The sequence below is a fragment of the Diospyros lotus genome, chromosome 2, assembly GCF_014633365.1.
Source record: "Diospyros lotus cultivar Yz01 chromosome 2, ASM1463336v1, whole genome shotgun sequence".
NCBI lineage: Eukaryota > Viridiplantae > Streptophyta > Magnoliopsida > Ericales > Ebenaceae > Diospyros > Diospyros lotus.
In genome coordinates, this window is record NC_068339.1 from 13,684,291 (window position 1) to 13,756,379 (window position 72,089).

General features: G+C 33.6%; 4 protein-coding genes across 4 annotated transcripts; 2 read left to right on the top strand and 2 right to left on the bottom strand.

The window, feature by feature from the left end:
• Positions 1-7,281: 7,281 nt before the first annotated feature.
• On the bottom strand, positions 7,282-9,021 carry LOC127795162 (CBL-interacting serine/threonine-protein kinase 6-like). Its single transcript, XM_052326658.1, has one exon. The coding sequence runs from the start codon at positions 8,727-8,729 to the stop codon at positions 7,449-7,451; it is 1,281 nt and encodes a 426-aa protein (XP_052182618.1). The 5' UTR covers positions 8,730-9,021; the 3' UTR covers positions 7,282-7,448.
• A 12,241-nt stretch (positions 9,022-21,262) lies between these two features.
• LOC127795170 (ubiquitin carboxyl-terminal hydrolase 23) lies at positions 21,263-34,580 on the top strand. Its single transcript, XM_052326671.1, is given in 12 exon segments — positions 21,263-21,550; positions 21,552-21,686; positions 25,342-25,456; positions 26,886-26,996; positions 27,521-27,693; positions 27,824-28,150; positions 29,305-29,430; positions 30,519-31,220; positions 31,344-31,418; positions 31,532-32,201; positions 32,370-32,463; positions 33,867-34,580. Coding segments are annotated over 12 exon segments (2,859 nt in total). The 5' UTR covers positions 21,263-21,367; the 3' UTR covers positions 34,015-34,580.
• A 1,755-nt stretch (positions 34,581-36,335) lies between these two features.
• Positions 36,336-39,574, top strand: LOC127794089 (probable LRR receptor-like serine/threonine-protein kinase At2g24230). Its single transcript, XM_052324980.1, has one exon. The coding sequence runs from the start codon at positions 36,761-36,763 to the stop codon at positions 39,329-39,331; it is 2,571 nt and encodes an 856-aa protein (XP_052180940.1). The 5' UTR covers positions 36,336-36,760; the 3' UTR covers positions 39,332-39,574.
• Positions 39,575-46,246: 6,672 nt separating this feature from the next.
• Positions 46,247-48,990, bottom strand: LOC127796063 (beta-amyrin 28-monooxygenase-like). Its single transcript, XM_052328118.1, has 4 exons — positions 48,537-48,990; positions 47,666-48,177; positions 47,058-47,245; positions 46,247-46,930 (listed from the first exon to the last, which is right to left on the bottom strand). The coding sequence occupies exons 1-4, from the start codon at positions 48,965-48,967 to the stop codon at positions 46,577-46,579; spliced, it is 1,485 nt and encodes a 494-aa protein (XP_052184078.1). The 5' UTR covers positions 48,968-48,990; the 3' UTR covers positions 46,247-46,576.
• Positions 48,991-72,089: the final 23,099 nt, after the last annotated feature.

A 72,089-nucleotide genomic window follows, 5' to 3' on the forward strand; every position in this document is an offset into this window, starting at 1 on the left:
TTACCCTCTTGCCTTTCAATAACAAAACCGACGAGTTGATCCATGTATATCTTTTTGTCTAGTTCTCCATTGAGAAATGTTGTCTTAGCATTCATTTGCTGTAGCTCAAGGTCTAAATGAGTAGTGATTATTAGAAATACGAGAATAGAGTCGAATCTCACCACAAGAGAAAATGTCTCTAAGAAATCTACACCCTTTTTTTAGGTGTAGCCCTTTGCGACCAAACGGGCCTTATACTTGTCGATCGATTCATTAGCGACGTTTGACTTTCAACTCTGACTTGTTAACAATCACCTTTCTATTTGGTGGAAGATTGACAAGTTTCCATACCATGCTCTTAGCCATTGAGTCCATCTCCTCCCTTGTAGCGATCAACCATTGATCTCGATTTTGGGAGGTTAAGACTTTAGAAAGTCAGTTTTATGTCATCTGACATGGCACACATAAGCGCCCTTCCCGCAACATCATTGAAATGGCAACGAGAGATAAAGCCACATTGGCTACGTTAGATATTAATTGAGTCTCAAAAGTAGTGTCTACGGGTGCATTCCCACTAACTGTAGGAATGCTCCCACTAACATAAAGGCACTTCCTCCCATAACTCATACAATTAGGAGTCCTCGTCAACCTCACCAATTTTTGGGAGAACTCATCCTCAAGGAACTCTATATCTCGAGATTCTACTTCAATCAAACCGCTATCAGGATGTTCACTATACATGACGTATATCCTTTTGAGCCTGCAGGTATAAGAAATTTATACCCCCGTAGTTTCAATATAAACGGATAAAGTCTATAAAAATGCAAATCATTAGGCAGCTTTCTTATGTTTATAGAATCAGCTAGTAAATTATCTAGTTAGATATGAAAAGATCATCCTTTTTGTCTTCCAACTAGAATAATGATTTTGATTCATGCTTTATATTTACTTCAGTTTGTATGGTTATATCAACATAATCCGTACCAATTTAGATTCCCCCTTGATTTTCTTTTCTGTTTCTGTTGCTAAGTATAAGCCTACATATAGCACTTATTTTTTCCATGGTAAAAACTTTGATTTTCTTTTTTTTTCCTAGGTAAAAATTTGGTTTCCAATATTGCTAGATAATATGTGCAGTTTACAGGGATTGCTATATGTAGAACATAATTACTAAACTGATTTGGGTATGTAAATCAGACGGCTTGACGGCTCTCTACATGTGTATGCATGCTTCTTGGAAGTACACTTCTGGAAGGCGAATTGTCTTGTATTAGTTGAATGAATCATTCTCAATAATGTCAAGTAGTCCTGTCCTGTTGGAAAGGTCTAGGAGAAAAGCTGAATCTGCATTGACGGTTTAATGATAGCCAAGTTGGATTATATCTGTTATTCTCAAAACCATGAACCATGGAAGATCATCCTTCTTTCTTGAACTACACTGAATCTGATTCGATTGTTGCTTTTTTGGCATTGATGATTGTTATTCCAAATGCATACTTCTCTAGTAGTCATCATTGCTTCTGCTTCTAGAGCACATGAAGCTATTCCTTAATATGAAGGCGTTCCTCCAGTCCAACTTTTAATTGAAAAGTTAGTTTGTCTTTTGATCAACAATTTTTCCCCGGCGCCATTTCTCTGCTATTGCATTGTTTGTTTTTAGTTTCATTTCCTTTCCTTCAGTGCACAGTTTTGTTGCTTTTTGTTTGATATAGCAGTTCTCTTTTTCCCTTATTGAGGTTGCAAATCTCTCAATTGAACAATTGGATTTGGAGGCGGATCTATAAAATGGAATGAAGATCAAGATAAATATGATGGAAACATAGGAGTTGGTTTGAAATGAGCTAATGGTTTTGTACTTGATTTTGCATGTATTTTGAGGGTTTTGTTCAGATGATTGTTGATGGATTGCAATGACATTTTATTAACTTTAGTTAACTCTATTCCTTTATGATTGTCTTGTTAATTAATTAGGTGATAAATTGGCTTAGTTATATCATTTCTTATGGCACATGTGATTGTTATTGTTAATAGTATACATGATTGACATTTAGAGTTTGAAAACTATGATGTTTATCTAGCCAAAAAGAAAAAAGTTCGAAACCTGTGGCATATTAATTAGGTTTTTCCTTGACCCTGCCTTCTGTTTTGGCTATTTATGCGCTAGAATAATAATGATCTTAATATGCTACAAGATGTGTGGACAATATTTCTAGATAACTCCCTTTGATCGGCATATGTTGTACTTGAAGTGACACTTCTGTTGTATTTGGTTTTGATGGATTTAAGCACGTGTGGGTTTTATCTTCTAATCCATGGAAGCATGCATCATCATCGGAGGTGCATTGAAGAATTAAGCATAAAGTTTGAAGTTGACATATTTTAGCAGGATGGTGTGTTAGAGCTCCAACTCTAGCTAATCCATTCGTCTACACTTTGTTATGCGATAGATTATATATGTTACGAGTTGCAAGAAGTTAACAACCCTTTTTCTTTATTAATTTCAACTATTTGGAGTCGCTGCAAATGGGTCTTTTCTGTTCATTCTAGTCTATTGCGGGCGCCATAATTTTGGTGAGAGCTTTGTCTCGCCGTTGATGATCACTACTCGAATGCTTAATTCCAACATTAGGCAACAATTATTTACACAGTATGCACTTTCTTATCGCTTCTAATTATCAGGTACATGAATTCTAACTCGGCCGTCATTTGATCCAGCAAGTTTTAGCTGACTACTGTTGGCAACCTTATCCATACTGATGAGCGGCTTGCACAAGGACAATAGTCATGAATATTTCTGTTTTGTTGTTCTCTGAATTCGGAGAATGGAGTATATATATATATTAATCTTAATGCACATCCCTTAATTATTTGAGGTACTGTCTTGTTTAATCTGTTTTTGCTGAGAAATAATGTTTAGATATGGGGTTCAATAATTAATTTAATGTTCAGCATGGATTATCTTAAATTTCCTTTTGATCGCAAAGAAAATCTCTCGTTTAATCTCAAATTAGCTTCGATTTGAGAAAATTATTATATCTTTGTAAAAGCAAATATTAGATACCCCTTATGTCCCTCTGTCAAACCTGGCCTTTGCCTTATTAATTCATATACTTATATGTATTATAATTTGGAATGGCTGATGCTACTTATACTTAGCCCCTCTGGTTTGAAGGCTGCTCCTTGCTGCAAATTATGCATTCATCTGATGGGGGTGAAATATTTTGGGAAGAAGGATGAAGTACTAGCTACGTCGATGGTTAGATTATCAGATTATTATAATTGTGTCTGTTAATTACATCTTATTTAACCTAATTAACCTGATAATATTTAAGAGGTCCTCACACTAACCTCCAATGAATACACAAAACATGAAATTATCTTAATTAAAGTTTCATCAAAAATGCCATAACCATAATTAATTTTAGCAAAAATGACAACGCTAGCTAGTTACGATGTCCATTAGGATAATGACATGAAAACACTTGCCAAAGAATCCTAGCTAGCTAATTGACCGTAATATATTATTATTATTCAACTTTACATTATGAATGGTCATGATTAAGGGAGAAGGTCTAGCTAGCTATTAGTAACTGGTAGTTGGAAGATCATTGTCAAATTAAAACGGCCAACATGTAAATAATAATTAAGTAAAAAAAAATGAAGAAAGATATTGTAATTAACTGGCCTTCAAATCTAAAAGGCATCAGCCAAGTAGGTGGGTTAGAAGGAAGTGAAGCACAGCCTCAAGTATGTACTTGTATATATATATATATTAATGTTTCTGATTAAATAACATGCATATATATACGCTTTAACATAATTTAATTAAGGATCTAATTAAAGCTGCAAACTTGGCCGGTGTGTACAAGGTTTGATTCTCATTAAGGTTAAATAATAATTGTGATTTCAAGTTGTTTAATCCATTCGATGATTCATATAACGACAATTCTGAGAGAATTATTTTAACTTTAAAATGTCGCTATCGTTTGGGGGGATTTGATGGGTTCTCTGTCTCTCTCTTTATGTGATTTGTCTTTTTTGTTTTTCTTTTTTTGTTTCAAACGTCATCTCTGTGATTAAATGCGTTTATTTTTGTTGAACAAAACAAGCTAAGGAGAGAGGATGGCCAACGTAACCTGGCGCTTCACTCTAATGCACATTTACACTCAATGACGAGAGTCTACTTCAATGGTTAAGTTTTCGGGTAAGTGATATGTTACATTAACATCGAGATAGATCGTGAATTCGATCTTTATTTTATGTAATGAAGTAAAGTCTATTTATTCAAAATTACAGTACTTTAACCATATTTTTTATTTTCTTCTCTATTTCACTTCTTATTTCATTTATTTGATAATAAACTTCAATTCTATTTATTTTATCTTGTTTATAATTTTTAATAATCAAATACACAATATAATCAAATACATACATACATACACAAATCAATAATTAAATGCACAAAATAATTAGATATACACAAACATATAATCAATAATCAAATATATAAAATAATTAAATATACGTATATACAAAATTAATAATTAAATAAATAAAACAAGAAGGAAAAAATCACAAATCTAATCAAATAAATAAAGCAACATCGTCAATCGTTCAACACGTCACTACCGATGGCGCTTCTGCTGATGGTCGTCGTCACTTTTATCAATTGTTTAGCATATCTTCGTCGGATCTGTTTTCACCGTGTCTGCAATTTCTGTTGGTGGTCAATTTCACCTTCCTTGCATGCGTTGGCTCTCTTCTAGCATTGATGGCCATTGTGGTGGGAAGAGATATCGAAGCTTGACGTGCGAATTTGGGTTAGTAGGTGATGGATGGTTTTATGTTTCACCAATTTTTTGGGAAAGCATTTTGACAATGACAAGGAGCTTTGGAGGGCTGAATTTGGATTTGGATCGCTAGAAATAATTTGGCGATAAGAGATGGCAAAGCGGACAGAGATAGCCTTAATTAGGGTCATAAATATGGCAATGAATTTAAAGAATTTCTAAGAATACCTAGCAAATTAGGTGTTTTCTTTATCTGGGTTGGATATATATGCATATGGCCCATCATGAAGAGATGAAGTTGAAGGTTGATGCAGACTTAATGGAACTTGAGTTTGCTCATCCAACAGGCTTTTTGTTTGAAGTAGCAGAACGCTTCAACTAGTGGGAGTCTGCTTGTTTTGCTAGAATTGACAACCACGTGATCGATCTCATCTCACAAAATTAGTTCAATTATTATAAGAACCTAAATTAAATTTGAGTTTAATTCGTTTTGAGGTTTAGTTTCAAAATTTTAATTATTATACAACTATATTAAAAACTTTTATAAGTTAGAACATGTGATCATCAAAATATCAAGATGTATAAAAAATAAGTTGGTGAAATGAAATTATCAAAGTTAATGTTCTAACTTCTAATTGAAACCAGATGGTTGGGGGGGGGGGACCCAGCTGACCCACCCAAATGGTTAGCCGGGTGGAGCGCACATGTTGAAGAATTGACCCAAGTGCTGCCGCAATTGCCCGTTCAGTCGTGGGCGGGCGATGTTATATCTACGACCACATGTACGTTTAGCATATATTTACATGTAAGTTTAATAAATAATTTTTATAATTTAACACGATGCACATACATTTATAATAATAAATAAATTTATTATTAATATTAAATAAAATTATTATAAGTTTAAATATGTCACAATCTAATTATTTGTCTCAGTGACATTTTCAGCCATGTCTTTTGATACGATGGCAACTTATACTAATATTTCAATGCTTTTAGTATCACACCTGGCAAGCTCAATTCCCTTTTGAATGTGAATTAACCTTCTTTTTTTTTTATAGATTATGTGTTATTATTCACACACTCATCAAATCTGTCTTAATATTATCATAAGACAGATAAATCAAAGATGTGTCTGAATAATTAAAATTTTATTTTTTAAACTGCGTTCACTAACATTTACTAAAGATTACTCCTAAAAGGATACAAATTTTTTACTTCTCCATAGAATCGATCCCACACTGACTGTCTCTGGCACAACTTTACAATGGTGGTTCAATCATTTCACACCGCTTGATTGCTTTTGCTCTATATTATTATCGAATCAGATTCTAATCAAAATAAGATTAAATTGTGAACATATTTGATTGTTATAAATATGAACACTATTTTTTTTTTTCTTTTTTTAATGTTTGATTAATAAAATATATGTATATATATGAAATTTTAAAAATATTAAAAAATACACATTATAATTCAATAAAATGTGATGCATTATAATTAACTCATACAATTAATTTGCACCCTTTTATATTATCTTCGTTCTATTAAGTTATCGTTACATAAAAATAAGTAATGACTTAATTTGTTACATAAAAATAAGTGATGACTTTATTTGATTTAAGGTAATCTTATTTGCCAATAAGACACTCTTTGGAGAGAACAGCCAAAAAGAGGCGGTCACCATCCGTCAAAATTGTCCAACCATGCCAGACGCTTCAACCCACAGCCAAAAAGAGGCGGTCACCATCCGTCAAAATTGTCCAACCATGCCAGACCCTTCAATCCGCATGGGGCAAGGAAAACGACAGATGCAGAGTCCCTTTGATAAGATAAGAAGCAGAACACCAAACAGTCTTCCTACCCCCACAATTCCTTAATAACTAAGAGGATGCCCATCCATCACCACATATTCACATGCAAAAACCAGTTCCCAAATAAACAGACGCAGTGATGTAATTTAATAAAACACCAATGGGGTGTTATTCTAAGTGGCATGAGTGTTCATTTGTTGTAGAAAAAAATTCTATACGTTACGAGTCCTCCCATGTAAAAAGAGAGTTGAGTTGATCTTATTTAGTCTGATTTTTACATTTTTACAACTAAATTAATACTAGTCCTAATAATATTTATATTTTACATTTTTAAAAATTAAATTACAAATCAATAAAGATGCATTTGATAGACATAAAAAAAATAGAGTGAAATTCATTTTTTATTTAAATTCTAAAAAATTCTATCAAACAACTCTTCAATTTCATAAAATTCGAATTCCATTTTAGTTCAAAAAATTAACATTTTACTTGAAATCAAAAAATTTAAATTCTAGGGATTGAGATGAAAATTAAAATTCCATCAAATTGGATTTCCACCCTCATTATAAACGCACCCTAAGTTCTGGGCAAACGCGAAAATGAAATCTATTTATAGAAATGACAAAAGAGTAGCCATCTCAACTTATGATTCACAAGACCACTATTTCATAGTCCACAATCACATCGCACAAACACAATAAAAAAGGAATCACACAGTAGATAGATGGTTCAGATTCACAATACGAATTTGCAGGTGGGGCTACCCACCATCTTCCAATAATTATATGTGCATAGAATCAAACGACGATGATTAAGAACAAGAACGATTAATTTGATGCGAAGAGATGAACGGATATGGCGAGAATCAAACCGGCGTCGAGCTGTTGGTCCAGACGATGTCTTTGAGAGCGGGACGAAGCTGCTGGCTGCAGAACTGGTTGTACTCGAGCGTGTCGCCGCTGGACTTCTTCACCTCCACCATCAGGAACGACGGCGCCACCGCGAATATCTCCGCCTCGATTCCGAGCTTCCCCTTCCGCCCGGACTCCTGTCCCTGCAGCATCACGCTCGTCATGTCGCCGCTCTTCTTCACGCAGAATTTTCCGGTCTTCGCCGCCACCTCCTCCAGCCGAGATATCACGCTGCTCGCCGGCTGCGTCGTAGCAAATCTCATCTCCTCCTTCTCTTCCCTTTTCTTCACCTCAAATAATGGCGACAGATCGAACCCTTCCGACAAAGATATTATGTGAAACGCGTTCAGAGTCTCTGTTTCCTTCTTCTTCCCGCCGTCTTCGAGGTTTGATTCCTCTTCCTCCTCTTTGGATCTCACAGATTTCGGGATCGTCGTCTTGAACCACGACGATTCCATGATTTTTGAGATGCTGATTCGACTGCTCGGATTCGGATCCAACAGCTTGGTTACTAATCGTCGGGATTCCGGCGAGAACCACGGCGGGCACTTGAAGTCGCCCCTGTAAATCTTCCGGTACATGGCCACAATGTTATCCTCCTGAAAAGGCAGAAAACCGGCCAACAATACATACAGAATAACGCCGCAAGACCAGAGGTCCGCCTTGGCTCCGTCATAGCCCTTCTTCCCGATTACCTCTGGCGCGACGTAAGCCGGCGTCCCGCACGTCGTGTGGAGCAGCCCGTCCTGCCGCTGGTGACCGGAAAACGCGCTCAGACCAAAGTCCGTCACCTTGAGGTTACCGCCGTCGTCAAGCAGAAGGTTCTCCGGCTTCAGATCGCGGTGGTAGACGCCGCGGCTGTGGCAGAAGTCGACGGCTGAGATGAGTTGCTGGAAGTACTGCTTAGCCAAGTCTTCCCGGAGTCTTCCCTTGGCGATCTTGGAAAACAGCTCGCCGCCGCGGACAAGCTCCATGGCGAAGTAGATCTTGGACTTGCTCGCCATGACTTCGTGAAGCTCCACGATGTTCGGATGCTTCACCATCTTCATCACCGATATCTCGCGCTTCACCTGCTCAGTCATTCCGACTTTGATCACCTTCTCCTTCCCGACGACCTTCATCGCTACGCTCTTCCCGGTATGCAAGTTCCGAGCGTGGTAGACCTTTGCAAAGGTCCCATGGCCTAGCATCCGGCCTAGCTCGTACTTCCCGTGGAGCACACTCTTCTCGGCCATGCCTGTATCGATCTTGAACTCCTTTAAACTGCTAAATGAATGAAAAGCAACTTACTACTGGTTTTGGCTGAATTGGCGCCGGATTCACCCGTCTTCGACGTGTTTCCGGTGGCAAGTCCTGCCGCCGGTGGATTTCTTGGCCCTGACGGTGGATTCAGGCTTAGAAAACGAAGCTCTCCTCATCTTTCCGCATTCCCTAGAAGAACCCTCTGATTCTCTGGAAGAAGAAATCGAGCCTTTCCTTCTGCTCAGGGAAGAACCAGAGAGAACAGCAGATTTTCTCCATTTACCAGCGGCCGCAGCTTCTGTTATATAGGCGGCGTAAGAGTGTATTGACCCTTCTGCCCTTGTGAGAGGCGTCTGATCGGACGGATGTGATTATCTCACTTCTGGACGCGTGTCGTGATCAAGGATCTTGACAGATATGAATAATGAACTCTTTGGAGTTTCTGCACGATTGGCTGTAACGTGTGGGCCCCATCTAGGTCCCAGGCTTTTTCTAATATTAAAAATTCGATAGTGATTGATATTAATTTTTCTCTTTACAAATAGAGTGCGAGTTGAAAACTAATCCTTTTTTTGTTTAAATCAAAATAACGAATATTTTTTAATTATCAATTAATTATTATCAAACACAACTAATAAAAATATAAAACCAATACACAACACTATCGAATTTTTAGGAATCTGGAATTCTGAATTTAGGTTATACTAATCTTCTTATTATTTAAATCTTAATTATGTTATTCTTAATAATGTTGAGGATTAATCATGGTAAGGATTATAATCCCTAACAAATTTTGAAGGATAGATTGTGCCAAAATTAATCAAATCATGTCAAAATATATTATAAAAAAATTTGAATTCTTACGTTTAGAAAAAAAAAATAATTAAAAGTAACCCTACATTCATTCTAGGGTATTTTTTAGAATACTATTTTTAAAGTGTTCATGAATTTAAGTAGACTCTAAAAATGAATTCAACCAAAAAAAAAAAAACTAAATTATAGGTTGAGTAATTAATACAATTTTATTTTTTTAGTCTGAATATGATTTTGGTATAAAATTGTACATATAATAATAATTAATTTTTTATTATTTGATAAAAATTTTCATATATTTATAATTTTTAAAATTATCGTATAATTCGTATTCTTAATTTTAATAGAAAAGATAAATGATAAGAGGATTATTAACCCTGGAATTCTTGTCTTTGCTCTGAGGTGTCAGTAGTTATAATCATCCAACACTAACAATTGAGGGATGCTTTTATAATTAGGGTAATTATTACAACTTGTTCACGTTGGTTTTGGCTTTCTCGTGGCATATTCCGCGGTACACAATGAAGTTACCATCTCACCCTTGTCACTGATACAGTCGATCACTGATCCAGTCGATCTCTGAATCGTAGCAGCAACAAATAAAGGGGGGTACGAAGCCAGAAGCAGAGTGCATTATTGCAACCACCACTGTAGGTCTCTGCTCTGGAATTAGTAAATTTTCCAGCGTAGGACCATGACACGTGTATGATGCAGACTCGTTTCTGTATCTTGGTGGTGAGTCGGGGAGGGTGGGGGCCGGAACCGCAAGCCTTATCAGTCGGCGGTGGGTCCCACTAAGGACGATATTCTCCGCGGATTCCTCCGGGGTGAAGTTAATCGGATAAAATTGGGTTTGCATCATTGCGATACGAATTTGTTCTGCAACCACACATTCAGGCTCACATTCTCATTAAAATTTATCACTTAACGCCTACTGACCATCAGATAATAATCAGATTTGTTGCTTTATTTGAAGAGGAAAAAAGATAAATTGTATTTCTATCATGTAATTTAAATTTGAATCCCCGTCAGTCAATCTACTTTCATGATTTTTCAAAACAACAATAATCTCTTTTTTTTTTAACTTGTCAATAATATATATTTTTTAAATATTTTTATTTATCTTATTTTTTAAAAAATAAAAACTATTCTATAACTTTTAAATCCGTGAGCACCCTTGCAATTTAATATTGTGTTATAGTTTTTTTATCATTAAATATTCTCAATTAAATGTTTATAAATAACTAAAATACTCTTATATTTTTAAAAAATACTCTCTCTAACTCTTCTTCTTATTTTTTTCAAACTTCCTTTATTTTATTCGCTCGCCCTACAAATGGGGTTACTGAACATGTTCAAATTATTTAATTTATTTTAAATGGGCATCACACGCCTTTATTAATGCCAAATTTTTATCTCAATCAGTTGATATTCTTTACATAATATTACACCTTAGTGGCGACGAATTATATTTATTAAAATATTTAGATGGACATTTCTGAGTAGTGTCACGCGTGGATCGTGTCAAATTAGGGCCGGAAGCCGCAGGGATGCGTGGCGCATGTGGAAAGGGACTTAGACGACCGGGCGTCTCACCGAGTGACGAGAGACACAGAGAGAGAGAAGAGCCTCGGTCAAATCCGGCCACCACCATGCATGCATCTTCTGCGATTCCGATTCCAATTCACGCACTTCCTTTATGGCTATATCTATATAAAAACAATTTTTTGTTTATATTGGATTTATGAATAAAATCATACAAACTACTGATGCCCACTCCTCTGTGTTTCTTTTCTATTTTGGTAATGGCATTTCATTTATATCTATGTGTTAACAAAGAAATATCATACCAACGAGCTAATCTTATTACAAAATAAATATAACTAATAAATCATATTAATAAATTATGAGTTCGATTCTTTATTCTGTACAGTGAAGTTTCATTCACGATTTATTTTATTTGTTAAAATTAAGAGCGTGAATGATGAAAAATTTCACAAAAATAATAATCTCAAATATAATTAATAAATATAATGAGTTGTACTTAATAATTTTATAAATTAGTTTAACGACTAAATTAATTAGCCCTTTGAATGATTGAGGATTTGAGTTGTGATAAGTGAGATTATGCACTGGGCCAAAGTTTTGGGTTAGTGATAATATATAAAGCAAGACAAATGAACACGGCATTGCAAATGGACACATGTTTTACAGTGAGAAATTGCGGCATATAATAATATAATTAGAACCAAAAAAAAAAACACACAGACCCAGACACAAGTTGAAGTCAATTTGCTTTCCTTTGTTAACACATACGAGGTTGGGTTTAGCCGTTGACAATCATTTAAGCACTAATCCAATAAAATTAGAACTTTCTTTCCTCCCACCACATCCATGAACGTCGCCAGCAGCTCATGTGATGATGCATCCTATCATCATTTCTTTTCTTGATTTTAATGCTTAGTACGACTCATCATGTTATGTGTTTTAATTCATTATTATTAGTAATTATAACGTTAAGTAGTCCAATTCAATAAACGACGGGGTGGGATCAACTGGAACATATATTGATTGAAGAATCGTTTATTTTATTTAATTTTATTTTTCTGGCCCTAAAGAGCAGCAAATCACGGAAAGACTATAGAAAAGTGGATCCATGCTCACTCCGTGTTATTATAAAATGATATAATAAATTATTATATTATATTAGTTAACTATTATATATTATAGTAATGAGGTAACATGTGTCACTAAAATAAGATCATTTAACTTATTAATGTATATTATATTAATAATATTATTTAAATTAATATATTAATTTTTGTGTAATAATATATTTCTCTTTTTTAATATGAGCATGAAAATCTTTTATGTTGAAATTATGTGAATCTTCACCAACGCTGTGGTTTTTGGACAAGAGGTGAAAGGTCACCAAGCAATTGCTGAGCGACTACTCCAAAACGTTGTTGTTCTGGAGTAACCAAGAGCAGAGGATCAAATGGCAACCTCCCGTGTCGTTTTATGGCTCGTTGATTTTCTTGTACTCTTTTATCGCTTTGCATATTGCTCTCTTGGCCGTTGATCACCCTTTCTAGATCAAATCCTCATCGCTACTTCTGCCTATTTATGTCTATTCGTCTCCTTGAGATGTGTGTAGCACAACCTCCGATCAAATATACCATTTAAGATTTTCTCTCATTCTCTTTAGTGATAGCTCTCTATACAGTTTTTCCTCTCTTTATTTTTTCTCTAGGATTTTGCCTTCAATATATACTCGTGTGGTTATGGGGTAAGTTTTTATTAGAGAGTTTTAGTTTGTATAGTGAGTGAATGAGTATGATTTGCATATTGAGACTATAACAATTTTTCTTGATAATGCAATGAGCTTTCATTGTTAGAGCTCAACGTGAATATAACCCGCATTAACGGGTGAATCACGATAAATCGCTTTGTATTCGATCTTGCATTCTTATCTCTGTTTCTGCTTACATGCAAGTTTTCTTTTATCGTTTGTTCTATGTTTGGTGTTTTGAGGCTCTACTTTTTAGATTCTAATTATTAGTGGTGATCGAGTTTTTTATCTCGACCTAACATTTTCTTATTGTGTAATGTTTATGTAGATTTTAGAACTAACCTATTTCTCCGTCAAACATAGATCAAGCGCAATAAACAAGAACGCAGAAACAAAAAAGTACAATCACAACTCACACACAAATAGCGACACAGCAAGATACGTGTTCGGATCAATAGATCCCACTCACGGCAGAGGCTCCGCTTCTAGTTAATCTACTAAATTTCTCAAGTTTACAGTCGATTACAATATCTCAAAAGAAAGTAAAACAATATTGCAAATACAACAATTAAAAACAGAATCCAAAAATGAGAACAAATATAGATCTGTTTAGACCGATCTCAAGATCAAGGTCTAGGATCTGTTCTTTTCAACCTACCAATCTCTCATGTCTCAGGCGCTTAAAATAATATAGAGATTAAAACAATACTTTACTTACCAACAGATCTTACGATAAAAACAACATATCGATCGAATAAGTGAGAAGGATTCACAAGGTGTGTCTCGCTTCAAGAGGCGTTGATTAGGGTTTCAGAGAGTGAGCAAAAGAGAAAACTGAGAACATTCTGGAGATTAAGACATCGAATTGCCCTTTTATAGCATCACCAAATGGACCGATAAATGGGCTGGGCCAACAACAAATGTAACACGAAAAGCATACGGACATGGGCTCGACCCAAAATAAACTCGACCCACATGATTTATATATCATCAAAATATGCAAAGCAATTAAATTCAAATAAAATGAATATAATATAAATCTCAATTTCATATAATAGCATGCAATCATTTTGATAAATCAAAATGCTAATGAAAAATCATTTAAACAATTTTGAACCACACAAAATCAACAGTTTAATTTAATTCATAATTATAAATATAAAAATAATTCTGCCACCTTGACCCACTATTTATTTTGACATCATACATACCTCCACTAACAAAATGTCTCAAATTAGAAAATACAGAAAAAAACTGAATTTGCAGCCACAGGCAGCCCATTTGGAATTTACTTTGACCAAACTCCATGCTGTAGTGCCTGGACTTTCAATCCAACGCTGCTTCGGAGCGCTCTCCCTCAAAGAAGGCAGTGAACGCAGAAGTCAAAATGGCAACCCCCCGCCGGCCAAAACCCGCCACCAACAGCCACCCTGTGCCGCCGCGATTACAGGTTTCACAACCCCCCGTCATTATTAGCTCCAATTCATCCACCGATGTCGTTAATTTTACATATAGAATTACTTTCAAAAAATATTTAACATTTTTTTAATGTATCTCATAATCCGCAATATCAATACTCTTCGTTTAGACTTCAACCAGACAAAAGGGATTGTTTTTTTTTTAAAGAAATATAAATTATAAACACTTAAAATACCAACAAACAAATCATATGATATGTGTATAAAGATAAAGCAAGACACAGAAGATCCTGATAAAATTTATCCTAATAAAAGCAAGACATCTTAATAAAAATAAGCTAAATAGTTAGGCTGCAAGTGCTTGGAAAGGCCATGCTGCTGCGGGATCCATGCCCATTAATTGCCCAGACACTTCACAATTATTATGACATAAAGGGCACTAATAGATAAAATATAACAGCAAATGTGTCCTGGTGTCTTGTCCTTTTGCCCAACACCAACACTGAACAAAATGGATGCCACTCTATTATTTGAATAGATAAAATATATTTTTAAAAAAGAAAAAAAAACTGCTCTAGTTATTCTAATTTAAAATGATTACTCAACAGAAAATTAGCCGATAATGCCCAGATAACCCCTCCACCAACTAAGTGCAGCCTAATTTCTCCTTTCATTATCATTCTTTATGTCAAAACTAATTTTGGTTGACTTAACAATAATTGTATTTTTAGAAGAATAATTTTTATCATCATGCAACCTAACAAACCATACCATTAATTAATTAAAGGGATAATTATATAAATTTAATTTCATTAAATATATTGTCATCTCAAGCTTAGAGAAACTTGATTTTATATCGCTCCTAAGCCCTCGTTACATACTTATTGTTTATATTTTATTATTAATTTAAGCATTAGAGATTATATCGACAAATTCATTTTTGCTCCATCTTTTTTTATGTGTGTTCGTGTCAGGCAAACTTTGATAATTAATCTTATTTAGCATTACAAATATTATTTTAGAATCACGTACAATGTTTTCAAGTAAGAGAAAACGAGAATTTACACAACTAGTAAATTTTTGTTCCGTCGAGTATGATATAAATAATTTTTTATAATATAATAATAAATTTAATAAAAATCAAATATTCTATCACATTGAGCATCGAATGCATGCCCTTATTTGGGATGATCGTCCTTGCGCAGTCTCCTGCGCTTGTACTCTCGATTACGTAAGATGAGATAAATCGCAAGTTGGGTCTTTAACTCTTACGTAGAGGAGGAATCAAATTCACGACTTATCGAACTTCACCGACATATCGCTCGCCTTTTTGTCATTCGACCTATCCCTTGGGGGCAATGCATGCACTTATTTGGGACGGCTTTCGTTGTATTTAGCCCATTTTTGGTATAAATATATATATATATTTATATATATGTTAGGTAAAGCAAAGTTCGTGGGCTCGTGGGGTTGCTGGCCACTAGCCAGTTTCTTTGTCTTTAGATGAAAATTGTAGTAACATAAATGAAGTCCCACTAGCTAGCTAGCCAGTTTCTTTGTCTTTAGATGAAAATTGTAGTAACATAAATGAGGTCTGACAGATTAATAATAATAATATTATCTGTTGGTATGTTGATGATGCCAGATTCTAGTGATATTTTAGTCTCCCAGATCCTTACTAATTAAGTTGATTAATAATACAACAATTAGGTCCAGGTCCAGGTTCAATGCAAGTTATTAGTTTATTATGTATTTTCTATTTAATTTAGTTCCCACATTTCTTAATTTCTTCGACAAATGAGGTAATACACCTGACCTGACTTGTTCTTAACTTGCATATATACTTTTAATTACTTTTCTCTCTATCACGTGTCTCTAAGCAAAATATAATCTTTTTTTAGATTACTTCAAAAATTATCTCTCGTTGTAACGACTTACGACTTTGAATAATACGTAAGATATGTAAAATATATAAATGTAGCTAAATATATATATATATATGTAAAATTGGGTGTTAATTTGAAAGACACCCCCACCACACGACATTGACAAAATCAAACATTCAAATTATAATAAGCCTCTGCGCGCGCGGTTCTTCCCATCATTAACTACACACAAAATGTCTAGCCACGTAACAAATTAGCATGCATGCCCTGCACAATTTAATTCCTTTTTTCATGTCCCCAAGTTGATGGTGGTACAGTTGTCAAGCTGGTCCCTGCATGCAGCTGCCGGCTGCTGCTGCTGCTGCTGCAAGCGGTTTAATGACAGATTACGGGGGGACCAAGTGACAACAATGTGATTCAGCTTTGCATGAGGCCGCTTGGTTCTGGAGAGAAAGGGATGTTACAGCTACTTGTAGCCCATGTGATCTGGCCAGGTGCGAAGATTTTAATTTAGTGAGAACGAATTTAAATATAAATAATATAATTTTAAAATTAAGATAATAATGAAAATATTAAAATATTAAAATATATACTTTTATTTTTATCTTTTTATACAAAAAAAAAATTATAATTGTTCAATAAAGTTACATTGATTATTTGAATCTTTAGATTCATCATGATTATAAAAAATTAATTCTTGCCGTAGAAGAAGTCAAAGACAATCAATTGATGCATTTAAATAAATTCAATAATCACATAGTGTTTGTTCTAATTGTCAAATAAAACTGTCTCAATATTTTGCTCTTGATTCATTGAGCATTCACATTTATTTCGAGTTTAATTGTGTGCACTATTAGCATCTTCAACATGAGTATTCACATTTATTTCGAGTTTAATTGTATGCACTATTGACATCTTCAACATGAACTTAAAGTCTATCATTTTTTTAAAAAAAAAAATTATTGAATCTTTTTTTCACAAAATAATCACCACTTCTTGTTTTCCATTATTTATTTTAAAAAGACAACAATATAAGCAAAATACGACATCTTTACTTATATTATATTTCAATCAATTACCAAATTTATTGAACCAAACTGGAATGAGTCGTCTTGATTTCGAGGTTGACACTAGACCTCTCTGCAAGTAGACTCTTCTAATTTGATCTTGAATATTAATATTATAATTTATTATTGTAGTTCTTATTCCAAAATGCATAAGAAATTGTGTAACATCAATTTGCTCAATACTTGTTTTGTTAACTTGTTCATTTTCTTCGATAGAAATTTCCTCTATACTTGCTTTCTTTGTTCACAATTTTCTTCAATATTTGCTTTTTTTGTATCATCATTGTAAAAGAATAAAATTATTTATAAATTGTAAAAAATACTGTAATGGTTATTACTGGACCATTATATACTTATTTTTTTCAATACTTACTTTTTCATCTTTTTACTAATACATACATAACACACGAAGTATACTTCTAATAATATAATAGAATGCATGCTATTTCTTTCATCGAACATTATTTTCAAAATTTTAGTTTGAGTAAATTACAATGGACTCCCCCAAGGCTTCAATAAATTGCAACAGGAACCTACACATTGTGAAAACTACACTTGACTCTAATTAGGATTACCTCCTCATTCAATGTAAATCTAACTATAAGGGATGGCCTGATATAACTTTTGAACGGTATGAATAGTTTACTCAATAATATATAATTTTAAAAACTGAAGGGTATGCTATGAAAATGAACACGGGCAGACCGGAATGGAAGAGTTAGGTTTAAAATTAGCAGCCCAATTTTAAGTTGGGCTGTTCTCCTATTGGGCCATAATATGCTTTCTTATTTGAAGCCCAAATCGTTTTTTAATTCATTTTATTTAGGGCCCAAATTCATTAAAGCCCACCTATAATAACTCTGATATTGAAAGAAAAGAGAAAGAGAAGAGAAAGGTAAATCAAGCTTTTACATAAAGTAACAAATATATATATATTTTAATGATTGGTTTTTGTAACCTTAATTAACATCAAAGTACATTTGTTTACAGAGCTATCTACTAATATATCGTTTGTTAAAATGAATAAGATAAGATTGTATCAATATAAAGTTTGAATGCTTTTCAAACTAAGATATGACATAGTTAAGATAAGGCTGGAAAATATTCTAAATTTTTTATTAAATTATTTGTTAAATTTTTTGAAATGTATTGGATCAAAGCTGGCCCAACCAATTTGGGGGCTCGAGGAGAAAATTTTTTTTGTGACCTTCTTAAGAGTATTATTTTTTTATTAAAAATTTTTATCATTTCATTTAATTAAAGTTAAAGTTCAATCAACTACAAAATTTGATAATTTCTTAATGATAGTCAATTTTTAACTAAAATATAATATCTCAGAGATTAAAAAATGCTAAATAACCTACTACAATAAACAAAGAAAAAACAAAACTAATTTTTTCTTGAAACTCTAAGAAGGTCAATTGCAACTTGAGTAAAAAACTATATATTCCTGATTTTTTTATAGAAGAAAACAAAATAAACTATTAAACAGATAACATTAAAAAGGTAAAGTTCACCAATAATGAACAAATTTTATTCCACAAATATGCGTTGACCTATATTCAGTTTTATGTAAAATTCATTTTTCTTACCTTTTGAGATACAAAATCGTTGATTAAATCTCCATAATTAAGTTTATCTAATAAACCATATTCAATGGATAATATAGTTAATCCATTCAATATTTCTTGCGACATAGTTGACCTCAAATATAACTTTATCAATTTCAATTTTAATTTTTCTTTTACAACATAAGCCACTAAAACTAGAATTGTGAATAATATTCTATAAGCAGCAATATATGCATTTGAAAAATAATCGACTCTTTTGATGTAGTAAAGAATTTTCAATGTATTATTTTTTTTCTCTTAAAAAGTATCTTAACACTCTTAATTCTAAAAATAAATCTAAACCATCTATATTAGAAAGTCAATCAAATTTAAGAATATTTTGAAGATTCAAACAATATTTTTTTAAAACATCTTCATCTATTGATTTTAATTTTTTAAAATTGTTTAGAAATCTAATTTTTTTTTTCATATATTTCAAATTACTCAAACCTATTTCGAAGTGAATAAATGACTTAATCAATCGTGTATATAAAATAATCAACTCTAAAGGATTCTTCAATAGATTGTGTTTTATCATCATTGATATTTTCATCAAATTATATTTTATATTTAATTTTTAATAAAATATTTATTATTAAAAAATAAAAATATATATAAATAACAAATTTTTAAAATTTGGGGCCCTCCTAATTTGGGGGCCCCAAGCGGCCGCCTTGCTGGCTTTACGGTAAGGCCGGCTCTATATTGGATGACATATTTATTATTTTTTCTTATCTGTAAAATTTAAAATTATTTATTTTAAAAGGAAAAAGATAAAGATATCTAAAAAATTGCAGATAAAAAATTATGTAATTTTTTTTCCCGATGATCACTAAATAAGTTTAATAAACACATTAAAAATGACAAAAATTTTGAATATTTTTCATATCTTATATTTTTTGCTCTATATTTTAATTAACAAACACTACCTAAAATTACAATGTACCATCACTTTTTACCCCTAACAACTTTTTTTTCTCTATTCAAGATCAAGAGTTACAAAAACATATTCTCGCGAATTTTATTACTCAAATCTTTCTTAGCCTATAATCTTTTCTCTAATTTAAAAGTCACAACAAATAAATTTTACCATAGACTCAAATTATAATATACTCGTAATTTCTTAATTTAGTGTTTTTCATGTGGTTAACAACTTAGAAACACATGTTTTGCTATATTAACAAATGATTTTGAGTGAAAATATAACAATAACGATGATAACTCAAAGTTTTAATCTCGCTCAACTGGATCGAAAAGAAGTTATAAATTTTTAAAAATTTAACCAATGCCGCTATTGTTAATTGTATTTAGATACTATAAAAATTGTAAAATTATGTGCAAAAGTAATAGTTATTAGTTATGATAGAAAATTTATATTAATAGTAAAAAAACTCTAAAAACCAAGATAAATGAAATTTTAATAACTCATTAAAGCATAATAAATTATAAAATAATTAAATATATAATATGTTAATAAAAAAAATTAAAAATAAGTTACATGCCCAACATGATTTGGAATATATCTACCATACTAGCAAATTAAGAATTCATTAACCAAGCCCCCAACACAAGTTCAACGGTTTTAAGCGCGTACTTTGCATGCCTGTGTCGCCAAGTAGTGTGAGTTCGATTCTTAGGCCATGCAAGTGTATACCTTGATTTATTTTTTTTGTGATGGCTTGAGGACGGGCTGGCGAGTAACACTCATGATCGTGTATAATTTCAAAAAATAAAATAAAATTTATTAACCAAAGTGTAAACGAACCCTAATCAAATATAGCTTCGAGTTGTCCTCACGGGCGTAGCACGGATGACAGTCAGATAGCAGATTACAGACAAGGATACAGGTTCGAGTCATGACAGCTGCAGTGTGGGAGTTTCATCCTTTTATGGGGGTGGCTCCTTGTGGGCATTATGCATTGTGCCTTCTACTTGGTGCGCCGCCGTATACCGTAATTAACCCCTATCATGTATACGAGATAGTGTGTGGGGCCCTTGCAGGCAAATGTAGCTTCGAGTTGGAGACGTTACTGCCCTACGGGTGGCTTCCACCCTTCCAATTATGGGCGTTGTCCCACATTTACATTCCCACCACAGAAAATCGAAACCTGTCAAAAAGTGAAGTTGCATTATAATCTTGGGTGAAACTGATATCCTACTTCGCAGAAAATCTGGCGTCTGCTACTTTTGCTTATAAAAGTTCGCCACTTGTCACCCCAGGGGCTCCATTGTCAATAACAGTTTATTATTGTTACAATGAAATGGCAAAATTACCCTCAACTAGTGACGTTTATGATATCTATTCGTTGAATTCACACGCCCACAGTTGCCGACCTGCAGGATACGAGGACGGGATAGAAATCAGGTGTAACGAGCACACGGTGAACTCATCTCGCTGATATAAACGCGCACATATATATATATGTTTGGAAGTAGGGTTTAATGGTGTGTTGCTGGTTCGCTTGTCTCTCCAGCGAAAGCCGAAACGACGAGAGAGAAAGCTAGAGCGAAAGAGAGGATTTTGTACGAACTCTGAAGGGGCTTGATGGCTGAAGCTCGGATCAGTTCCGGCGCATCAACCACAAAGCCGGACGGCCCGTCGGATTATCAGCCTCCGGCATTGGTTGAAACCCTTTTCCATAGGAGAATCGATTTTCTCCCGGCGAGGAAGCCGTTCACCGGGTTCAGTAATGGCGGTGGAGGTTTCCGATTGGAGACTCTGAACCCGACAGGGCGGGGATTCGCAGAGAGGGTCGAACCAGGGAAGCGGGTCGATTTCGGCGGGGAAGAAAGCCGATGGGTCGGAGTTTTTGGACGCTGGTTTGGATCCCGAGCTCAGTTTTAGCATCAGTTTCAAGAGAATTGTGAGTTAGCCTTGATTATCTTTGATTCATCCACGTTGTTTGGTGTTTTTGGATTTTGGCCAGTTTTGCTCTTCGAGATGCTCTGTGTATGCTTCTGATATGTGCTGTGATTTGGCTTTGCCCATCTCATCTTATGCCTTTCTTTTTTTTTTTTAATCAGGAGCATATTGCTTTCTTTTTGTATTGAAATTCGAGTACATCATCAGTTCTCTTGTTGGTGGTTTCGGCTCTAGCTTTTGCAGTACTTTTCAAATACAGTTTTATTTTCAATTCTGTACTTTTTTTTAGTCTCCTATACGATTCGGTTAGTTCTTGCCGATCTACGCTTCTAAAGTGTATATTCTTGTTCATTGATGATCTATTTTGTGTTTGTTTTAATAGTCTATTATTTCCTTCGCCATCCTTGTTAGCCAAAAGAGGAGCCTCTATTACATACAAGGGATTGTAAGACAATTCACTCCAGAGCTGTAACACATCTCAGCACGTCCTCGCCTGAAACTATAACAGGCAACGGATGAGGACCTGAAAAGAATCAGTAGCTCCTCATCAAATTATGGGAATAGCCTTATTGTTAGCCTCAATGAGCAAGATTGATAAACCACCTCAACTCAACTGACACCATAGTTTGAATGAGCTCCTTTCCCATGTGCAACATTAAATTGAGTGCCTCCAAACTTAATCATACTCTCTTTGGTATATTTCAAAAGGTCAGACCACAGTCCATCATACCTTGATCTCACCACCTTATTTCAAGCCTGTCTTGGTCATATGCATGTGTGTAAATAGATATTCAACAAAATAGCTTGGTTGGACACAGAAAACTTCATAATCCCCAGACCCACCAATCTTATTACATTGTTAATTTGATATTCTTAGTAAGATGATGTTATATTATATAACAATATTTATATAATGCTATCTTATTGTGCTATTATAATCCGAGTGTTATAATAGTAATAACAATAATATGCAAGAGCAAATTTGGCTGTGAAAATTAGTTTTAATTGTAAATTCTTAATTTTTGTTTTATAAACTTTTAAACTATTTGTGAACTTATAGTTCATATGATATATTCACATTCTAAACTAAGTTCATATGATATATTCACATTCTTAAGTTTAGATTTTATTATATTTGCATTCTAAATTAATAGTTTGATTAATTTATGTGACCATAAATTGACTAGTAATAGATTTAACTTGGTAAATAACTAGGTAACACTGAGACAGCCAGAGGTCTAGAACTCATTTAGCTTACTCTTTCTATGGGATTAAGGCTTGGCATTTCTGTGTTGTCTAGAACTCATTTAACAATAGATGATAGAAGACATATAAAAAAATATCTCTCTCAAATATATTTTCTAATTGTTTAAATTTTGTGTATTTTAGAAAATAACTATTTGAACACTTTTTTTAGTTTTCCAGAGAAAATAATTGTTTTTGGTGTTTTACAACTGAACATGGTTGTGAAATACGTGTGAAAAAGAAAACTAGAGATAACAATGAATATTAGAGATGAAAAACAAAAAAAAAATGTTTTCAGCAGCTAAGCAAGCCTCAAATCTCTTTGTAAGTAGCCTTTTTGTTTGGACAGTCTCGCATGGATCAATGCTAACTTGCAATGCTTTGAGAAAAATAGGCCAGGTAATGACATGGTGATGCTATTTGCATAGAAGCACAGGAGAGTTTGATATTTGGGACATGTATTCATTTTTTTAATTTTATGGTGGGTGATACTAGAATTTGTGAATTGTTGTAATTGTGGGGTGGGCATGCTTAAGAGGTGTCAACATTGTTCTTGAAGGCCCATCCCTTTTTTTGTCACATGGCATATTTGGAGAGACAAGAAAAGTATAGGGCTTGTTCAGTTGTTGAAAACATTTTCTAATTTTTTAACCTCCCAACTTCTATTGAGAGGTGGAATTTCCAATTAGAAAATAGAAACTCAATTTTCTAATGTTTCCTATGAATTGGAAAACATAAAAAAAGATGTTTTCTAAAGTTTCTAGAAATAAATGCTACTGCTTTTCTAAACATAAAATTTTTGAGCATGTTTAGTCGTAAAATTGAAGTTGAAAATTAGAAAATGTTTTTCTACAACTAAATGGGCTCATAGTGTTTGAGGAAGTAGATTTACAAGTTTCTTATCTTAAAGGAACCATTCTAGTTCCCCTTTTTTGTTGGATAATGGAGGATATCCCCTCCTTAGTCTTTTTGGTTTAGTTCATTTATGATAATTTCTTTATAACTAGTGTCTCATAGCCCTAGCACTTGTAATTCAACCCAAGATTTGTTTTTTTTTTTTTTTTTTAAAATTTAATGTTGAATCCATAGTACACCTTTCTTCCTAAATCCACATAATGATTGAAATGGGTTAGACCACACTGCCTATTCCCCATTGGAGTGTTTGGCACGGAATTGGATCATGAATTGGGTTACCCCAGTATGATTTTTTTTGGCTGAGGCGAGGTGCTTGCCAGGTGAAGCTATTAGGTGGTGTTGCCTACCCTTTTTATGTGGTACAACAATTTGCATTTCTTATTTGTTGTGAAACACAGACGCGGACACAAGATATGGGACGTAGGGACACGGAATTTTTCCAAAAAGTAGGACACTACACTTTTGAGATAAGTTAATTAATAAAATAAAATATTTATTTTTTTAAAGCATAATAAAGTATGAAAACTATACTCCAATTCACAAAATATGCATTTAAAATTCTTAAGCCAAAATTCCAAATGAGTGACTATTCTAATTAGCAATCAACTGACAGTCTGTCCTCTTCGTCCTTTACAATCTAATCGATGTTTAAGAAAGTGTCTGATATGTGTTGGAGGGTTTGACACATTGGTGACACCAGTACCACAACCCCTAGGAAGTGTAGAGGCTTTATAGCTTATTTGATGTGGGAGTTGTTACTAGTTTCTTAGGTACTTTTGTGTAGGGTTTGGTCCCTTTTGGCAACCTTTTTATTCTATGCTTTTGCTTATCAGGGGGAAAAAAATCTTGTATGCTTCATCTTTTCACTTCTTGTTGTATTTGGTTGTATTTTTTTTTTTTTGCTAAGTATTTGGTTGGAATTTATTTCATTGTTTCATCTTTATAGTGTCATCTTTTTAGAGATGTCCTAGTCGGTTCCTTGATCATTTGCAAGTTTGAAGTTTGTTTACATTGTGATATTTTTATCACTAACCCAGGGTTTTTACATCTCTACTATCAATTGTTTGTTGTTCTCCACCTATCTTTGATGGTACTCACTGAAGTTTACTTGTAATAACAACATTTTTTCTGACCTTCAGTTTGCTGGTCATTCAAGCGCCATCAAACAATTTGTATGTCTTATCAAGAATAGGAAAGTTTTGGTTTGCTCATTTTGATTCCAATTCCTCTATCTTGAGTCGGTGTTTCAATATTGCTTCTATCCAAATGGTGAACTTTGTTATGGTGGTTTTCACGTCATCTTATTTTAACCGTGGCATTAAATGAAGCAGAAAAACTTGCTGTTTTTTTTTTTGTGTGTGTGTGGATTGAACTTTGTATTGTTGAAATATGTATTATCTGCAGTACTGATTAATTTCTGACTCTGAATTCTTGAAATTTATGGTCTGGTTTAATCTCTGTTAAAGTTTGACTTAGTTTTATTTTATCACCTACAGGGTGCTGGACTGGAAAATCTTGGAAATACTTGTTTTCTCAATTCAGTATTACAGTGTCTCACATACACAGAGCCTTTAGCAGCGTATTTGCAGAGTGGGAAGCATAAGTATTCCTGTGAGTCACATTTTCTCTCCCCCATTTGTCTTGGACCTAATTTATGGTTTAAATCCATCCCTTGATTCTTGTAATGCTTTGTTTTGTATCTGTGATAAGAAAATTTCTTATTTAGGCCGAACTATTTTGTCATTCCAACCTGTAGTGAGATGTCCTAGGGAGAAATGCTGTTTAGTTTGGGTCAATTGAGATCTTTGACTGCAAAATGGACTTTCGACTAATATGTGATGTATGGGATGCATCTTTTTTTGGAGTTTATTTATTTCTTCATTTGCTGATTTTTGCATGTGATGCATAGGTGCTTATAGCTGTGGAAATTCAAATACCATGTTCTCCTAGACTTGGAACTTGAATTGGCAAGTCTTATAGAATCCAAAACTTGGGTAGCCACTTTCTCCCTTTCCATTTCATTGTTTTCTGCAGCACAACACTTATTCCCCAACAACAACAACAATCACTAGCCTTAATTCCCCTAGGCTGGGTTGGAATTCTAGACCTTTAGCTATCTTTATCTATTCCTGTCTCACCCTCATTTTAATCCATATGTGAGAATGTAATTTCTTCATGTCCTTTTGACCAAGTGGCCCAAGTGTCATCTCCCAAGATACAAAAAACAAAAAACAAAAAAATACTGATGTTCCAATTGGAACTCACTAATAACATGCATGTGTCTCCAAATACACTGCAAAGTGAACTGCCATGAGTATATCCACACCTGTCAAGAATTTCTGTACAGAAGCATGCATGCCTGTCTATGGCCATATCCTCTATAAATACTTGACTGTTAGTCAAGGATTTCCCAGTTTATTTTTCAATATAGAAGAATGATATAACTATCTGGATAATGTCTAATTTCTGCAGTGCTTCCTTAAATGCTCCTAAGACGAAAAATCTGTGTTTGACGAAGTTGTTATTTGTCCTTGTTGGGGATATTCACAGCCATCTGATTATGCTAAAATAAAGTTGGATTAAGTAACCCAACTCTGAAGGAAGAACGCTTAGATCTTGCTTGGGCAAGAACGACAAATTGAAAAAACTGTCTCCAAACCTTTGCAATCCCAGCTTTTCCCCCCTTATATTCTAAGTATATTTAGTATTATCTCCTTGTTAGTTCTTTTTGGTGTATGTCTCATTCTCTGAAGTTGTGAATTTCTTGAAGGGGATAAATTATTATTATTAATCTCAAAGAGGCGAAGGAGTTTTCACCCATTTGATCCAATGTGAGCTTGAACATTCCAAAAATGTTTTCACATTATAATAGACTGTTGACAGGCTTTCCCTTATTTGTTCTTTTTATATTCTAGTTTGGTTGTTGCATATGTGTTCTTCCAATTTCTTTATCTACGTTTCCAGGCTTGCCACCTTATTTTGTTGAAGACTATATTCTTATGCTTATGACTTACTTCCTTTCTTGAATTGATTTATGAAGGTCGTACTGCTGGATTTTGTGCATTGTGTGCTATACAGAATCATGTTAGCCGTGCCCTACAATTAACTGGGAGAATTTTAGCCCCGAAGGATCTTGTCTCAAACTTGCGATGTATCCTTGTACCTCTTTTCACTTTCTGAATTCTGTTAAAGATAGTTGACATTTTTTTATTCTTATTGTTAGATTTATATGCTCCAATTTCTTCATCATCTTCCTGCATTAGCAGTTTTTTCCCCCCCAAGAAAAAGAAATACTATTGCAGACTTTTCATGCAGTTTTCTGTTTTTGGATATTGTGGAAAAAAAAATTCTCTTGTGGTTCTAAATTTCCTTTTTAATTTTACTAAATAAGCCGAAGTGGGACTAAGGCTTATGATTGTTGTTATTTGCGTAGCAACACTCTGCAGAATTGAGTCCAAACTGTAGTTTCGGTAAGCTTGAAAGTATTCCAAATGTTCTAGACATTTATCTGGTGGTGTGAGAAGGCATTTCCTGCTTGTTCAATTAAGCATAGAAAGGAAAAGGAGTACAAATTTGGGGTTTGGGGGGGGGGGGGGGGATCCAGTGCTACTTTCACACAGGATGTTTTCTTTTTCATTCTGTTTTGTGGAATTTGGATTCTTAACCACATATTAGGTATATCTCGCAACTTCCGGAATGCTAGACAGGAGGATGCTCATGAGTACATGGTAAATCTGCTGGAATCAATGCACAAATGCTGCTTACCTGCAGGAGTGCCAAGTGAATCACCAAGTGCTTATGAGAAAAGTTTGGTCCACAAGATCTTTGGTGGCAGTCTCCGCAGTCAGGTGACCTTGGGCTTGCTTACTCTTTTCAGTTTTTTGGTTTTTTTTTTTTGGGAAAAAATTCTGGGAATTGCTCAAACCAAGAAAGTATTAGACCGTGTTTTTCTTGATTGATAGTATTGTTATCTTTCAGGTGAAATGCATGCAATGCTCCTTCTGCTCCAACAAGTTCGATCCATTCTTGGATTTAAGTCTTGAAATTAACAAGGCTGAATCATTGTATAAGGCGATTGTGCACTTCACCACCAAAGAATATTTAGATGGAGGAGAGAGGCAATACCAATGTCAGAAGTGCAAACAAAAAGTAAAGGCTCTCAAGCAGCTTACAATTTACAAAGCACCCTATGTTCTTACTATCCATCTAAAGCGGTTTGGTGCGCATCAACCAGGGCAGAAGATTGACAGGAAAGTCCAGTTTGATCCCACGTTGGACTTAAAATCTTTTGTCAGTGGTCCATATGTAAGTGAACTTTTTATTAATACATGCTATGGCAGTTGGAAACATGGGTTACTGAGAATTTTTATTAATAAAATTTGGACCAAAACTTTTTCTTCAGCCTAATTTCCCAAAAGAGCTTGAAATATCATACGATTTAAACAAGTTCTGTCCAAATTTTGATCTTGTATTGATATTCAAAAGGATTTTATTTTCTCATTAATTAAGAAAAGTTATTCAATGACCTTTGCTGCAATGGAAAATGGGATTGAGATCTATTACCAATACATAATGGGAACGAACTTTTGGAAACAAGTTGACGAATGTGGAAGCAGTGATATTGGTATTAACGTTCAAAAGGATTTTACTTTTCACATTAACTAAGATTTGAGTTATTCAATGCAGAAAGATTTGAGTTATTCAATGAGCTTTCTGCAATGGAAAAGGACATTGAGATCTATTACAAGTACGTAGTGGGAACAACTTTTGGAAAGAAATTTTAACAATATGGAAGAAAAAAGGGGCTGAAAGCTTGCACCTGATAATACCCTAGCAGGCATTCACCTAATTTCTACCTATTTCTCTTGGTTTTATCTGATAATATCCTCCATTAAACTTGTGCAATTCTGAGTCACATAATCCTATCAGTATTTAAGTCTGGCATACTGATGACATAGGATATAATGGTTTTACAAAGGATTTGGCCAAGAATAGAGATGGGTGGAGGTCTAGAATTCATGTAGCTGACCCCACCTAGTGGGAATTAGGTTTTTGATTGTTATTATTTTTGGCTATTACTCTAAAGAGAGACAAGATAAAAGTCAAACGCATACCCGCCTGCTGTGTTGGTTCTATGGCAGGGTAAACATTTCTGTGGGTGTTTGGAACCTTGCACATGGTGATTTTCACATTGTGGAATTTTGGATGGTAGATTTACTTGACTAAAAATTAATATAATTATGTTACTTGAGTACCAAGTGGATAAATGACAAGGTAGTAGTTCATGTACATTTGTTGACCCAACATTTAAAGTTCGCCGCCTGGAAGAAACAACACAGCCCCTCCTGTGTGGTCATGTGCTGCAATTTGTTGTTTGATTTCCCTTTTGATATTTTTTTGAGGAATTGCTTTTTCTCCCTAATTGTGACTATTTTTGCTCGCCTTTTTCGTACTTGAAGGATGGAGATTTAAGGTACACACTTTATGGTGTTCTTGTGCATGACGGTTGGAGCACACATTCTGGTCATTATTACTGCTTTGTTCGCACATCCAGCGGAATGTGGTACTCCCTTAATGATCATCAGGTATTATATATTTATCTCTATTGGTGATCTGTCAGGGTTGTTTCAATGCATGTTGAGAGTGAACTTTTATTTTGATAACCTTCTTTTCGTTAGTATGTTTTTTTTGTTCTCCATGTTATTTGAGATAAATAAATTTGTGTTGTGTAAAGATTATTGTCATTATTGTCTCACTTTTTCTTTTTCTTTTTTTTTTTGGGGTGGGCGGGGTGGATTTTCTGCTTTAGTTGAATGGCTGACACTGTCAAATACTTATCATTGTTGCATCATTGGAACGGAAAATGATGTGCGGTGCCTTGACATGGTTGAAACCATGGCATATCTCCGAGAAAAAAAAAAAATGTTGGGGCTTTTAATACAATGGTCTTTTTTCAACCATGGCATATCTCTGAGAAAAAAGAAAATGTTGGGGCTTTTAATACAATGGTCTTTTGTTTTGCTTGATTTAATACAGTGGTCTTAAATAATTGGTGCAACTGTATAGCTTTATTTGGTATGATTAAGACATCAATCTTGCTGTCGTGATAAGTGACTTGGTTAAATTTTTCTAGGTGTTCATATTGTTGATGCCATTGTATGTGGTCTGTGATTGTTAAATGTGGCTAGTAACATATGATAAATATGGTTTACTCAGATTTCAGGGATCAAAGTGTTCTTTTTATGGATATATTTGTTGTGGCATGACCTTCTCAAGATATTCTTCTTGCATGTCTAATAGAATTTGAGATTGCCTGGTGTGCCTTGAAATTAGTTGTCAGTCTCCCTGCTAAATGTATTGCCTTGATACTCAGCTGTGCTGGAAGACAGTTTTATTTGATCTCAACTTATTTTTTTCTTGGCGGAATGCATGCTTCAGTGTGATGTAATTGATAGTTGCCCTGATCCATGGTGCGGCCCTTAATTATATTGCTTCCATTTTGAAGATTGTATTGATGTATGACGTGTTTTTTTCCCTTAACATCTTTGATGGTGGAGAAATGCTTGTTTTATCTGGTTAAGTTCATGGTGTTCAGATCCCTTGTACATTTGAGCAACTGTTTGATTGTTTATGAGGACCGATTTATTCTAATGATTCTAATGTAATGAAACAGGTTCGTCAAGTTAGTGAGAAAATGGTTTTGGAGCAGAAGGCCTATATGTTGTTCTATGTTCGGGACAGAACAAATTTTGCTCCTAAGAAGTCTGTTGATGTTGTTCAGAAAGAGAGCATGGTTATAAATTCTGCAGGAAGTAAAGGCCATTCAAATTTGAACCATGGGCCAAAGGAAATGGTTCGAAATGTTCCAGTCCACATAAGATCAAATGATGTGAACTCTTATTCTGCTGTTGGAACTCAAAAAGATGCAGTTGCTGCTCCACTAGTTCTAATGAAGGAAGCACACTCACTTAAGATGCAAGAAACCTCAGTTGTCAAAAATGATCCTCCAAATAGGCTCTGTGTTCTGCATCAGAATGGGGGAGAACAAGTAACACAACGGAACCCTGTTAAAGGCTTTGATGATATTCTTAGTAATGTTGCATTTGCATCAACTAGTTCTAAATTTAAAGAGCGCAAGAAGGAGATTAGTGCAAAGGAAGATCCATGTGATTTGGTTGCAGTAGCAGCTAATTGCTGTGGCCCCCATAATTCAGCTACCAAGAAAGACCCCAGGATTGGCATTGTGGAGCCAGAAAAATACAAGGATAGAAATATGAACAGAGATCCTAGTGATTCAGTTGCCATAACACCCAGTTGCAATGGCCATAGTATTTCAGCTGGTGATACTTGTCTCAAATATAAAACATCTCAAAAGGTAATTATTTGGATTTTCTGTTCCCTGATAGGCTCCAATATCTTTTACCCCTTGCTGCAGCTTAATAATAATTTGACACAATTGTCATTTCTATTAACATTCACTATGTGAGTTTCCTTGCAGGAAATTGGTGAAAAGGTATTCAACAAAATTGAACTTACAAGGCCTTTAGACCAGCTGAGCTACGAAAATGGTTGGGTGAGTCCATACTTTTCTGAGACCTTGATAAAACATTTCATTCCTTGGTCAAGTCTGTTAATTTTTACTTCTTTGTTCCTATAATTGTTCTTTTGTTCTTTCTTTTTAATCAGATAAATGATTCTTCAAAGAAAGCTGGTCTTGGTGATGGTGGCCAGAGAGTGGAGGTTACTAAACTGGAAGGATTGTCAAGAGTGGGAACCACACATGTTTTATTACTCCATGAGGCTCTTGATCCTAAGTCCCAGCCAAAACTGAAGAAAAAGCTTTTGAAATATCATATTGCTGGTGCTCACCTAAGCTCAAGCATCCTTTTCAGGGCATCCCTACGACTGCAGAAGAAGAAACTCAAAAAGGTTAAAAAACTTAGTCTCAAGATCAAGAATAATATGAAAGAACACTTGCTGGAGGGGAGTTGTAGTCCAACAGATCTAGGGCCTTCTACATCTGAGGGAGCCAGGACATTTTCTGGCAATTCAATTCACTTCCAAAGAAAAGAGTTGAAATCTGTTTCAATTAAGAAAGACAAGAGTGCTAGTGCAAAAAATGCAGTAGTAAAGTCTGGTTATGATTCAGCAGAGGGAGTCCTTAATGGTGAATTTGGACACAGTAGACTTGGACAGAATGGTGCTGTGCTTGCAACTAACAAACAACATAAGAGTACATCTTTTGCTGGAAGCCAGTTGCACGATCAAGGCTTCGAAGGTTTAAAAGACAGTAGAGGAGCCTCTGTGCGAAATGGGTTAATGAATATGCTTACCAGGGGTTTAGAGGAGACAATTGGTGAGTAATTAATTGTCTGGGAATTTTCTACCAATGTTTCATATGATTGTTTTTTGTTACACCCAGACTTCATACTTTGAACCAAACATCTGCTGCATAATATCTTGCAATTACTGGGATAATTTTGAATTGATAAGATTTCTCCCTCTGTTTGAACTTTAACTGCAGTTGCACATTGGGATGAGATAGAACTACCTTCATCTCATATCGCAGAATCAAGGGACACAGAGACTATTAGCATTGGTTACATAGGAGATGAATGGTAAATGCCCTGATCCATTACATTAAAAATTTCCCTTTATATGAAGATCATTAGAATTTTCAATGCAGTTATGATGATGGGAAAGTTTGTCCATTTCTTGCAAATTAGAGTATGCAAGGGATCAGTCAGATTAGGCTAAGTTATGCTGTAAGACACATGCATCTCAACCATCTTATTGGGTGTTTGGGCTTGAAGAATTTCTTGATGCTTGATCTATTTTGAATAGGTTAATTCAAACCAACATTGTTAAAGTTGAAAATTCTTAGAATTCTGGGATTGTAATTGAATTTGAGTGAGAGAGTGGGCATGGATCCCCTTGGCATCTCTGCTAAGTTATCAAAATAAAAAAAGAAAACATAAAGAAGTCTGTAATAGTCTGTTGTGACTTGTCAACTTTTGATTGTGTTACTTATAGTTGTTTTATATCACAGTGAATTTGATCATGCTATATTATGTCATGCTAGAAAGCAAGAGTCCATTTAAATGGAATGCCATAAATGCTGAAGATTTTTCATCAATGCAATCTAATTTTTAAATGTTCTTTATTTGGAACATGAATAGTTTGATAAAAAAGATGGTGTCAAATTGTGGTTGTTAAATGGGAAGTTACGCAAAAAATATTGTCATGTTAAATCTTTTTTTGTCATTTTAATTTGCGTTTCTATAATTTCTGGCTTGGTCCTTCCAACTCTTTCTAGTTCCCAAGTGTGCGTTATGGTTATCGGATTGCAGTAGCACTTTCTAGCCCCCAGCCTTGGACCAATTACCTTACATGGCCAACTTACCTCGTATTTAGCCAAGACATGTCTGTCTTTTTTGTTATTTGGTTGTTTTGTGTCCAGGATTCACTTCTCATTGCCGCCAAATAGCAGGGAAAATTCATATCTGTTGAATTGGTGGTGGGGTTTTTTTTTTTTTTTTGCCGGGGGGGCGGGGGCAGGGGTGGGGGCGTGGTTTGTGGTGGAGCCTTGTGTATGGTTAGCTTTCATATCGCTCTCCACCTCTTCTATACTTTTTCCTTTTTCTTTAAAGCAAGGGGGAGAGCAAGGGAATAAAGCAATGTTCAAATTGTTCGTCAAAACATACTATGACCATCATGGAAACTATGTTAAGTATTATCACAATGCCGGTGGGGCACAAAATCATAGCTTTGGTGTCTCTGCACTTGGGCTTTTCACGATTTGCCGAATCTTGACGGCCTGTTAAGGGAACTGATGTTTCATTTGCGGCCTGCCCAACTAGTGTTCTGGTTGCGTGGACTAGTGTATAATTTGTGCTGATTTGGTATACTAAATATAAATATTCATGTTTTCTCATTTCTTTTTCTTTCTTTTTCAATAGTCGATGTAGCAAGTGTTTCCTTTCGGTAACAAGATTCATCCATCTATTTTTTACCTAAGCAGGGATGAAGAATATGACAGGGGTAAGAGGAAGAAGGTTAGGAGCTCCCAGAATGGCTTTGGTGGAGCAAATCCATTCCAGGAAGTTGCAAGCAGGAAGGCCAAGTTGAACCACCACTACATCTCTGGAAACCAACCTTTCAGGATATGATGGGTTACATCTCCCCTCCAATGCATGAGGAACCCTCCTTTTTTTGACATACTCTTCTACTTCTGTCCGGCGGTTACTGCAGTGCTGATCTCTGAGTACTCTGTGACGGCCAACGAGTTACATGGCTTCCAAAGTGTGTTCTTTTTTGTGTTCTTGTTTTAGCAATCTTTGAAGGGGGGCCAGGCCCGTAGGCGGGGTGCCGTTTCTGAGAAACCCCGGTCCGACGAAATTGTACAAGCTGGGAGCGGTCTTCTTCATTTATTTACGGGATGTATAACCACCCCTTGTATGTTTGTCTGAGGACTGCTAGACAAACACGTGAAAGTTCTCCAACTGATCCCTTTTGGCCAGTTCTCTACATCAAAGAAAGAAAGAAAGAAAGAAAGAAAGAAAGAAATCCCCGGCAAGATGTTGGATGAATACAAAATTTTCCTGGGATTATGTTGGGAGCTTAGTTATATATATTATTATTTTTGTTAACTAATTAATGATAGAACTGTATTGAATTTTGTGTTTTCTGAGTTGCTTGCATATGGCTTATATCACAAGGATGCATGAGACCCAAAGCCATAATTCATTCTCACCACCTCTTCTCTTAAAAGTGTAGTGTAATGCACATGATGGATAAGCAAGTTGACCCCATCTAAACACTTCCACAGACGGATTTGAGTTGTAAGAAATGGTTAAAAAAAAAAAAAAGATTTAGTATAAAAATGATTTGGATGGAGGCACAAATACTTCCAAAAAATTGCATTGTTGGTAATCTTATAAATGCATTTAAGGAGTGTTCGTGTATTTTTTTTGGTATACATTTGGTGTATAAGCAAATACTTTTAGTTGTTTATTCACGTAACTTTCTTTTTATCCTTGTGAACTGGGGGGAAGTTATTTTATTGTTGTGATTGTTTTTGTCATAATAGAAGAAGAATTGCTCTATTGAGTGGGGAAATTCAAAGCATTTATGAGTTTATTATTATTATTACTATTATTATTATTGCTGCATTTAATGTGGAGTGAGTTATTTTCCGAACAAAAATTGAAACATGGACTTCACCTTTTTTTGTTTCTATTTCTTTGTTTTAAAATTTTAAAAAATGGAAGTTTAGAATTAAAAATTAAAAAATAGAAAGCTGAAAGCAACCAAACCAAAGCATGCTTGAAGTTTGAAGCATTGGAATTATTATTATTATATATTCTAATAAGCAATAAGCATTGGGAATGATTGTTGTCGTTATTAGTGCTTCTTACAACTTTACGCCATCAACTCATAATTTCCTTCCATTCTCCTTTTTAGATTAAAACTTGCTTAATTGTCGGGCAATATCCCAATGATTTACCAATGATAGCAATTATAACATGCATTTCACGAATATCTAAATTGTGGGTAATTATTGTCAAGCATTTTATGAAATTTGTATATAAAAAATATAATTAGAAAGACCTAATATTTCCATTTTTATTACAAGTCATTTTAATTAGAAAGACCTAATAAATTTGGTTAATTTATTTTCAGATCTTAAAATGCAGCGATTTATTTGGTTATTTTTAAAATAATAATTAATTTGACCCCAAAATTAAAATATAATGACTTATTCTGTACTCTGCCTGAATATGATTGACTTGCATTATTTATTTTGATTTCTACTTTAAATAAGCAAATTTATCTGTTCAATATTCAATCAATAAAAACATTAGAACTTTGCAAACTTCTCACTACCAACGTTTTCTTAGATGAAAAAGAAAAGAAGAAAAAAGTAAATGCTTAAAATAATAGCCTTTTAAGGGATTAGGTTTAAATCAAGTTTTATATAAATTTAATCTTGAAGTAATCATAATCAACTCTAAAATTTTAGACTTGGAACTGACTCAATTATAAAGTAAAATTAAACTAACACAACCCAATTAAATTTAGATTTTGATCAGATTGGATTTGAATTCTAAAAATTTATAAAAAAAATTTAAAATCTAAAACTTAACATATCAAAATATTAAGATTTATAAAATTTACTTTTAACATAAATTAGAAAAAGCAACCACTTAAAGTGAAGAAAATGAACTTGACCAAATAGAAGTTAAAGAAGAGGACAACTTTAAAGAACATGAGTTGGCTTGCATTTGGTTGATGAACTTGATGATCAAACACAAACTTAACCTAATGTCATTAACCTCAAATCAAGTTAAAAATAAAATACAAACTGAATCAACTCAATTATAATATTATATTAATTTAATTTGTTTATCAAATGTATCCGAATTCTTGTCACCCAAGCAAATGGTGGCATGGACATGATAATCATGCTAATCTATTGTGTTGCATTATGTTGAACATTCATCAAGCACAATCATACTGCTGGCCTATTTGTTCTAAGCATTTTTCACTGTCAATTTTCTCGCCTTCCTATAATACCAGTTCCTCTTCTCGTGTTCTTAGTTGTTAAGCGCAGAGAAAGAGGCAATTGTGGGAAGACAAGGTAAGCCCTAATTTTCTCTTGGGGCCTGTAAAATTTCTCTACTTTATTGAGAAACTAACTTGCCCCGGTTATATAGTACGCTCAGTAAATTTGGGGTCCAACGATATTGGAAAGACGAATTTCCATTGAATTTCAAATTGACCCATTCATCATCTTTTGTTCAAACCCAACCCAATGCATCAGATACACAGATGGTGGTTTTGAAGGTTTAAGGGAAAGAGAGAGAGACAGGGCTTTTTGTACAGTTCTCTCCCTTTGTTTCTGAGCTCACTGAAATGGGTTTTGGGTTGTTTAGTTCTATTCTTCTTCTGGCACTGTTTTTCAGGCCCCTGGCTTGCCAACAACCCAATACTGATGGGTTCTTGGTCTCTGATTTCTTTAAAAAAATGGGGGCTCAGGGTTTCAATTTCTCTGCTCCTGTTTGTACATGGAAAGGCCTATTCTGTGAACAAGACAATGTTATTAAGTTGGTAGCTTCTGGCTTAGGTCTATCTGGTTTGGTGCCAGATACCACAATTGGCAAGCTCAAAAACCTTGAATATTTGGATTTGAGCAATAACAGAATCACTGGTTTACCTTGTGATTTTTGGAGTTTGAGTTCACTGAAAACCCTTAATCTCTCATCTAACCAAATTTCTGGGAATCTCTCAAGCAACACAGCCAATTTTGGCCTACTTGAGACTTTGGATCTGTCTAGCAACAATTTCTCTGGGAACATCCCTGAAGCTATAGGATCCCTTGCTAGTCTTGAGGTTCTCAAACTCAATGGCAACTGTTTTGGTTGGAGAATCCCACTGGGGATTCTGAAATGCCATTCTTTGGTTTCAATTGATCTTTCATCAAATCAGCTGAATGACAGCCTCCCTGATGGTTTTGGTGCTGCATTTCCTAAGCTCAAATACTTGAACCTTGCTGGGAACGAGATTGGTGGCCAGGCTTCTGCTTTGGCAGGGATGGGATCAATCAGATACCTTAACATTTCGCGCAACCGGCTTCAGGGTTCTGTAGTTGCTCTTTCTCAGGAGCCATTGGAGGTTATCGACCTGAGCGGGAACCGGTTTGAGGGTCACATTTCTCAGGTACTTTTCAATTCTAGCTTCAATTGGTCTCATTTGGTTTACTTAGACTTGTCTGATAATCGTCTTGGTGGAGAGATTTCTGGTTACCTGAACGAAGCCCAGAATCTGAAGCACCTTAGTCTTGCATGTAATCTATTTTCTGCACAAGCATTCCCAGAAATTGGTATGCTCTCTGGCTTGGAGTACTTGAATTTGTCTACAACTAACCTTGTTCATCATATTCCTGCTGAAATTTCAGAATTAATTAACTTGAGGTTGCTAGATGTGTCCAAAAATCACCTCAGTGGCCAATTTCCTCTCTTGAACATGAATAGCCTCCAATTTCTTGATGTTTCCTATAACAATTTGAGTGGGGAAATCCCATCATCGCTCTTGAGAGAGCTCCAGTGGATGAAGAAGTTCAACTTCTCCTACAACAACCTAACCCTTTGCGCTTCAGAATTTTCGATACAAACCCTCCAAATGGCCTTCATTGGGTCACTGAATAGTTGTCCAATTGCTGCAAACCCAAATCTTTTCAGAAGGAAAGCTCCCAAACATAGGGGCCCCAAGCTAGCTCTGGTCTTAACCATCTCATTGCCTGCTTTGATTCTGGGGCTGCTATTTTTCACCTTTGGTTGCCGAAGTAAAACTAGAACACGGGCAGGGAATCAGACATCTTGCAAAGAACAACAAAATATGTTCGGACCCTTCACCTTCCAGACCGATTCTACCACATGGGTAGCTGATGTTAAGGTTGCGCAGTCTGTCCCAGTAGTAATTTTTGAGAAGCCATTGTTGAGTTTGACATTTGCAGACCTCTTGTCTGCAACTTCATATTTTGACCGCGACACATTGTTGGCCCAAGGGAGATTTGGGCCGGTCTATAGAGGATATCTACGGGGTGGAATTCATGTAGCTGTCAAAGTCTTGGTCCATGGCCCGACCATGACTGACCCAGAAGCTGCAAGAGGGCTCGAGCATCTTGGTCGAATCAGACATCCTAATCTTATCCCTTTAATTGGATACTGCTTAGCAGGCGACGTAAGAATTGCAATTTATGATTACATGGAGAATGACACTCTACAAACTCTGCTCCATGACTTGCCACACGCGGTCCAAATGGTGGAAGATTGGAGCACAGATAGTTGGGGAGAAGATGACAATGACGGCATTCAAAATGAAGGGGGGTTTGAAGGGTTGCTGACGGCTTGGAGATTTAGGCACAAAATCGCACTTGGCACTGCCCGCGCCCTGGCATTTCTCCATCACGGATGCTCGCCTCCTATAATTCACAGGGACATCAAAGCTACTAGTATTTACATCGACTCTGAGTTAGAGCCAAGATTGTGTGATTTTGGACTGTCCAAGATCTTCGGGAACAGCTTGGATGACGACGATGATGAAATTGCTTATGGATCAGCCGGGTACGTGCCACCAGAGTTTCTTCAGCCAGCAAGCGATTCCCCAAAGAATTTCACTCCGAAATATGATGTTTATGGATTTGGAGTGCTTCTGCTCGAGCTCATTACTGGGAAGAAGCCGGTTGAAGATGAGTATTGGGATGAGGAGGAAACCACGAATCTGGTCGGTTGGGTGAGAGGGCTGGTCAGGAAGAAGCAGGGATGGCGAGCTATCGATCCAAAACTTCGAGGAACGGGATCAGAGGCACAAATGGAGGAAGCATTGATGATTGGATATCTATGCACAGCTGATCTCCCCTCGAAGCGCCCAAGCATGCACCAGGTGGTTGGACTTCTCAAGGATATTGAACCAGCTCCACTGTAATCTGTACTACTAGTGTTATTATGCATGAGCTGATCAGAAATCTGGACCACTTTTTCTTGCATTTTCCGGGAATTCTTTCTGAAATGCCCGCCCAGCATCCTCACCTGAGACACTCCCCTGGCACAATAGTTAGATCAAATTGATTCACACAGTTAACAGAGTCACTGTATTTGCATCTGAAATCATACTGTACATTGAGTGTTATAAAAGCTTGGAGCTCACCACTCCACCTACCCATTTCAAAAATTAAAAAAAAAAAAAAAATCTACTCAAATTATGAACACCCTTAGCGTAAATGCTTCAAACAAATAGGCAAAAACAAAATAATTTTGTGCATGATGATGATCGTTCAACGTATTAAGATACTACAACATAATAGATTCACATCATTAATCATTATCATGCTCAGTTGTTCATGCCACCCCATTTAAAGCCCATTATTTAATTTTATTTTTGTTCATCGAAGTAAATGATGGTTTTGAGAATTTCAAAAATTTCTAATCGTTTATAAATTAATTCAAAAGTTAACAGATCAATTTGTTGTTGTAAATTAGAAATCAAAATAAATCATACAACTCAATAATAAGGGGGAAAAAAAGCTCATTTTGATAATTAAAATCAATTTTTAATACTCACGTAATTATAATTATTTCTTCAATGAATTAACAACATTTCTTTATAAATTATTAACTACTTTTTAAAAATTATAAACATTTTTGTTATGTGTGACAAGTATTTATAGTTTTTTCTAAAAAAAATAGTTGATAAGTTATGAATAAATGTTATTAATTTATTAAAGATATACTTATAGTTCTATAAATATTAAAAATTGAAAGATCATCCAAGAGGAGATGAATTGAGTGTTTTGAATAAATTTGTACTATATTAAAGAAAAAATCCATTTTAATTGATTTGTAATAATATTTTCTTCAACTCTTCTTCAACATAAAAGATACAGCACATCAATATAAAATTATATGAACTAAACTATCATTCATAAATATTATCCAAACATATTTTAGATATAAAATATATACATATAGAACAATTATTGCATTTAAAAGGAGTGATAAAGACACTAATATGATTTCACCTTATAAGGAATACTTTTCTTTTCTAAAATTTATCTTTAATTTTAACAATAAACATATGCATTTGAAAAGTTTGTATGAGAGCAGTGGTGTTAAAGATCTTTTCATGTTTGCAATGAAAACTGAAACTATTATGTTGGATATTGATGAACTAAATTTAAATGAAAAAATATTGTATGACAGATAAAAATAATATCATTAAAAATAAGAAGTAAACTATAAAAACACAACATTTTTGAATGGTTCAGCCAACAAGCCTAGTTTACTGACTTAACTCAGTAAAAATTTTGAAAATATTCACCGAAGGATTTTAGTTTTTAGGGATCAACTATAACCCATACGTAGTTTTTACAGATTCAACTAAAATTTTTACTTTTCATGGGTTAAGTAGGAATCCCAACTTTTACGTGAGCAATTGTAATATCTATTTTTATAAGCTAAGTAGTAACCTCTGCTTTTACAGGCTAAACAATAACCTCAATAGTTGGTTTTTTCATTCTAAACTCAGACACAATCATTGCTTTTCAAGGATAAGGCATAACCTTTTACAAGTTTTAGAAAAATTGTGAAATGATTTCTTAAGAGAAAAATATGAGATAATACACTGAATACATATTCTTTTAAATAAAAGAGAATTACAAGATATAAATGAATAAAACACTCAATTCTCTTGTTTCTAATTTTTGATTTAAGAAAATCTTTCATAAGCATTGACTAGATAATGACTTAAAGTGAAGAAAAATGAAGTGAAGAAATTAAGATGAGCATGAAGGACTTATCACTCAAGCAGTGAACTTTGACTTGAAAGGAATTAAGCTTTGTTGCGTTTGGGTTTAGATTGGCTCAACATTACTTGGACATCATAAACATGTTCTCTTGCAACATTTGGTCTTTTATAAAAGCTTTTAGACTTGAGTTTTGCCTTGATACCTGTACATACTTACAATTTCTTTTAATTTGATTGATAACAGTCAAATTAGTTAAGAAAAATATGTATCATATTAAGATAAAGCATTTTGCACTGATACATAAACATATTTATCATCTTGTTATAAGATAACATATAATTAGACTTCTTAAAATAAAAAGATAAAGCTCAAACAATGAAAACAATGCTTTCTTTTTTCTCTTGAGTAACGACTATATTTTTTAAAATTTGTCAATCGATACTCAACTATCGTATAGACTTACTCAACTAATATAACATCTTTCTCGATTAGATTTTTTATATAATCAATTATATGGAGGACTTACTTGAGTGTGATAAAGTCATTACTTGACTAACTCAAAAGCCACGAAGACTTTGCATTATTCACTCGATTAGAAGGCTAAAATTACTCAACTAACATAAAACTTCACTTGAGTGCCAACATTGATTACTCGATTGCATTTAGATCCAGAGACTTAGCCAGAGACAAATCTATTTTTACTCGACTAATACATATATTTACTCGATTTATAAAATACATTAGTCGACTTAAAAATAAGCTTTACTTGAGTAAAAAGATGCTCAAATTACATAGCTTCAGAGATACTCAATTTTTCAAAAAAGCTCACTCGAGTGATGAAAAATCCTTACTTGATTTCAAAAGCACTACCATACTCAATTTAAGATAACAAAACATTATATAACATACTCGAGTAGAAACTTATGATAGTCGATTGAACCAATTCATATATTCGGCTGTTTTTGAAAGAATGCTGAGTGATACTAGATTGATTATATCAAGAAATTTTTTCATACTTAGTTGATTTTCATAAAGATTTTTCTCACAGATTTTATAACATACTCGACTAATATATAAACATACTTGAATATTTTGAAATTATCGTTCTTAAAAGAGGAATAAGATGTTTTGAAAATCATCAATAAATCAAATTTATTGAAATATATATTTTTAAAAATTATTTTCTCAATAAATCAAAATGCAAATTTCTTAACAAAAGTAAATATAAAAAATTAATGTGCAAATAGCATTATCGATGATTTAGAATAATGACATTAATTTATATATAAATGGCTATATATTAACGAGTTTGTTTTAAATAATTCACATTAGTTTATTTCTACTTTACATGTACATATTTGGTTGGCCTAACACCTCCTCTTAGCATAACTACAAACTAGATGGTCATTCCGTTAATTAATTTGGAATAAATAAATAATCTAATTTTAAAGACGACTTCATTGTAGGGGTAATTCATATCATGTATATGCTCCACGTGCCTATGTGTAATATTCATTTTTCCACTGGTTAAAAACTAAAAAGTTAAAAAATACTGAATGAAAGAAGTATGACTCAAATAATTGGGTGGGAATTACTCAAGTTAAAGCCAATCTAGAAAATTAAAGCCCATTAAGAAGGAACAAAGATGTCTTATAAATGGTTGGTGTCACTTTGATTATAAAAGAAGTTAGACACTCAACTCAACTGTGGGTGAGAAAAAGGGTTGAAACGAAGGGAGAAGTCATATCAGTTCAAAGATACGACAATGGAAGTGACAGAGAAATTCACTTATTTGTATTGGACGGATTCTTGAAAGTTGTGGAATTATATCCTAGCCTAATTCGAATAGCTTTGACAGGTACGTACCTAAGGTTTTTGGAGTGTTCTAATCCTTTTCCTTTCTTTGTCTCCAAGACTCCATGGTTATATTTTTTTTAATATGGATTTTAGTTTAGATAAAAATTTGGTAATTTAAAAATTATAAATAAGATTTGTTTTTTTTTTTTTTGTAAATAACATGTGAGAGAGAGTAGGGATAAAATGATAGAGAAAGTCATTTTTATATATATTCAGAAAGCGAGAAATAGTCTCTATAATTAAGAATTCACTCTATAATTAAAATAATGATTTTACTCAAATGAATTTGGTGTTTTTCCTTGGGTCAGAAATCAGAAGCTCCTGAGAAGTTTCAGGAATTCAAGGCCTTCGTTGAAAAAGAATGTGGTCATCAATTAAAAATTCTTTGAACTCATAGACGAGGAGGAAAATTTGTATCTGAAGAATTTACCCTTGTTTTGTAAGGAAAATGAGATCATGAGGCAGCTGACTGTGAGAGGAACAGAATGGAGTCATTGCAAGGAATAATCAAATAATAGTAGAGATGGCAAGGAGTATACGTGTTGTATGATAATAAGCTTTCGAATTATTTTTGGGCTACAGTAGTTACTACATTAGTTCACCTTCTCAACATCTCTCCAATAATGGTAATGCATTATATATGTCTTCTTATGAAACTTGGTGGAGCAACAAGACCAATGTAAGTGCCTTGAAGAATTTTGGTTGTATTGCTCATGCCATGCTAATTCCTAATGATCGTACAAAGATGGACAAGAAGAGTGACAAATGCATTTTTGTTGGGTATACTGATGAGACAAATGGGTGTCAATTATATATAAATCCTGTTACTATAATAAACCAATCATTCATAGAGACATTATTTTTTTATGAGAATAGCTTTTGGGAGTGGCATGTAGAAAAACTCAACACATTTCATGTGAAGAAAATTAGTCAAATATTGGGCCACAAGAAGAAGGGAACAAAATGACACAACACAACAAGCTCGACTTATACCTAATCCTCCAAGGTTGTCACCACAAGCCTTTCCAACTCCTCAACCTTTAAGAATGACTACTAGGAACATGTACGGCGACTCTTACAAGGAAGGTAAAAACCTTGGGAATAAGTTTATTATGATTCTAACACGTTTGCTCTTTTAGTTACATAACCCATGAGTTTAATTTGGTGAAGCATGAGGAAAATATGAATGGGAAAATGCCATGAATGAGCAGATGACTTCTATTAATAAAAACAACACTTGGGAGTTGGTAGATAAGACACAAGGAAAAGATGCAATTGCTGTGGAGTAGATCTACAAGATGAAGTATAATGTAGATGGAAGTGAGCAAAAGTGAAAGGCAATGGTTGGTGGCCTAGGGAGATGTGTAAAAGTATGCTTAAGATTTCTTTGAAACCTTTTCTCTTGTTGCTCAATAGGAGATTGATAGATTGGTGTTGGTATTTGTAGCTTATATGAAATGGAAGGTTTTTAGTTTGATGTAAAATTTACTTTTTTGAATGATTATTTGGAATAAGATGTTTATGTTGAGCAATCACAAGAATTTGTTGTCGAAGGAGAAGAAAGGTGTACAAGCACAAGAAGGCCTTTTATGAACTCAAGCAAGCAACACGAGCATGGAATGGTAGACTTGATTCATATTTGAATGATAATGGTTTCCATCATGGTAGTAATGAGCCCACTTTGTATGTGAAGGAGAAATGTGATGATATTTTTAAAGTTTGTGTTTATGTGGATGACATTATCTATTCTAGTAATTTAAAGTTCATCCTAAAGAATTCAAGAAAGGCCTGATTAATGAAGTTGAAATATTAGATTTGGGGTTATTGTATTATTGCATAATCCCTCTTTGCAACGTCTTGGGGCAACAAAAAAAAATTCTTCATTACATCCAGGGTACAAGAAATTTTGGGATTTGGTATGAGCTAGTTTCTAACCTTAAATTGCTAGGTTTAAGGTTTTGAAAATGACGGAAAGAACACAAGCAGTCTCATTTTTCAGTCTTGGTTTGGGAACGGCATCATGGAGCTCAAAAAAACAAGAAAGCATAACGTTGTTGTCTTTAGAAGCTGAGTACATTGTTGCTACACCAGTTGTTTGTCATGCTATTTGGATGTCAAGAATCATAGAGGAGTTGCATCAAATTTGGGAAAAAGGCATCGAAGATTTTCTATGATAATAAAGCAACAATTTCAATGACTAAGAATCTAGAGTTTCACGAAGAAAAAAGCACAATCACATTGAAGTTAATTTGTCTATGTCAAATTTCATTTTGTATTTTTTGTCACTTTATATTTTGTTTGCTTTGTATTTTCTCTCTTCTTCAACATGTCTTTTCTTCTTCTTTCCAATATATGTACGCATACACATATATATACAAACATGTCTTTTCTTCTTTCTTTTCAATATATGTATGCATACACATACATACTATACTTATAGATGTACTATTCATGTATGTACTGTACCAACCATTTTTTTTTCTTATTTAGTTTTAATTATTTTAATTAGTGTCCAATTAACTTAATTTATATTAGTTATAGTTTAAGTAATAACGATAGTGATGGATGAGGGAGTTTAAAAAAAAAATAATAATAAGAACCTCTAGAGTCATTTCTAAATCACAAGGAATTTCCACGGAAATGACCCAAACTATAGGGGACTTAAGTGCAATTTATCCTAAATAAATCTATATTTTTCAAAAATAAGGTACATAAAAATATAAAATTAAAAATAAATAGTTATTTCCTTTTGGTATAATTTAAAGTGAGGGGAAGCCACGTAGGCAAAGGGTGAATAATTAGGCGCCGGCGGCGACTCTTCCCAGCTGATGTGATGCATGGTTTCTATATATATATATTCACTAGAGTGTAATATGAGACCAAAACCCTAATGCATTGAACCTCCACCTAGCTACTAGTTAAAGAGGAATCTACAAGCTTTTTTTATTTTATTTTTTAAAAATATTAATTGGGTTCATATATATAAAATTGATTTTAAAAAATATATTACAAGTGTGATCATATGTGAGTTTTTGTGTGTGTGTGTGTGTGTTTTTTGTGGGTATTGATGACATCGGTGGAATTTGTGTGTTGGTTTTGAACTATTGGGGGTACTTACAGAGAAGAGTACATTATAAAGATTGATTCCAGTGAAAGGTTAAAATTTGTTTGTAATCTAATTAGAAGTCATATATTTTCCATTGCATCGGCTTGTTAGTTTGAATTGTTAAGTTGGCATCTTTCAAACAAAATTGTTATTATTCAACACGTAATATATATATATATATATATATTGTGCCAAGTTTGACAATTAATATTGTTGTTACAGTAGTGGCTACTAACCAAATGAAAATGCCAAATTGAACTCCACCCCATCATTTTGCAGGCAATTTTCCATCCGTACTTTGGATTTGGTTTTGGTTTTGGCTTTTCCTTCCAAATGTCAAAGCTGGGTTGCCGGAGGAGATTAACACCACACAAAATCAGCACATTCTTCTTATTATTCATTCATTGTCACATCTTTCACACGTACGTACGTTCACGTAAGTAGGTAGTTAGGTATCCAATTGTCAAAGCTGGGGTGCTCGATGATGAACGAATGCAACGCCCTGGTCGCTGGTCGAGGATTGGTGGCGAGAGAACAAGCGAATTGGAAGCCCATTTTCAGGTTGGGGCAAGGGGTTGACCACAATCTTCTCGTGGGGATTCACCTTCTCCCACTTGAACCTCCTCACGAGATGGTGCATGAACACTAGTATTTCTAATCGAGCGTACTCTTTTCCGGGACACATCCTGGGTCCTCCCCCAAAAGGTGTAAAGGTGTACGGAGCGGGTCCAAATCCCTCGAATCTCGAAGGATCGAATTTCTCTGGGTTTGGAAAGTATTCATGGTTCTTATGGGTCGAATTTGCGCTCCAGTATATCTGCGTACGTACGTAACACATCAAAATATATGTAATTAAATTCAGCTTATATATATATATATATATAAAGATATATAGCTTTAATTAATTAATTAATTATTTTTGGGTTTAATTAATTTCTTCTCACCTTCCATCCTTTTGGGATTGAGAAACCGTTGTACATGAAGTCTGTAAGGGCTTCTCTGAAAGCTCCTTGGACAGGAGGAGCCAGCCTCATCACTTCACAGGCTACGTTCCATGAATATCTCATCTTTTGAATGTCATCCCAGTCCAACAGTTCCCCTGGAGCTTTGGATTTTGCTATCTCCACTTGCTCTTTAATGATATCACAAACCCAAACAAAGATACAACAACCTTTATAATTAGTACCTTAATAATTTTGTCCAAAAAAAGAAACACCCTCGCGCTACTACATATTTGTAAAAAAAAAAAAAAAATTATCTATACAACCAGTCTTAAAAGCTCAAACAAAAAGGGGTTTTTGCTTCAAATACTTGATCAAAGAAAACTAATTCTAATTCAGGTCGAGTAATTTACTATTTAAAATTTCTTGATATTAATTAGATATTTGTTAGTATCATGCTATGGTGTTAGTTTATATATATATATATATATATTTCTTTGTGCATGAAGATTAGTAGGTAATTAACTATATATATATATATATATATAGTGAGAAAATATATGTTATGGAATTGAGAGATGATGTGCGTGTGTGTGTGTGGATATATTTACCATTGTAGACGCCTTCATAAACATCCGGCAACTCAGCGAGATACTTGACGATGGAGGCGCAGGCCGAGCTGGCGGTGTCATGACCGCCGATCAATAGACCGAGAATCTTGTCGGCAACATCCAGCTCGTTCAAGAACTTCCCGTTTGGTCCACTGGTCAACAGCATATGAGACAATATATCCTGCGTAGGCGACGCCTTCCCCTCCGCCAGGTCCACCTTCCGCTGCCGGATGATCGCCGCCAGCTCCTTCCTTATGAAGTTCGACGCCTTCACCGCCTTGTTCAGCGGCGTCCCCGGCAAGTCAATCGGCACCGACAAGATCCCCGGAATCAAGAGTTTGAAAGGGTCGGCGAATTTAGCGACGTGATCGGGATCGTCCACGCTCACGAACAGCCGGCAGGCCAGCCAAAATGTGTAGCGCTTGGTGAGGTGGTAGACGATCACTTGGCCTTTGTTCTCCCAGTCGGTGGCGAAGTGTCGTTGCGCGATGCTATCCATCGTGCCGATGTACCTATAAGAAACACGAGATCCAAAAGAACGTAAATTGTATTCCTCCTTCAGATATGATATATATATATATATGTGTGTGTGTGTGTGTGTGTGTGTGTGTATAACGGATATAATATTGTAGTTTTTGGATTGGATATTTTGTCAAGGTCTGAGAAAACATAGATCTTATATATCCATGAGTCTAGCTATACCGATGAGCCTCGATTGTTCTATCACTAATATTAATTAGATGCCGAACTCGTTCTGTATCTATCTATCTCACTAGCAAGGTTGGCAGCCCAACGGTCACTTTCGTATAAAGTTATTTACAGAGGAAGTGATAAATCTACGTATCCAAGAGATAAAAGATAAACCGACTACCGTTGCAACGCCTCGGGCTTGAGAAAGTCCGGGAGCATTTTTCTAAGGATGATGGCTTCCTGTTTGGACGAGGTCTGGGTGGAAGATGGGAAGACTCTGTCGACGGCGCTGGGCCACCATGCTTGGACGAGCTTGTTCTCGTTGGAGAACAAGAACTTGTTGCATGCGGGGCCGCAGAGTACCACCGTCGGCGAGCCGAAGAGGTGGGTCCGGAAGACGTTGGAGGAGTACTTGGCGATGCGGTCGAAGATGAACTTCTCCGGCTGGCCCTTCCAGCCGGTTGCCAAGAACTGGAGGCTCTCGCCGGCCATAGGCCAGCCGCTGGAGCCGGCCGGGAGCGGGACGCCAGACTTCTGCTTGTAGAAAAGCAGGTGGAGAGAGAGTGAGAGAGATAGAATGAAGACGCAGAGGAGGGCGACGAAGAAGTCCATAGCTGTGTGAATACTGAGGTGGTGAAATGAGTTAGGGTTGGGCAGGGCGAAGCCGTATTTATTGGTAAAATAGTTGGTAGGTAACGTGTCAAAATCAGATCATCAAATCATGCCCAATCTGTTGTCTTCATAATTTAATTTAGTGTCCGTTTTAGGATTGTTAAAAATATCTTCTTTTTATTTGTAGTATTTTTTGTATTTTAAAAATTTTGAGTATATTTGTGATAAAAATAATTAAAATAATTTTTTATTATTTTAATTTTTTTATATTTTTTTATTTTTAAAAATATAAAAATAAATACGTTTTTATTGTTTTAAAAAATTAAAAATAATCTGAAAACAACAAAAAGAACAAAGTTTAAGATTTTTCTAAATAAATTTAAGAATAAAATTTAATGCTTTTAAGGAATCCATAGTGAGAAAAATACTATTTTTATGTATCTTGGTTGTGTATTAGATCACACAAACAAACACTCGCCCATAAATTTATGCCTTGAGATTTAACTTCTTAAACTATTTACCCTCTTTCATCTCTGCTTGTACCATTCCTATTGATTGACATAAAAACTTAATTATTTATTTTTAGGCTACTATTAAATATTATTTTTGGGACCATAGTTAAACTGTAATAAATTTATTTTATGTTTTTAAAATGTTACTTGTTGCACACTCTAGAATAACAATTGATATGATACTCTTGTATTAGTATATTATAACATAAAAGTGTTACACATAGAATAACACTTATGGTATGTTTGATAGCATTTAGTTGGAAAAGAAAATATTTTTTAACTTGTATAGAAAATAAAAATCATCTCCCTTTAGATGAAATTTTCATAAAAAAGAAGCAAAAACATGCTTTAATGGTTGTACCATGGAATCAATTCCATAAAAAATATAATGTGTCAAACACAAAAAATGAAATTCAATTCATTTGATGTGACATTTTTCATGTATTTTCTATGTTATCAAATACACCATTATTGTGACTCCGAGTGTCCAAATAACATTGTCGTTTATTTTTATATAAGGTGCTTTTAAGATATTAGTTGATGATAAATGTATTATATTTTAAAATATTTAATTAACTAATCAAATTATTTGGATATTGAAAATAAAGTGTAATAAATTTAATTGTCTAAAAATAAGATGAACTTATTGCACCTTAAGCAAGATAATAGTTAGACTCCCATGAGATTTGACAAAAGAGCAATGCTATTTTGTCGAATAGCCTTATCAAGAGGCTTATTGAAGGTGCCAAAATAATAAAAATGCCCTCACTTAAATTGTAAATTTGCTTCCCATGCCCTTTTCTTGCCCACTTTATGTCTCCTCTCTCTCTTTCCATGACAACTTCCAACAATCGTCGACCATTGTTGCATCTTCTCATCAGCTCGCTAACTATCGTTACATCCTCGGCGGAAAGGGAGGACGTAACGGTGAGGCGAAGACAATGAAGAGGCGAGGCGATGAGAAGATGTAGTGACGATCATCGATTGTTAGAGACGACCATGGAAGGGGAAAGAGAGAGGAGAGATGAGGCGAGCAAGCAAGGGGCATGGGAAGCAAAATTGCAATTTAGGTGAGGACATTTGTTTCATTTTGACACCCTTTGATCAGTCTCTCAATAAAGCTATCCAATAGAGTAGATTGATTCTTGACAAAATTACATAGACCCTTGGGATGTCAAAAATGATACAAACTTCCCCTTCCATTAATTATTGTATAAAATGACCATTTCATCTCATTACCTAATCTTTTCACTTTTTCTTACTTCTTGCAGTGGCCACAATGGTGATTTTTTTCTGTCTTCTATATTTCTCTGTCTTTGTTTCACCCGCTCCTTGTGTCTTAGTCGAATAAGCCTATATTTAGTCTCATTTGATGGTTTCGATAGTGAAACCCAGTCAGGGTTCCTTCATTGGCGACGATTGTGTGGCTATTGACGGTAATCAACCACCACCGCTAATTTTTTTTATTTTTTTTCTTTGTAAATACATAAGAGAGAGGAAAGGAGAAAAGGAATAGAGAGTAGTTTGGATATTTTTAAAAAAATTAACATACTTTTGTTAGCTATAAAATGAGAATTAAGTGATGCATAATTAATAATTTCAAGGGAGGCTTTTATTATATCTCAAATGCTTGATGTAATTTACACTCTTTTTTTTTTTTTTTTTATGTTTGACCTTGAACAAAACAATTTTGTATGAGGAAAAAGTTATTCCTTCACTGTAATAAACAAAGCCTACTCAATCAAAGCTAATTAACAATATCACATCTTTCATGCTTAAAATTTGGTATAAATACAGGAAGCATCTCTTCTCATATTTTAAAATTACAATTGTTGTTCTCATTACAATAATAAATTTAGTTAACTGAAAATATCATCGTCAAATCAGATGAATTTTCAAAAATAAAAAAATAATTAGAGAGCGCAAGAAGGTCCCGCACAAATACTCCTATACTTAAGTCAGACATTGACTATGATGAAAGAAATTGTATTAAAATTAGTATCAGAGACGTTATACTTTTTCAGAAATGTGTGTCTCTTTATTTATAAAAGGAATATTACATAATTTTAATTAATTCAAGATTAAAATTATTACAGATAATGTTTATCTTAATAATTCTAGTTTGATTGAAATCAGAATTGTTATACATCATGACATCTATTTTTTGTAGATAATATTTATCTTAATTAATTCTAATCTAATTGAAATTAAAATTGTTATGGATGTCATCTATTTCTTATGGATGGTGTTTATCTTAATATTTTAAAAAAAATTAGAATTAAAATTTCTTATGAATAATTGATTATCTTTTTTGAGAAATTTTCAAATGTCAGGATTATTTAGTTTGCGTGTTTGTGTGGGTTCCCGCCTCGCATATAAAAAATTTACGCGTTTTAGCTCAAAAAAATATTTTAAGTTCTTAGATTTTGAATGAGTGTTTACTTATAACACAATAATAATTATTATTTTTATTATTAAAAAATTATATCAAATTACCCATTAACTTTTAGATGTTGGTATCAGTCAAGACAGTCATAATGCCTGGTACACTTATATGAATATTTTAACAAAACCTATCTTACAGACATAAAGTTGTGAAAGTGTAATTTACTTAAAATTAATAATATATTAAATTAAGCGTGTAATTTCAACAAAAGGGTGCAAATAAAGTCTTGAAAGTCGTCGAAGTCTTGAAAGAGACTAAAACCCACTTTGGATTTGGAATGCCTTAACTGGCTGCGTCGGCCGCACAGACTAAGTTTTCGTGAGCTGAGATCTGCTGTGCCATTGCCTGTCCCTCAATCAAATTAAGCTATTTCATGAAATTAATATATAATTATGTGTATTAATAATGTCAAAAAATTTAACATATTTCTTAAAAATTTATTTTACAATTAACAAGAAAAAATCCATCTTTTTATTTAAAAAAGATGAATTCTTTTATTAATTACAAAATAAATTTTAAAAAAAGAATGTTGAGTTTTTTGACGTTATTAATATACAGAATTTGATGAGATGACTTAATTTAATTGAAAGAACAGCTAAAAAAAATTAAAAAATAAAACAACAGATGTGGGCTCGTTGGTTCCTTCGTTTCCCTAAATAGATACTAATATAGTAACCACGCACTGCTCCCTCAGGACAGACTGCTGATTGAAGATCAGAGTGGAGATAGCAAAACCAAAATGGCATGCCCCAATCCAGTTATCCCCACATCGACGGGGTGGCGATATTGGGAGTTCATTAGTTAACGGATAGGAAAGTTCCTATTTTGTCCTTGGCACAGTTGTGGCTCTGATCACCTAATCTTTGCTTCTCAGTAAAGCTTCTGTAAAGTTCAGGCTTGGGGTTGGGGGAATATTAGTAGTTAGACGTGGGAGGTGAATGCAATTTTGTTCGCCCTCTTTCACGGAACATAACCCACCCCCCGGGTCAATTTTGTACGGTCCCGTCAATTTTTCTTTCATTTTTTTTTTCAAGTCAATGTTTTAAATATGGAGGCTTCATCCTTATTCTCTCTTTCTCTTTTTTTCATCTTTTTTCGTTGTCGTCTAGTCTCTCTTACGCAATGAATATCATTACATTCTTGTTTTCTACAACGATGAGAGATATAATAATGGTTGGCGTGCAAAAAATAAAATAACGACGAGAGACAATTGTTAGAGAAGAAAAAATAAAGAGAATGAAAGGTGAGAAACAAGGTGTATGAATTTTTTGGAAAGAGAAATTTACTATTAACGAAAAGCGATTGTTGAAGCAATGAAAAAAAAAAAAAAAAAAAAGAAGCAAGGTGAGTGAATATTGAGGAGAGAGAGCTAACCCCCTTGGTAAAAATTAACAGAGGTTACATTCACTCTGTTAAAAAAGGTGAACAAAATAGGACTCGTGGGAGGTTGACCATTTTAGTCATTCTTGGAGGCAATTATTATTATGCAACTAAACTTCGAATTTAATGACGCTACACCGCGATATAGACGTGATGTGGGCTGCTTGTACTAACAGGTCATAATAAATATATCAATATCAAAATGCTTATCACAAGCACAACAGTATTTTGTTGACTTTTTTTTAATAAAAATATGACATAAATATTTTTTTTAATAATTCCCAAAATATACATAAGATTTGTTTTTTTAAATAATTAAATAATAGCATATTTTAATACTTATGTAGGTGTGAAAACTAATTCAAATCAAATCATTAATTCATGAATCCAATTGAATTAACTCAAATTGAATTAAACTAACTCGAATCCAATCCAATTAAATTAAGTCATGCCTAGATATAGGTTTAGAAGGTCCCAATTTGCATTGCCGTGCCAATTAGTTAACTCTTTGGTTTGCTTGGTGTTGTTTAATCAATGAAGTGGTTGAGTAAGGTGATATTATTTTGTCTTGAACGTATGCAGCTCTTAGGGTCGGTTGTCTCATTACTTCTAATTTCAAAGCAATTATTACCCCCCTAATCACCAACTCTTGGCGGACCTTGCTCACACTCTTTGGGTCATTTGATTTCACTATTTTTTTTTCATTTTCTAAAATATATGTAAAATTTATAGTTAATTTCAGTTTTACCTCATTAAAATAGTAAAAATTTAGAATTAACTTTATTCAATAAAAAACATAAAATATAATTAAAAAAATTATCATTATCAATTCGTCCGATCCTTTGAAATATGTGCTTGGAATATAAATAAATTATGAAACGTCAAATAAATTATTTTATTTTTAAACTCGAAGTTACGTTAGTCATTATAATAATAAATATTATAATCTCCTAATATTGCTAACAACGTTTTAATTCTATTGATAGAGTCAACTTTATTCCAATCAAATTTAATTTTAATTCAAAAATTAAACCCAAAATTATTTTTGTGGTCCTGATCTAGAATTTTTGCAACTCTGTGTGATGTTTTACGTCTAAGTTTGGGGTTCGATTTGAATGTTTATGATTATGTGACGTTATTTGAATACATCTTTGGGGCTTGATTTAGACATTTTTAGATGATGTGTGTGGTTTTTGAATTTCGATTTAAAGCTTGATTTAGGTGCTTGTTATTACTCAAATCCCAACTATTAAATTGGATTTGCTTGTGGTTGAGATTAATTAATAAAACTAAAATGTCGTGGACACTATCAAGATGATATCATAATGGTTATCATGATCCTAGGTCTAAAAGTTAATGCATAACTTATTTGACTAATTTTAATGTACAATGACCAAATTAGCTCGTTTTGAAAGTACAATAACTTATTTAAACTTTTTTTACAATACATTGATTAATATGATCTTGGTGCCAAATTATGTATCATGACTTATTTGATACTTTGCATTAAGTAAATTCTAAAAGTCTATGCATATATATAAAAGTTTAGGATATTTTGTGAAAAATTCAAAATTAAGATATGTATCAATTAATTTTTTTTTTATTTTGTTATATAAATAAGGGATTCATACGTCTTCAAGTCGTTAGGATTCTGTAAGAAAGAGAATGATTAAAAGGCACAGAGTATATTTTCTACATAAATACTCTAATATTTAAGTCAAATCTTTACATCTATAATAGATAGGAGATATCTTTCTTGAGTTTTAGTGCCTTTACTTTGAAGAATGATGGTTTACCTATTTATAGAAGAGTATGAAGAATTTGTGATAATCATCCTTGATATTCCGAGATTAACTAGAATTTAACTTCTCCTTGATTGTTACATAGTTTTCAAATAGGAATTTGAAGTTATTGTTGAGAAATTTATATTTTGATTTATTGAGAAAATATTTTTTGAAAGCTATATTTTTAGTAAATTTGATTTATTGATGATTTTTAAAATATTTCATATAAAATATTTTAAATTGGATAACTTCAAGCTTTAATATATATCTTTCAAAATAGCCAAGTATGGTTGTCTTTTATTTGAGCAAAATGAAAAGCTTATGAGAAAACATTTTTGAAAATCGACAAATTATAAAAAGTCATTTACAAAAATAATCGGGTATTATTGCTTAGTATTACTTTCAAGTTAATTGACTATTAAAGTGATTCAATCGACTATTGTAAGTATCTATTCGAGTATGTGCTATTGCAAAATATATATTTCTTAAAGCCTCAATTGAGTATGACATTTTTTATAATCGAGTATTAATTCTTCAGCACTTGAGTATGCTTTGCAGAATAATCGAGTATCTCTGTAACATTAAAATTTGAGCATATATTGAATTGAGTAAAGCCTAAATTCCAATCAACTAAAGTACTTGAATTAATCTAGTATCTTTCTTGTTACTCGAGTGCTTTACACATCTCTTTGTTTTCTTTGAATTTTTTCAATGAAGTAAAGCTTTGTGTGCTTTTCAAGTTAGTCAATTATGTGCTTTTGACAAAATATTTCAATCGACTATAAAGGTTCTCTTAGTCGAGTAATTTATGCATGATTTCTGTCTCTCAAAAAATTAATCAAGTAAAGCCTATTGTCAATCGATTAAATGTGTTTCTAAAAGTCGAGTATCTTTTTGAGTTAGTCGAGTAAGGTTTGGGTTGTCTCTAACTAAATTTCTTAGCTTCAAAGATAATCGAGTATCAAATGTTTTTACTCGAGTAAAAGTTTTTGTTAGTCGAGTAAGTTTAGCTTGGTAGTCAAATACTTAATGCAAAGTTTATGTGACTTCTGAGTTAGTTGAGTAATGAGGCCATACTTGAGTAAGACTTTTATATAATCGATTAGTTAAGATATCTAATCAAATATACTTCTATATTAGTCAAGTATCCTTAAAAGTTAGTCAAGTAATTGGTGTTGGATTTTGAAAATTATAGGTGTTACTCTATGAACAAAAAGAAAATAGATTTGACTGTTAGAATTTTAATTCTTTATTTTATGAAATCTAACTATATTCTCTTATATAAATATGATAAATATGTTTATACATGGTGTGCTAAAATGATTTATTCATATAATATGCATATAATTATAACAAATTTGACTGTTATCAGTCAAATCAAAGAAGTTGTGAGTATGTGTAGGAATCAAAACAAAATCCAAATCTCAACCTTTTATAAAAAGGCCTAAAGCTGCAAAGAGTTGTTGTTGCCATGACAAAAAGATCGAATGGTTGTTTTTGATGTTTGATGAGCCTAAGCTTATGTTTGAATAACATAGAGCTAATCTAAACATAACAAGCCTAATTATTTTTAGGCCAATTTCAAATGCTTGAGTAAGTATTTTCATGTTCCTCATTCCTTCAGTCCAAGCAACTATTAGATAAGGTTTCACTCCAAGCAATTTCAAATGTTTGAGAGAGTTCAGTGTTTTATTCATTCATTCTTATAACTTTTGTTTGTTCAATAGAATACTTGGTATCATTGTATTATTGGCTGCACTCCCACCCTGCAATTAAAACACAAAACAAAACACAATAAAAATTTTATATATTTTTTTTTCTTTGTTTAGGTGAGAAGTTTATACTCGTCAGTGTACGAGTGCAGTTGTAGTCCAAATTTAAATTTATATTTTCTGAATGAGTCCAGGTCGTCCACTGAGAGATTTATTTATGGCAAAATAAAAAGAATGTCACACAAGCACACACGCATTTGGATAAATTGGCAACAAGGTTTTTTATGATTTTTTAAACAACAGATTCTAGGAAATAAATTAAGGCAGTAATTGAAATAAATACTTTAAGTGAGAATATAAAATTGGATAGTACTTGAGTTAAGACAATTTCAGTGACAACCCGTTGATTCCCAAATTTTAGCATAAAAGATTAGCAACATTAATTTAATTTCAGATATGAGGGTTTGTTATTAAATGCAATTAGAGATGATGATAGTTCTAGGTTAAGCAATCCCCATACATGATATGCGGGATTCTAATTTAAGCAACCACCATAAATTCAATTGCAATTAATACACAAAACAACTAAATTAATCATCCGGGTTTGGGTATGATAGCGTTTCCAGTTCTAGTAACTCTCATACATGGCATGAAAGCTCTAAGTTAGGCTTACGCTCCAATCCAAACCTAGTGATTTCTCAATAATTAAGATACACTCATACTGAAATTTAAATTAATGTTACTTATTTAAAGCGCAGCTTTCTTTGGGAATCATTGGCGTTGGACACTGTCCTTGCCTTAACCCAAGATTAGATTTAGCTACTCATTTCCATTTAAAAGTTAATTGACATGAATTTAAACGACGTAATTTAAATAACAGAATTTAAATGACAAGAAATTTTAAAGGCATAAACTAACCGGCCATTTAGGCGGTGGATAATTAAATAACAAGAATTAAAATTGCAGAAATTTAAAGGCATAAACTAACCGTCCATTTAGGCGGTGAATAATTAAATGACAAGAATTAAAATTGCAGAAATTTAAAGGCACAAATTAACCGGCCATTTAGGCGGTGAATAATAAAGTAATAATAAATGACATAAGAATTTAAAAGAAGAAAGGAAGGAAGTAAGATCACAAGAGAGAATACTAAAGAAAAGGGGAAAGAACAAGAACAATTCTCAAAGAGAGAATTATAAGGAAACAACTAAACTTTAATTCAAGAATAATAATCACACTTACAAATGCAATCAAGTGATCTATTTATAGGCCACAAGATGCAATACAAACCACACAATTTCAATTATTCAACTAAACATAATTATATCTAATGGGCACTCACACACTTAAAGTTAAATGGATTTTAGCTATAATACACACCTAATATTAAATGGATTTTAGCTAAAATACATACCTAATAAAGCATTCATAAAGTTAAATGGATTTTAGCTATAATATCCACCTAATAGTTAAATGGATTTTAGCTAAAAACACACACCTAATAAAGCTCTCACATAAAAAATAAAAATAGATTTCTATAAATTGGTTTTTAATCTTCATTAGGATTAAAAATAATCCTTGGGCCTTCTCCAAATAATATCTTCCATGGGTTACTCAAATTGGGCCTTAATTCTTCATGGGCTTGAATTCTTCATGAACTTTAATTTTTCATGGGCTTGATTTCTTCATGGATTTGAATTCTTCATGGGCTTGATTTTTCCATGGGTTTGATTTTTCCATGGGTTTGATTTCTTCATGGACTTGAATTCTTCATGGACTTTAAGTCTTCATGGGCTTGAATTCTTCATGCCTAAAAAAAATAAAAATAATTTAATGTTATTAATAAATTATATATTATATATATGTATTACACATGGCACATATATATATATTATATTATATTATATATATATTACATGCATGCATATAATGATGTATATGTATTATATATAATTTTATATATTATTATTATTATTAAATTTTACTTTAAAATTTCATTTCATTCATTTTTCAATTTAAACTTGCATATAACCATAAAATATATATTAATATCTAATTTAAACTATTTTTAAGATCAAAAGAAGGGTATAATTATAACAAAATTTTTATAAAATTAATCACTAATCAATTATCATATATTTTTATCTTGAGAAATCATTTCACATATTTTGTGTGTAACATTGAGTGTCATTTTACATGCATTTATAAATTTTGCGTAATTTTATTGCTTATACCATAATAAATGATTAAATTATAATTATCACTGTCAATTATTGAGCCTTGTTATGAAGTGAAAGCCGTCACGTTCAATGTGCCAACTAGAAAAAAAATTCATAATTTATTATTATGCAGTTCAATGTGTTATTATTGATTTCAAAGTTTCCAAGTATATTATTTTTTTTTATCAAATTTAGTTCAAGTGGCTAAATATAATTATTTGGGTTGTAAATTTTTAATAGCACTCAATAGGATCTAAAACATAAATTAATTTAATATTGGGTTTAATTTAAAAGAGACTCATTCTTGGCCCAATAAGTGAGAAAAAAAAATCAAAAGCCCAAATAAAGCCCACCCAACTCAAAACCTAATAAAAAAGAGAAACCCTAATACACCTCCCCCCCCCCCCCCCCAAACCTCACGCCTCTTTCTCTGACTCACACATCTCACTTCTCTCTTCTCTCAACACACACATCACTTTTCCCCAAGAAGAAGAAGAAGAATGTAACTTTTCTTTTATTTAATTTTCTCCAAAACAACCTTTAATAAGTTGTGTATTTTACATATAATATATATACATAGATGTGGCAAAATACATATGATTAGTTCAATTTTATATCAATTGAGTATTATAGGCATGTACTTTTGATAGATTTAATGGAATAACAATGCTGCCCAGATTCAATACCTTTCCTGCTCCTATTTTAAAAATTTATCAAAAATTGTATATATTAAATTTTTGGGAGATTGAAATTGAAAAATAACCCTTTGTGAATTGTCTATCATCTAGACTTGAAATGACATCATTTAGAGGCTCGTAGAAATTTTTATGACATTTTTCGTATGCATAGGCAGATTTATATGAGAATAGTGTTTTGGAGCATAGAAAAATGTTTCTGAACCCCAAACGTTTTTGCAATAAGCTCATTTTTAAATATGACAAACGTATAAGAGTTTAATACATTCTGTGTAAATTTTATAATTTTACGACATCGTTTCCTATTTTAAAATAATTTTTGAAATATTTTACTGTATGTTGCTAGAGAAAAAAAAAAATCTGTTTGTGGATTTGAAAAAAATATTTTTGAGGGTCTTGTAATTTGAATCTTGATGTGAATTTAATTGAAAATGTAGCTCTATAAGTTATTTAGCCCACCAAATTGGATTTACGTGATTTTGTGTTAAGAATTTCAATTTATGTTTGCCTTCGTAAGGGCCGACAGTTTGAATTTGTAAATGGGTAGTGTTTCACTAGTAGGTCCTATTGTAAATGTTTTCTTTATATTTTTGCATTTAATGCTATTTATACATGTAGTATTATAATAAATTAATTTAAGAAAATATAATAGTGAATTGAAGTCATGTTTAGAAGGTAATGATTATTTGAAATTTTTAAAATGAATGATAATGAATTAAGATTTTTTTGGCACATTGACGTCGTGGGCAACTAAGACTCCTCTACTTGCAAATCCAAGAAGTGAATTTTAAAGACTTCAGGTAAGTAGACTCTCTCTAATTTTCACCTCATGTTGAACGGTTAATGGGGAATCATTATGCTTTGTGGTTGGCTTGCAGATATTTAATGTTAAATCTTCTTGTTATTTTGTGTCATTTCCTTACATACAATGAAAATGATTAAGTATGTATATATATCATGTCATTGCATCAATGAGCATGTATAGGCATTGATTTGAGAAGATTAAATATTTTTCAAATGAAAGTTGTGTAAAGGTACAAATTTTCTTTCAAAGATATGTAACTCAAGTTTTAAAGGAAATGGGTGAATGTCTAAACCATGAATAATGTGAGTGAAAAATGGGGCGTGGAAGACTGGCGCACCAGACCTATGGAGAAATATGAATGTGAAACTTGAAAGTGGAAAGAAATTTTTAACCGTTTTGTGGTACTACCGGTGGAATGAATTTGGATCCAAATAAGAATTGCCCATTGCATTATGATTGGCTAGATGACACACTCTGTGAGTTCATAATAATAATGAAATGTTTTGAGAAGTTAAAGTAAATAGGATACATTTTTTTTTAAATTTATTCAAACTTTGCATGTCCGAAGCATGCATCATGTGCATAGAGTTTACTTGCTAAGTTTTAGCTCACCCTTTTATTTTCTCCACGTTTCAGGTGATGAGAGTTAGATGAATTAAGGAGATCACTTGGAGGCAGACTCACCCTATAACCCATGGCATAGGGTTTTAGTTTTGGACTTATGGTTTGAGACACTTGTTCGTTATTCATTTATTTACCCATTTCTTTAATTGTTTAATTTTGAGATTTCAAATAAGATCATTTTGGTTTAGTTGGACTTAAATCTTTTATTTGGACTGAATTATTTACTTAGTTGGTTAATATTTCTATTGTTGTGGATGCGATGTCCCTCTACAGGTTGGCTAAGTCCAATTTATAGGGGAGACTCTGTGGAAACTTCTATAGAATTTTATAAAAAAATATATATAATATATATATGTATGGTAAATATAAGAAGTAAAAAAAGATAAGTTGAAAACAAATTTATTTTATTCCTGCATTTAAAGTGAAGTGAATGTTAACACATCTAAGTTTAGGACTTCTAAACTTAGGGTGTTACATTGTAAAACTTGTAAAAGGTTATGCATACATCTTGAAAGACAATATCTTGGTTATGGCTAAACCAAGTGTGAAAAAGCCTCATGTAAAGATTATATTTGCTCCTATAAAGCTGGGTTCTTACTTAGTCCGTTAAAGGTGGAGATTATAGTTAAATCTATAAAAACTAGGTATGGGATATAGTTGAGCCCAAAAAACTAAGAATGCGTTCTCTTTACTTTTCAATTTTGAGTTTTGAATTCATTTTCAGTTTTCTATTTTGGTATTCTTTTTTTAAAAAATTGAAAACGCGTTCTCTTTGTCATTTTGAAAAACTATTTTTCAAAATAGAAAATTAAAAAACGCGTTCTCTTTGAAATTTTGAAAATATTTTTTTAATAATATTTTATTCAATAAATTTGATTATTAAGTAAATTATAAATATTTAATGTTAATATATTATTAAAAAATATATACATTTTAAAGTTAATGAATTTTATACTATTTTTTCCCATTACAATAATAAAATATGAATAAATAAATATGTTTTGAGTTTTGAGTTTGTTTTTGATGAAAACACTCAAAATAACTTTTTGTTGTTTTAAGTTTTCATTACAATTTTTTTTTTGTTTTCAAAAATGCATTTTTAAAAATAGCAAAGAGAACGCGTTTTCATTATTTTAGAAAATTGAAAACTAAAAATGACTTAAAAACAATAAAGAGAACGCAACCTAAATATCTTAGTGGATGGTTTCAAAATCTTTAGTAAGAAATTAAGGTAGTGAATTAGGCATTTGGCCAAACCACTCTAAATTTGTTGTGTTCATGTTGCTTATTATTCATGTCTATGTTTTAACAACATTATTCTTTATCTCCCATACAAAAAGTTTTCATTCATAAATTCATTTAATAGCATCATTCTCTTAACTATCATTCAAATGCTTTCTTAGTTAGAATCATCTTAAAGTGTTTTCAGTTTCAATTTTCATTTCTGCACAAAGAAATTCCTTTCTATCTACATACATACTTATCATATACATGCTTCATTCATGAAAAATGAAAATTAATGTTTAGAAAAGTCAGGAAAGTCCTTTTGTATCCTCATAACTATTTTGCTTATACTTACATTTAAATTACTACCAAAAAAATCAGTATTTAGTCGTGTTTTTTTAGCATGTAGCGACGATTTTAACCGTCGCAAAAAATGTTAGTGGCGAATTTGAAAACCACCACTAAAATAGCTGTTGCGAAGCATTTAGAGGCGATTTTTAACAACTACTAGAGTAATCATAGCAAAAACTGCCCACGCCACATGCACTCTTCCCCACACGCACGAGCAATGCTTTCACTGTCACACCGCTATTTCCCATGCGAGCATTACTTTCAGCCACGTGCATACGCATGTTTAGCCACCCACCCACTGTAACGCCCGTATATGGCAAATTAAATTAATTTTGGGGTAATTTAAATTAAAAGAAATAGTAAAATAATTGGTTGTGAGTAAATAAAATTAAATTATGTGATTTTAAGGAAATAAGAAATTAATATAATTAATTTTGTTATTTAGGAATTTCTGGAAAAAGAAAAAAATTAAAATAAATTAATTTGTGTGATTTTTAGAAAGTTTCGGGCATTTCTGTAATTATTATAGGGGGTGATTGTGTGATTAATGGAAGTTTAGGGGTGCTGGTGCGAATTGCGGAAAGGCCAATAAAGTCACGTTAAATATAAGTTAAAACCCATATAGGGTGAAGGTTTGTCCTGGCGCGAGCGGTCGCGCGCGAGGGCTACCCGGCTGCGGACGCGGGATCGAATCCGCGGGCTGGCGCGCGAGGCTGAGGAATTTTGGCTGATTTAATTCCGCCCTTGACGTCAAAACGACGTCGTTTCGAAGGAGGCGGTGGCCTCCCCAGCGGCCTGCCACGTGGCGCCTCCCTCCCCACTCGTTTTTGGCCGCAATTTAGCCCGATTTCGGGCGTGAATTCGAGCAATTGAACAGTAAGAAATTTCAGAAAATAACCGCGAGCGCGAGCAAGAAAATTTGGAAGATTTTGGGCCAAAATTCTGATAAAACTCCATTTAATTCCTAATTTAATTATCTAAGTATGTACCTCAACTAGTAATTAATATTTTCTGTGGTTGAAATTTTATTTGGGGCTCAATTTTATTAATTTTGTCAATAATTGGAATATTGCAATTTGTATAACTTTGACCGCGTTTGGTCAAATTGAGCTTAAGGCTATCTTCGAAAAGGCAAGTTCTTTATACCCTCATTGTCGATTATTTCAATGTCAATTTATTTGACCTCCCTTCATTGGATTTGGCTGTTAATAAATTATGAAATTTAAACGGTGTGATGAATAATTTAATTTATTAACCTGGTTTCGAGGGTATTATTCGTTGATTGCCTATGGGGGTTTGTATTGATAGAATTGAACTTATATGACACACACCAAGAGGGGGGGTGAATTGGTATAAAAAAAAAATTCTTTTGAGAAGCAAAGATACTTTCAAATGGTGAGAAGTAAAAATGGAATTTTATCAATGAACATTCTAAGTCAGTAGAAACAGAAATGCAAAGAAAGCAAAACAAAAAAAATGGAAAGCAGTGAAGACACGTATTTATAGTGGTTCAGCTTTTCAAGCTTAGTCCACTACCTTAGCTATCAACTAAGGATTTTTAAAACCAATCTTTACTCTCAAACCCCCTACTCAAAACAAGCAGGTACTCTAGTCCTTGACTAGGGAATTTACAACCTCCCAACTTAATGGGCCCTCTAGCTACCTCTAGGTAAAATACAGAGAATGAAATAGAGATTCTAAGAGTACAACTCTTAGTTACAAGCTCTCTCTTTAAATGTAAGATCGAGGCTTAAAAGTAATATAACAGTAAAATATCAAAGCCTCTTAAATGAAGATACAGAGAGAAAAGTTAAAGCTAGATGTAACAGTGAAGGCACGATCGTTCAAGATATTCAATATGTTTTCAGCAGCCTTCAATGCGACTTCAACCACCTATTTATAGTTGATGGTGAGTAAGTTGAATTTTGGACCGTTGTGGGTGGTTGGGCAAGCATTTAATGCGCCAAAAACTAGCCGTTATAAGTTTCTGTGAAACACATAGTCGACAGAGAAAATAGGTTAGTCGACTATTTCATCAAATAAAACTAAACATAGTCGACAGACAGAAAGCCATAGTCAACTATCTTATAACACAAAATCCCATAGTCGACAGATCCTGTTACATAGTCGACTATTGTAAAAATGTGAAGAAATTTTTGAATTCTAAGAACAAAAATAGTCGACTATCCTTACTTGATAGTCGACAGATTAAGAAATAGTCGACAGATGCCTCACATAGTCGACAGATCCAATCAGTATAGTCGACTATTCTTATACATAGTCGACTATCCTTAACAGCATAGTCGACTATTCTAAGGCATAGTCAACAGAGTAAAAACACATAGTCGACTATCCTTTTGAAAATATAGAAAACTTTAACATTTCCTCATTTTGATCTTTTTGAAGGCAAGTTGAGATTATCACAAGTTTATTTTGAAAACAAATCACTCTCAAAACTTAGCCATTTATCATTCATATAGTTTTTCATATCTTGCTTCCAAACATATATACATAAAAATTCATTTTCTCATTCACATCATCCTCATAGCAATATTGATTTTCATATAGTCATTTATCAAAACCATTTCATTACAAGAGTGAAAATATCAATCTCCCCCTTTTTGATGATGACAAAAAAAATTAATTATGAAAATCAATTCAACCGCACATTTTATCTCCCCCTTTTTGTCAAAATCAAAAAAATACTCCCCCTTTTTGAGACACATTTAGGCTCCCCCTTGAACTAAGCTGCATATAGATAATTTCAACTAAACCAATCAGCCTGATTGGAACATATATCAATAAGAGTGAAATGTCGATATTAAGGCATTCATTCATAAAGTGATAGTTGAGTTCAACAAAACATATAACTAAAATAAACATGAAAATCTGCCATACATAAAGCAAAAGAAACAGGAAATGTATGATGAGGGCATCATCTAAACATCTGGAGATATGGAAGAAGGAGAAGACTGGGCTGATGAAGGAGAAGCAACTGATGGAATGGATGGAGATGCAGCAGGTGGAGGAAACTGAGAGGAAAGCATTTGAATAAGCTGCCCCATCTGAGACGATAGATCTTCTTGCTGCTGATGAAGACTCTGTAGATCTATCCTGACTTCTTCTTTGAATTCTTGCAGACTTGCTTCAACTCTAGAGATATCTAATTTGAGATCTGCCATTCCTTGAACCACTAGGTCTTCATGAGATGAAGATGGTCCTTCTGATCTTTTCTTCTTTCTAGGAGTTTCAGGTTTGTCAGCTTTAACCCATTCACCATCTTTATTTGCATAGCCAATTCTAATGGGTGTCTTGTCATTTATGTGTTGAGAGAGACTAAGATATACTTTTCTAGCACTGTCCATGTTCCCAATCAGACTATCCAGTAAAACACTGACTGCCATACCATAGGGAAGTGACCTAGTTTTGGTGGAAAATGAGTCTATCATCAGATTTATCATTAGTAAACACAGATTTGGCCTTCTCTTAGCCTTAATGCATTGGAGTAGCCATAAGTCAAGTCTTGTAACAAGAGAGAAGCTTCCATTTCTAGGGTAGATCATCTGACAACAAATAAGATGAAGAATCCTAGTGTTTAAGTCCATACTGGATGTGTCAGTGATTTTAGTTGTAAGAGAGTCATCTCCTATGACTTCTTTACTGGCCTGCACAAAGTCTTGAGTCCAAGAGGCATACTCTTCTCCTTCTAAAGGAATTTTAAACAGATCGTGGATTAATGTCAAAGTGATTTCCATATGAGAGTCCCCAATGTTGGTCTTAAACTTCTTATCCGACTTTCTTTTGTGATAGGTATTGTCAGCATTGGAATAAAAAGCCCTAACGGCATCTTCATATATGCATCTATGAATTGTTAGAAAATCCCACCAACCAAAGTCCTTAAACGTTTGAATGTATGGAAAACCAATGGTGTCTAGAAATGATAAATCCAAATATCGACCGACAAGGACTTCGCGGGACTCAAAATGAATGGAATACCTTTCTTGTTGTCCCTCAGAAATAAAAAGCTGAAGTTGAGGCCTCGGTTGAGATGGAGGACGGCTTGAAGAGCCTGATGCCTTCTCTTTTCCTTTGCCTTTGCCCTTATCCGAGTTCTTCGTTCGAGCCATTTAAGATGATGAAACACAAACAATCGACAGCAAAAGAACCCACTGATTTGGCCGAGAGGGCAAGCCGACGATATGACCGAGGATATTTTCAAAGAGGATTTCGAGTGATCGGCACTTAGAGAACGTGTGCTTGGATGGAATCGCGAACAACGAAATGCAAGAGATTTGAAAGAGAGAAGGGGTCGAGACTCAAAGAGCGCAAACCGGTCATACAAAGAGAAGTTAGGGTTTATAAGAAACCCGATAGTCGCCTATCTTTTAAATAGGCGGGATATGATAGTCGACAGATGAGAGTGGTATAGTCGACTATTATTAAAAGAACCGAAGGAATAGTCGACAGATACAATAAAGCTGTCGACTGATTTTTTGCTTTACACTTAGCGCATAGTCGACTAGGCTGAGCCTTCTGTCGACTATCTTAGTAATCTCACAACATCTTAGTCGACAACAGCACAAATGCTGTCGACTATTTTTAAGATTTAAACAGATTTATTTGCAGAGATGTGCCCCAAACATCACATATAAATTTTGGCCCGAAAGCATTCTGTCAATAGATTTTATATTGATTCGACAGATTTGAATCTTGGCCGTATCACATATATATATATATAGTAAATGCATATACATTCAAGTTATAATTAACCCCAGTTCACTCCTAAAATATTCAAACTTTTCTCTATCAAGAGGTTTTGTGAAGATATCTGCTACTTGATGATTTGTATCTATGAATTCAAGACTTATGTCTCTTTTTTGAACATGGTCTCTAATGAAGTGATGTTTTACTTCTATATGTTTAGTTCTTGCATGAAACACTGGATTTTTTGTTAAAGCTATAGCACTAGTATTATCACATTTTATTGGGATGTTATGAAGTCTTATGCCATAGTCTTCTACTTGGTATTTCATCCACAATAATTGAGCACAACAATTTCCAGCTGCTACATATTCAGCTTCAGTAGATGATAGAGCCACTGTATTTTGCTTTCTACTTGACCAAGATACCAAACAATTTCCTAAGAACTGACATGAACCACTTGTACTTTTTCTATCTATTTTACATCCATCATAATCTGCATCAGTGTATGCTATTAGATCAAAAATATTTGATTTTGCATAAAATAGTTCTAGATTTGCAGTTCCTTTTAGGTATCTCAAGATTCTTTTAACTGCTTTTAAATGAGATTCTTTGGGATTGGATTGGAACCTAGCACATAAGCACACACTAAACATAATATCAGGTCTACTGGCTGTTAGATATAATAAAGAGCCAATCATGCTTCTATAAAGCTTGTTGTCCACAGCCTTGCCTAACTCATCTTTATCTAGGCTTTGAGAACTACTCATAGGTGTAGCCATAGATTTACAATCTTGAACATCAAACCTCTTGAGAAGATCTCTTATGTACTTTTGTTGAGAAATATATATACCTTCTTCTTCTTGTTTTATTTGTAATCCGAGAAAGTACTTAAGTTCACCCATCATACTCATCTCAAATTCTCCTTGCATAAGATTTGCAAATTGATCACATAGAGATTTATTTGTAGATCCAAAGATGATGTCATCTACATATATTTGAACTAATAAGATGTCCTTATCATGGCTTCTTATAAATAGGGTTGTATCTATTTGGCCTCTTTTAAATCCTTTTTCTAAGAGAAATTTACTAAGTCTCTCATACCATGCTCTAGGGGCTTGTTTTAGACCATATAAAGCTTTAGACAATTTGAACACATGATCTTCATACTTGAGATTTTCAAAACCAGGGGGTTGTTCTACATAGACTTCTTCATTAATATATCCATTTAAGAAAGCACTCTTAACATCCATTTGATATAGCTTGAAGTTTTTGTAACAGACAAAAGCTAACAACATTCTTATGGCTTCTAATCTAGCAACAGGGGCATAGGTTTCATCATAGTCAATACCTTCTTCTTGGCTATAACCTTGAGCCACTAGCCTTGCTTTGTTTCTTGTTACAATTCCATTTTCATCCATCTTATTTCTAAATATCCATTTTGTGCCTATAATAGGATAATCTTTTGGTCTTGGCACTAATTTCCAAACTCCATTTCTTTCAAATTGATTTAATTCTTCTTGCATGGCTATAATCCAATTTTCATCTTTAAGAGCTTCTTTGATATTTTTGGGTTCAACTTGAGATAGGAAGGCAGCAAATTGGCATTCATTTCTGATGGAAGATCTAGTTCTAATGCCTTTGGATGGATCTCCTATGATTTCATTCTTTTTGACATATTTCCTTTCTCTTGGAAATGTTGGTTCTTTTTCAACTTGCTGCTCTTGCTCTTCTTTAAATGGATCATTTTCTTGAGAATTAGATTCATTTTGTCTTATTGAAAGCTTTTCAAAAATTTGAGATACATCATTTTCACCATCTTCTCTAGGTTTTGGAACCCCAATGCTTATGTCATCAACTATTACTTGAATTGTTTCTTCTACTACTAAGGTTCTTTTGTTAAATACCCTATAACCTTTACTTTGAGATGAATATCCCAAAAATATGCCTTCATCGCTTTTAGCATCAAACTTACCTAGAGATTCTTTTCCATTATTAAGAATATAGCAAGTACTACCAAAGACGTGGAAATGACTTATGTTAGGCTTTCTTCCTTTAAATAATTCATATGGAGTCTTTTTCAATAATGGTCTCATTGAAACTCTATTAAGGATATGGCAGGCAGTATGCACAGCTTCTGCCCAAAAGTATTTAGGAAGATTTTTATCACAAAGCATTGTTCTAGCCATTTCTTGTAAGGATCTATTCTTTCTTTCTACTACACCATTTTGTTGGGGAGTCCTAGCACAAGAGAAGTTATGATCTATTCCATTTTCTTCACAAAACAGTTTGAAAGATTCATTTTCAAATTCTCCTCCATGATCACTTCTTATTTTTGAAATACAAAAGCCTTTTTCTCTTTGAATTCTTTTACTAAATATTTCAAATGACTTAAAGGTTTCATTTTTAGATGCAAGAAAGATTACCCATGTGAATCTAGAATAATCATCTACTATTACTAAAACATATTGCTTACCTCCTAAGCTTAGAGTTCTCATTGGACCAAATAAGTCTAAGTGAAGTAGTGTTAGAGGTCTAGATGTTGATACTTCGTTTATTGGTTTGAATGAAATACTGATTTGCTTGCCTTTCATGCAAGTGCCACAAATGTGATCTTTTTCAAATTTAAGCTTAGGCAATCCAAAAACAAGATCATGTTTTACTAACTTGTTTATTAGGTTCATACTAGCATGCCCTAACCTACTATGCCACAACCAGGAGTTTTGAGATGAATTTGCAACTAAACAGTTTTCCATTCTTGGTGATTCTAGAAATGTGAGATAGATGTTTCCTATTCTATTTCCTGTTAATTTTATTTCTTTTGTCTTAGAGCATACAACTTTACAGGAATTAGCATCAAAACAAACTTCATATCTTAAATCACACAATTGACTAATACTGATCAGATTATGTTTAAGTCCATCAACAAGAAATACATTTTCTAATGTAATGTTTTCAAAAGAAATAGAACCCATACCTATGATTTTACCTTGAGAGTTGTCACCATAGAAGACCTTACCTCCTTCCTTGAAAACAATGTTGCTGAGAAGATCTTGGTCTCCTGTCATGTGCCTTGAGCACCCACTGTCAAGGAACCACTTGCTCCTTGGATCATTTGAAACCAATGCAGCCTCGTCTTCAGTATTGGCCATAAAACAAATGTTGGCAATTTCTTCATCTTGTGATTCATCACTTGATGAGAGCTCTTCTTCACCCCATGTAGCTAGAGCCTTCTTCTTCATTTTTCTTTCCTTGCGATCCATCTTTTTCAGATAAGGGCAGTCACTTCTAATGTGACCTAGCTTCTTACATTCAAAGCATCGAACCTCATTAGTTGGATTAGACTCTTTTTGATCTTTTTCTTTCCGAAATGTTCTCCTTTGATTAAACCTACCTTTCTTCATAAATTTCCTAAATTTCCTAGCTAATAGAGCAAAATCATCATCTTCACTTTGAGAGTTTTTATCTTCATCCTCAATTTTAAATGCTACATTTTTGCTTTTCTTGGAATCATCAACTTCATTTCTTTTCATCATTATTTCATGTGTCATTAAAGAACCTAGCAAGTTGTCAAATGGAAGTGTATCTAAGTCTTTTGCTTCTGTTATGGCAGTGACTTTAGATTCCCATGATCTAGGTAAACTTCTTAAAATTTTTCTAACTCTTTCTCCATTTGTAAATGTCTTACCTAAGGCCTCTAAAGTAGTAACAATGTCATTGAATCTAGTGTACATGTCTTTTATGGATTCGTCATCTTTCATAGAAAATAATTCATAATCATGAACAAGAAGATTGATTTTCGTTTCTTTTACCTGATTTGTTCCTTCATGTGTTACCTTTAATTTGTCCCAAATTTCCTTAGCTGTTTTGCACGTTGATACTCTGTTGAATTCCTCTGAGCTCAGTGCACAGATAAGAGTATTCATGGCTTTAGCATTTATCTCCATATCTCTTCTTTCTTCTGGTGTCCAGGTCTCAATATTCTCCATGTCAGCTAACTTGATGTTCTTATAAACCGCTTGCATTAAGCTTGAGTCCTGCATCAAATAAATCTGCATTCTTGTCTTCCAATAATTATAGTTAGTTCCATCAAAGAATGGGGGACGAGTGGTGCTTAGTCCCTCGGATTGGGATGATGATGCAAAATGAGCCATAAGATAAGATCTTTTTCCCTAGGTTGTTAAACCGATAAAAAACAAGTGAACTTGGCTCTGATACCAATTGATAGAATTGAACTTATATGACACACACCAAGAGGGGGGGTGAATTGGTATAAAAAAAAATTCTTTTGAGAAGCAAAGATACTTTCAAATGGTGAGAAGTAAAAATGGAATTTTATCAATGAACATTCTAAGTCAGTAGAAACAGAAATGCAAAGAAAGCAAAACAAAAAAAATGGAAAGCAGTGAAGACACGTATTTATAGTGGTTCAGCTTTCCAAGCTTAGTCCACTACCTTAGCTATCAACTAAGGATTTTTAAAACCAATCTTTACTCTCAAACCCCCTACTCAAAACAAGCAGGTACTCTAGTCCTTGACGAGGGAATTTACAACCTCCCAACTTAATGGGCCCTCTAGCTACCTCTAGGTAAAATACAGAGAATGAAATAGAGATTCTAAGAGTACAACTCTTAGTTACAAGCTCTCTCTTTAAATGTAAGATCGAGGC

Excerpts from the sequence above, each read along its gene's own strand:
- LOC127795162 (XM_052326658.1), bottom strand. The coding sequence starts at position 8,729 with ATGGCCGAGAAGAGTGTGCTCCACGGGAAGTACGAGCTAGGCCGGATG.
- LOC127794089 (XM_052324980.1), top strand. The coding sequence starts at position 36,761 with ATGGGTTTTGGGTTGTTTAGTTCTATTCTTCTTCTGGCACTGTTTTTC.
- LOC127796063 (XM_052328118.1), bottom strand. The coding sequence starts at position 48,967 with ATGGACTTCTTCGTCGCCCTCCTCTGCGTCTTCATTCTATCTCTCTCA. Across the intron at positions 48,178-48,536 it reads AAGCCCGAGGCGTTGCAACG|GTACATCGGCACGATGGATA; the intron begins GTAGTCGGTTTA and ends TGTTTCTTATAG. Across the intron at positions 47,246-47,665 it reads TTATGAAGGCGTCTACAATG|AGCAAGTGGAGATAGCAAAA; the intron begins GTAAATATATCC and ends ATATCATTAAAG.